The following is a 72089-nucleotide window of genomic DNA, read 5'->3' on the forward strand; positions in this document are numbered from 1 at the left end:
ACATTGAATACAGGAGGAGAAGGGGACTACAGAGGATGAGATGGTTGGATGGCATCACTGACTCCATGGACATGAGTCTGAGCAAGCTCTGGGAGTTGATGATGGACTGGGAAGCCTGGTGTGCTGCAGTCCGTGGGGGTCACAGAGTCGGACAGGACTGAGCGAAAGAAGGGAATTGAAGTGAAAAACGCAGGCGCCTCGGGGGCGGGGGTGGGGGTTGGGCATTGGCATTAAGGGTGGATAAGTGGGGAACCCTCCGACCCTGCCGCGCCCCGCGGTAAGCCTCAAGGGCGTGGGAACTACCAATCCCAGCGTGCCCCGGTTGGCGCGGGCGCAGGGGCCCCTGCGCAGTGGGCAGCCGTTGGCTGGACCAGCAGTTGCCTGGGTTGCGGAGATGGGCTCTGCGGGCGGTGGCAAACCCAGCCTAGTATGTAAAGTTGGCGGTGCCTGGTGGCGCCTCTGACACGAAGCTGGGTGGGGTAGAAAGTAGAGGGCTGTAGTTGATGCAGGTGGGAGAAGGAGGGAGGCGGCAGCGAATCACTTATAAATGACTCCGAAGCAGGACCTGGAGACTCAATTCCAGGAGGGTGAGTCTGAACCCCTGGGGAAAGGCATCTAACGGCGCCGGGATGGCGGGGGTCGCGACCTGGGGACCCGGTGGGCAGGACTTTGTGCGGGGGAAGCGCATCGCGGCGGGGTATTTCTGTGCGTCGTGAGGATAAAAATATTTTGGGAGGCGGAAGCGTTAGGCAGGCGTTACAGTGGTAGAGGGAGCCCTTGCCCCGTGGCACAGCCTTGGTACCGTGATTGCCGTTGAGAGGAAGAGGGCGCTGAGCAGGTAACCTATTGTAGGGTGGCGGCGGCCGCGGCTGTTTCGGGCGCCGTGCGGGGCTCCCCCGTCCGCGTGGGCGTTCGAAGGTTGGCGCTCCGGGGCAGCCGGAGCCGGGAGGTGGGGTACCTCGCGGCGAGCGTGAGCTGTGCGCCTCGGGGTGGGAGAACTGTGTTTTAAGATGGCCGCCCCATCACAGGCGCCGGCGCCTGGGTTCCCGGCTCGCGGCCGCACACGCGGCTTTAGGGCAGAGCAGTGCCTCCTTCTTCCCCCGCCTCGGAGCGGGAACTCGTTCTTCCGCAGTGGCCGGCGGGGAGGTGGGTGGGGACAGGAGAAAAAAGCGCGAGCATCCGACTCGGCTTTGCCGTCCGAAAACCCGAGTGCCAAGGTCCTATGGGAACGTGAGCGCGCTCTCGGCGCGCTGTGGATTGTAAAACAACAACTGAAAACTGCCTTAATATGTTTTCATTTTGAAGTCCCGTTGCCTTGATGTCAGCCTTTTAAGTACGGTAGTGGTTTGGCTAATTGCGGTAATATTTGATCAACAGTGATTTGAAAGTTGAGTTTTTACTGTCTCCGATCAACGTGTAGGCTGACTGTAGAGAGCTTGATTTCCAGGGGAAGACAAGCGCTGTGATTTTCACAATTACTGCCATCTATTAATTTACGTTGAAGTGGAGACTTAACAGCAAACTTAAGTGGAAGTAAAGTTTTGTAAGGCTAGCAACTTTAAAATTCTCCTTCATTATTATTGTTAGTTACCATGGATGTCAAGATGTCTGCAAAAAATTGTAGGGATTTTCAAACTTTGATGTGCGTTAGAATTACTTTTAGTCATATACACAAAACCCAAGTGTATTGTAACTATGGAATATTTAAGAGGTTGCCAAGTTTGTTTTCCCCGTAACTGACTCTTAATACCTGCTTTCTCCCACTCGGAGAAGCTATGTGACTACTTCGGTGGATAGCTTTTTTAAAACCAGATGTTTTAGAGCAAGGATTCTTGATGTAGGGTGTTTATAATTCAGAACACCCCTTGAACTTTGACGGGAGAAAGTTTTTTTTCTATTTTCTAACTAAAATTTGTAGTTCAGTTATGACTAGGTTTCCTCCCCCACAAAAAAGCAAAACAACCCTCCCACAGCAGTATTAGCTGTATGTTTTCACATCCCAGCATAAAGCTGTGGGAGATACATTCAGGTGTAATACATGCTGTTCCTTGTTTCATAATTGTGGTAGTTCGTGGATCAGCAGCTAAATGTTTGTTGTAGCAATTAAGGAGCTCATAGAATACCACAACACATGATATTCTAAATGCCTTTATAACTCTTTCAATACAGTTGATTTCTTTTGTAGTACTGTTTTACATGTTTGTACAAAAATTCTGGGTAAATGCGCAAAGACAACCAGACTGTGAAGGATCCATGGCACAAAAAATTAATCCTCACTGTAGGACATCAAAGGAAAATGACGCAGATTTGGGATAGTTAAGGATGGCTTTCTGGAGGAAGTGCTTTACCTCTAAACTGGCGGAATGATAGTGGGAGAGGAGATAGAGTACAGGGGTATCCTTACTGCAGCAGTGAATTAGAGAAGAGGGCTGCAGAGGATGAGATGATTAGATAGCATCACAGACTTCAGTGGACATGAATTTGAGCAAAGTCTAGGAAACAGTGAAGAACAGGGAAGCCTGGCGGTGCTGCAACCCATGGGGTCGCAAAGTTAGTTAGTTCCTTTCTCGTAAGGAGAAAGGAATATTCTTTTGGAACTAACAATTTTATGAAAACACTGAAGAAGAATTCAGCTTCTGTAATGGTGAAAATATGCATATAAGTTAAATAAGCAGGGTGACAATATACAGCCTTGACGTACTCCTTTTCCTATTTGGAACCAGTCTGTTGTTCCATGTCCAATTCTAACTGTTGCTTCCTGACTTGCATACAGATTTCTCAAGAGGCAGGTCAGGTGGTCTGGTATTCCCGTCTCTCTCAGAATTTTCCACAGTTTCTTGTGATCCACACAGTCAAAGGCTTTGGCATAGTCAATAAAGCAGAAATAGATGTTTTTCTGGAACTCTCTTGCTTTTTTGATGATCCAATGGATGTTGGCAATTTGATCTCTGGTTCCTCTGCCTTTTCGAAAACCAGCTTAAACATCAGGAAGTTCACGGTTCACGTATTGCTGAAGCCTGGCTTGGAGAATTTTGAGCATTACTTTACTAGCATGTGAGATGAGTGCAATTGTGCGGTAGTTTGAGCATTCTTTGGCATTGCCTTTCTTTGGGATTGGAATGAAAACTGACCTTTTCCAGTCCTGTGGCCACTGCTGAGTTTTCCAAATTTGCTGGCATATTGAGTGCAGCACTTTGAGTACATCATGAGAAACGCTGGGCTGCAAGAAGCACAAGCTGGAATCAAGATTGCCGGGAGAAATATCAATAACCTCAGATATGCAGATGACACCCTTATGGCAGAAAGTGAAGAGGAACTAAAAAGCCTCTTGATGAAGGTGAAAGAGGAGAGCGAAAAAGTTGGCTTAAAGCTCAACATTCAGAGAACGAAGATCATGGCATCCGGTCCCATTACTTCATGGGAAATAGATGGGGAACCAGTGGAAACAGTGTCAGAGACATTACTTTGCTGACTAAGGTCTGTCTAGTCAAGGCTATGGTTTTTCCTGTGGTCATGTATGGATGTGAGAGTTAGACTGTGAAGAAGGCTGAGCACCGAAGAATTGATGCTTTTGAACTGTGGTGTTGGAGAAGACTCTTGAGAGTCCCTTGGACTGCAGGGAGATCCAGCCAGTCCTTTCTGAAGGCGATCAGCCCTGGGATTTCTTTGGAAGGAATGATGCTGAAGCTGAAGCTCCAGTACTTTGGCCACCTCATGCGAAGAGTTGACTCATTGGAAAAGACTCTGATGCTGGGAGGGATTGGGGGCAGGAGGAGAAGGGGATGACCCAGGATGAGATGGCTGGATGGCATCACGGACTCGATGGACGTGAATCTGAGTGAACTCTGGGAGTTGGTGATGGACAAGGAGGCCTGGTGTGCTGCGATTCAAGGGGTTGCAAAGAGTCTGACACAACTGAGCGACTGAACTGAACTGAAAGCTTTTTTCATGATTCTTTTTTAAACTTTAAAGTTTCTCTTGTTAAACAATGGTACAACATATTTAAGCATGGAATCAAGATTGCTGGGAGAAATCTCAATAACCTCAGATACGCAGATGGCACCAGCCTTCTGGCAGAAAACGAAGAACTGAAGAGCCTCTTGATGAAAGTGAAAGAGGAGAGTGAAAAAGTTGGCTTAAAACTCAGCATTCAAAAAACTAAGATCATGGCATCCAGGCCCATCACTTCATGGCAAATAGATGGGGAAACAATGGAAACAGTGACAGACTTTATTTTGAGGGGCTGCAAAATCACTGCAGATGGTGACTGCAGCCATGAAATTAAAAGATGCTTGCTCCTTGGAAGAAAAGCTATGACCAATCTAGACAGCATATTCAAAAGCAGAGACATTACTTTGTCAACAAAGGTCCCTCTAGTCCAAGCTATGGTTTTTCCTAGTAGTCATGTATGGATGTAAGAGTTGGACTATAAAGAAAACTGAGCGCTGAATAATTCATGGTTTCAAACTGTGGTGTTGCAGAAGACTCCCTTGGACTGCAGGATCAAACCAGTCAGTCCTAAAGGAAATCAGTCCTGAACATTCATTGGAAGGACTGATGCTGAAGCGCCAATACTTTGGCCACCTGATGCAAAAAACTGACTCATTGAAAACGACCCTGATGCTGGGAAAGATTGAAGGCAGGAGGAGAAGGGGACGACAGAGGATGAGTTGGTTGGATGGCATTACAGACTCGATGGACATGAGTTTGAGCAAGCTCTGGGAGTTGGTGATGGACTGGAAAGCCTGGTGTGCTATAGTCCATGGGGTCACAAGGAGTCGGACAGGACTGAGCGACTGAACTGACTGACTGATAATTTGCTGAGTAAGCACTGAGTCGTTACATTAAAGATAAAACTAACATTTAAAATGAGTACATTTAACTTTTATTTGTTGGATTATCTGACAAAGTTTGAATCTTGGAAGGTTCCTTTTCTGTGTATTGATGTTATGTTTAGGTAATAAAAACTGATTTTACATTTAGCCAGAGATAAATGGGATGATGCTTTAATATTCTTAGTATTTTGTTTCTGTTAACGTTTAGCACAGATATTTGAGACGTGTCAACTATATTTGACAGTTGTAGTTTTTTAAAAGAAAATAAGCGGTATAATAAACAGTGTAATATTGAGTTAAAGGCAATTTCTATGTGTGTTCTTGGTGAATAGTTTTTGTCTGTGAAAAACAGCCTTAATTGTAAAGTGTCAATGTTGCTAACCATTTTACTTATTTTGAATACATAATAGATGTATGTTTTTAAAGTTCTAAAATGACTGAAATTGGATTCATGGAGATAGTCAAGAACTTTATGTGTGTGTACATATATCTTAATGGTATAATACCAATACAGTTTATAAATGCATTTTAAGTCCTATCAATGGTTTATGACGTTAAAAGTTGTTTCTGTTGTTGCCAGCTCCTGGCAGGCTCTACTAAACTGGTAACTTTTTCTGCTCTGGTGGCAGAAACATACTGGGCAACAATTTTAAATAGGGATTGGAATAACTTAAACTATGTGGTTCTCTTGGTTTGCCTCTGATAAAAACTTTTAAAATCCCAAACCAGATGGTCATCACTTTTTCATGGTTAATGACTTCCTCTATTAATTTAGTTTAATTTGTTTGGCTGCTTTTAAGAACATGGAGCTTCCCAGGTGGTGCTAGTGGTAAAGAGCCTGCCTGCCAGTGCAGGAGATATAAGAGACGTGGTTCGATCCCTGGGTTGGGAAGACCCCCTGGAGAACTGCATGACAACCCACTCCAGTATTCTTGTCTGGAGAATTCCATGGACCGAGGAGCCTAGCCGGCTATGATCCATAGGGTCACAAAGAGTCGGACACGACTGAAACGACAGCCCACAAGAAGAACACAAGATGTTTTTCATCTGTCACTTTGCTGGTTGCTGATAATCTGCAGCAGAATAGCTTACTGACTTGTGTAAACTAATGAACTTTTAAAATAACGTGGTATAAGTATTTTTCTTTAACTGAATTTGTTTTTGCATTGTAGCTTTTTAACTAGTTGGACTTTGAGAAAGCACAACTACAACTTTTGTTAGCTATTCTTGGATAGCTTATCTAGCCCATTGATTTAAAGGTTTAGGGTGAGCTTCTGTGCTTATGGTGCTTCAGATTTGTTGGACTAACTCCCAACAAGTGACTTTATGACTGTTCGGCAGTATAACTTTGAATACTTAAGTGGTGTAAAGGCTTAAATGATGTTCTTTTCAAGAGGCTCATTAGGCTCATTTTGGCCACTAAAGAGTTTCCGTGTAGAGCTTGTCTTTGAAAGATAACTGTACTCAGGTAGTCTTTTTTTTTTCCTTCAGTATTTCTAAGTGAATTTTTCTTTTTTATTTCAGTTTGTAAAGGTTGCCATAAAGGATAAACAAGTGAAATACTTTTTACATTTCAGTGGTTGGAATAAAAAGTACTAGATTTTTTAAAGCAATTTTTATTTATAATTTACAAGGAGGCTTTGTGTCATAAAATGATAGAAGCATATGCTTCTTAGTTCTTGCACAGTTGTAATGTAAATATATATTGGAGCAAAGCTGAACCATTTGTAGTATGATGAAAATATTATAGAAACTAGGGTATACAGCTGTTTTGTTTTACATTCTTTGGCATATTTCTTGTGTTCTGGTATAATATGTAATAGTTTTTCAGTTCAGTTGCTCAGTTGTGTCCGACCCTTTGTGACCTCATGGACTGCACCATGTCAGGCTTCCCTGTCTATCACCAACTCCCGGAGCTTGCTCAGACTCATGACTACTAAGTTGTTGCTGCTAAGTCACTTCAGTCGTGTCCGACTCTGGGCGGCCCCACAGATGGCAGCCCACCAGGCTCCTCCGTTCTGGGATTTTCCAGGCAAGAACATTGGAGTGGATTGCCATTTCCTTCTGCAGTGCATGAAAGTGAAAAGTGAAAGTGAAAGTGAAGTTGCTCAGTCTTATCCGACTCTTAGTAACCCCATGGACTGTAGCCCACCAGGCTCCTCCATCCATGGGACTTTCCAGGCAAGAGTACTGGAGTGGGGTGCCATCGCCTTCTCCAATAAGTTAGCCCAGCTATTTTCTGGTTTTGATACATTTTATGACAGCTGGAGTTTTTTGCCTTAACGCAAACTTTAGTGACTAAAAATGGTATTTCAAGCAGTTTATACTCAAACCTCAATGGGTTTTTCTACCAAGAAAGGGGGGAAAGATTTTAAAATTGCCTAATTTGTTTGACAGACATATTGACCAACTCAGGTTTTGAACTCTGGAAGCATAATTAAATACTAACAAAGTGAATTCACATGGTTGACTCTTAGCATATGGTTTAACACAGGTACAGAAATTTAATCCCAGACCTAATTTTCCACTCAAAAGAGCTATTTTTAAAAGAAAGCAGTGGTGTATCGATGTTGCTGGGTGTCGACAGTGGTTGTAGACTGGACATATTCTACAATATTCAGCTTGTGTAGCTCTTTGTTCGTGATGGGTCTTTCTTCTTGGGGCCCACAAATAACACGTCTGATAATTTACTCATTTTTGGCATTTGTAATTGAATAGCCTGTAACATTTACTGTGAGAAATTTTTATGTATATGTATGGCTGAGTCCTCTGCTGTTCACCTGAAACTATCACAGCATTGTTAATCAGCTATACCCCAATACAAAAGAAAAGTTTAAAGTTGGAAAAAGAAATGTTGTGTAGTTTTCCCCGGGTTGGTCTGTCAAAGTCTTGGAAAAATCCATTATTTGGAAACTAGGAAACCTGTTTGCTGAGCCAATGCCTGTGTTTAGCAGTGATGGATTTCTCAACCCACCCACCCCACCCCCACGGGGCAGCAAGGGTGCATGTTGCTCCAATGAAACGCGGTTTGTGTTCTTGGGTCTTCCAGTGTGATGATGGGCCGTGTGTTCTGAAATCTGTGCGTGTCACCCTGAGCCGGTGACAGCTATGGGGTAGGGAATTAGGAGGTCCAGGAAGCCCCCAGCAGCTGCTGGCCAGCAAGGGCCTCCTCCTGAGAGGGGCACATTGAGGCCTGCTCTTTGCTTCTTGCCAGCCAGCCACTATGGCGAGGATGGAGCAAGACCAGAAATAATGTGCATGAACGTCTGTTACAGTAGAGTGCCTGCTAAGTGTCAGTCGTGTGTTGTGTGTGTGTGTGTCCCAGCTTGCCTGCCAGGCCTACACACCAGGAGCTACCTTGGATCTCTAGCTAGAGAGTGAGTTCTGGTGCTGCCCACCTGGCCTGACTGCTCGATCGTGAGTCCCTGAGGCAGTCCTGACCTCAGCCCCGCCTGGATGAGCCTTTTTCCATGTCCGTGTGCAGCAAAGATTCTACCTGTGACCTTTCCCTGCTCTTCAGGGGGCAGACAGGAGGGAGCTGGTGTGTGGCAGGGTGGATGGTGCCGTCTGCTCTTGAGGGAATGTCCCTGCGCTGCAACTCTTCAGAGCAGGAGCCCCTCCAGACAGAGCTCTTGATTGTGTGTCTCCTTTGGACTTTCACAGTTTTTGGCTTGTCAGTTAATTGTGTTTCCTCAAGGAATAGTTTTCTTCTTGATCACAAGCTGGTCAGTGCTTAATCAGCAGTGAGAAAGGTGCAGCTTCAATGGCTGTGACATGCCCCCCCACCCGCCCCCATCAGAGGCAGAGACATCTCTCCCTTGCGTTGACTTAATGAGGGAGCTGCCCTGGGGGCTCCTGGATATGGCAATGTTCACCCTACTCCCAGCTTTGGGGACCCTGCCTTAACTCTGCATGTGTTGCTCTTTCATCCATTATGAGATGACTTGTCTGATAATGACAAAAGGGGTGCCAGGCACTTTAATGGCAGCCCCTAGCATTCCCTCCCAGCCCTCTCATCTGTGAGGTCTCTGCAGTGCTAGTGCTGGGGTGGGTGCCTTCTCTTTAGTTACCCCAGAGCCCCTTTGCCAGGGGCTCCATCCAACCATCCATTCATTCATCTATCCATCCACTCATCCATCCATCCACCTACCTACCTATCCACTCATCCATCCATCTGTCCACCCACCCATCCACTCATCCATCCATCCAGCTGTCTGTCCATCCAACCATCCATCATCCATCCATCAATCCACCCATGTACTCACTCAGCCATTCATCCATCTAGCCATCCACTCATCCAAACAACCATCCACACATCCATTCAACCATCCATCCAACCATCTATCCACCCTTCCATCCATCCATCCATCAGTCTAGCACCTGTCCATCCACCCAACCATCCATCCATCCAGCAGTCCATCCAACAGGTATTTCCCAAGTGCCTGCTCTGTTCCATCATTCTGATCCCTGTCTAGAGCTGGGTGGAGTCAGGAGAGGATTGGATGGGGGCTGATGGGGGGTGTGGGGGGATCAGACCCTGAGTGTGACTCTGGCCCCAGAGGAGCCCAGGCTGGAAGGTGTGAGCACCTAGCATGGGGCACAGGGGCTTGGTACCCCTTTGGAAGAGTGGGTGGATTTGCCTGTCTAGAGCTTGGGCCAGAAGAGCCTCCAGGCAGAGGGGCCAGGCTGAAGTGGGGGTACCTGGTATGGGGGTGGGGGCCAAATGTCTGGGGGTGGGATAATGTGGTTTGGGCAGGCCAGAGCCAGAGATGGTGGGTCCTGACTGTCAGGGGCTTGAGCATCCTTGGAGATGTGAGGGCGTCTTGGTGTGGTTGGGGCAGAACAGGTGGGGTGACGCACACTGCCCAGTGACATATCTAGGAAGTGTTTCTGAACACCACTTACTGAAGAAGACTGACTTTTCCTCCTTTGTTGAAGATTAATTGTCCATAGATGTATGGGTTTATTTTGGGTCTCTCTATTCTGTTTCATTTATCCAAATGTCTAATTTTGTGCCAATACCATGCTGTTTTGATTACTGTAGCTTTGCAGTATTGTTTGAAGTCTGGGAGAGTTAATGCCCGTTGCTTAACTCTCTGGCATAATGATTGCACTTAGGCATCATGAGAACCATACAGTTTTATTTATTTATATTTGGCTGCCCTGGGTCTTATTCCTTCACACAGACTTTCTCTTGTGGTAAGTGGGGGCTACTCTTTGTTGTGATGCATGGGCTTCTCATTGCAATGATTTCTCTTTCTGTGGAGCACAGACTCTAGAGCATGGGCTCAGTGGTAGTGGCGCACGGCCTAGTTGCCCCACAGCATGTGAAATCTTCTCAGAGCAGGGATTGAACCCATGTGCTCTGGGTCAGCAGGCACATTCTTAGCCACTGAGCCACCAGGGAAATCTCAGTAAATTCTTTTAAACACTCTTGATTATGTGGACATTGATATTGCCATCTGGTATAGGTAGCAGCTAGTATTTGTGTAAAAGCTTTTCTTCGACTAGGACAGGCAGCCTTTACGTTGGGATTTCTTAGCTAGGAAAAAATGTCTTGGAAATGAATATATTAAAACTATGGCGAAACCGATGATCCTGTAGATCTAGGCTGGTGATTCAGAACCCCTAAAAATGCTGCAGTAGAGAGGGGGCCAGTGAGATCCTCTAGCCTCATCTATTGCACACGAAGAGCTTCAGTAACTTGCTCTGGGCCTCCTGGCTGACTGGTAGCAAAACACGTTCGGAGTTTAACTTTAGCAGATACCGCCAACAGTCTCAAGGTGGTGTACTAATTCACTCCAACCAGTAGTAGTTGATGGTCCTGGCTTTTCTATATCACCAACACTGATCAGGGGTTAATATCCAAAATATACAAAGAACTTACAGAACTCAATGTTAAGAAAACAACCCGACTGAAAAATGGACAGAGGACCTGAATAGACACTTTTCCGAGGAAGACATACAGATTGTCAACAGGCGCATGAAAAGATACTTATTTAACATCACAATCAAGTGGGAAATGAAAATCAAAACCACAATGAGATAATCACCTCACAACTGCCAGAAGGGCTGTTGTTAAAGACAAGAGGTAACAGGTATTGGTGAGGGTACCGGGGAGGGAAGTCTTGTGCATTGTTGGTGGGGATATAAATTGGAGTAACCACCATGGAGAAGTTGAGGATCCCTCAGAAGATTAAAAATAGAACGACGAAGGACTTCCCTGGTCTTCCAGGGGTTAAGAATCTGCCTTGCAGTTCAGGGGATGTGGGTTTGATCCCTGGTCGGGAAACTGAGATCCCATATGCCACAACTGAAAGATCCTGCATGCTGCAATGAAGATCCCACAGCACTAAGACCCAGTGCAGCCAAATTAAAAAAAAGAAAAACTCAAACTTCCAGTTACAAAATAAATGAGTTACAGGTATGAAATGGACAGTGTATAGAATGTCAATAATTATGTAATACCTTTGTATGGTGATATATTGTAGCTAGACTTATTCTGGTGATCAGTTTGAAATGTATAGAAATATGTTCACAAATATTCAGTATGTTCTCTAGCAAGAATTAACATAGTGTTATGAGTCAATTATATTTCAAAAACAAACTCATAGGAAAACAGATTAGGGTTTTAGCTTACGAGTCTGGGGTGGGGAGAAAGGAGAATTGGATGAAGGCAGTCAAAAGATTTTATGTCAGTTTTGGAAGTTGTTTAATTTGATTCTTAATTTATTTTTGGCTGCCCTGGGTCTTCGTTGCTTTGTGGGGTTTCTCTAGTTGCAGTGGGTGGGAGCTACTCTCTAGTTGCAGTGTACAGACTTCTCACTGCAGTGGCTTCTCTTGAAAAGCATGGGCTCTTGCAAAGCACGGACTCCAGGGCGCATGGGCTCAGTAGCTGTGGTGCACAGACTTAGTTGCCCCATGGCATGTGCAATCCTCCCAGAGCAGGGACTGACCCCATGTCCCCTGTATTGGCAGCCAGATTCTTAACCACTGGACCACCAGGGAAGTCCAAATTAATTAGTTTTAAGATAAATAAGTAATAAGAATATAACATACAACATGATGGAGAAGGCAACGGCAACGCACTCCAGTACTCTTGCCTGGAAAATCCCATGGATATGTCAATGTATGGCAAAACCAATACAGTATTGTAAATTAAAATAAAGCAAAAAAAAAAAAAAATCCCATGGATGGAGGAGCCTGCTAGGCTGCAGTCCATGGGGTCGCGAAATCGGACACGACTGAGTGACTTCACTTTCACTTTTCACTTTCATGCATTGGAGAAGGCAATGGCAACCCACTCCAGTGTTCTTGCCTGGCGAATCCCAGGGACGGGGGACCCTGGTGGGCTGCCATCTATGGGGCCGCACAGAGTCGGACACGACTGAAGTGACTTAGCAGTAGCAGTGTCATACAACATGATAAACATAGCATCACTGTATGTTATTTATGAAAGTTGTTAAGAGATTAATACTGAGTTCTCATCATAAGAAAAGTAATTTTTTGTTTCTTTAATATTTTTTTTACCTATATGAGATGATGGATGTTTACTAAACATGTGATACACTGCATGATGTATATAAATCAAATCATTGTGCTGTATACCTTAAACTTACACAGTGCCGTGTATCAATTATAGTGTAATAAAACTGGAAGGGGAAAAAAAGAATATCAAATTCATAAAAAACTCCCAGCTGTTTTATAGGCGCTGACATTTTTGTCAGTGTTTTCTTTAAGAAAAGCATTTAAAATTCTGTATTATACTGCTGTAGGTAGAACCGTTGAAGTTCAGATTCTGAGTGTTATTAAAAATATTGAATTTCCACAGTATAACATGATACTTTGCTTTGCCAGTGTTGTTTTGTTGGAGGGGGAAGGATAGGGGAGTAGTTAAAGATGAGTTAAGTTGATTGCTGTTTCCAATTTTTTTATGCTTGACCACACTGAGAAGCTAGTTTTGGTTTCTGTAAATACTGCTTTTAGACTGCAGACAGTGGCTTCTGTAGCTGGCTTCTCTTTTGCTTTTTAGTGAGGTCCTGGCAGAGGAGTCTATGGTATGTCTCCAGAAAGCCCTGAGTCACCTTTGGGAAATATGGGAGTTGATTGGGATTCATGTTAACAAAGAAAGATTGGCCATTTGTTAAATACTGAAGCTGGGTGATGGATACACAGGGATTCATTGCATTCCGATAGTCTGCTTTTGATTGTTTGAAAACTTCTATAATAGATTAACCAAAAACAAAAACAACAAACCTTTGCTCATCGAGTAGTTTTCACTGAGCTTCCTCTCACTCCCTCCCCTTTAGTTAGATCAAATCTCAGCTGCACAGAAAGGAAGAAGCTGCGATTCGCAGACGAGTGACACATACATCCTCCAGATCACAGGGACCTGAGTCCCTTCTGTCATAAGTTTGCTAGCCTCTTGAGTCTGGCCCCAAGGTTGCTGTGAGTTGCCCATTCCATCCAGAGTAACTTTCACTCCAGCTTCAGTGATCTTGTCATCTGTTGCCTCCTCCAGCAGATGCCACACCTGTGCCCTCTAATGCAGCTCACCCTCATCCAGTATGATGCGAAAGTCCTTCATGGTGTCAGGAACTAGGACTGACTGGGGATAGGGCACCAGGGAGTCCTCTGACCCCTGCCCAGTGAATCCCTATTCCCCTGTCCAACCTCCCAGCTTGGGCTGGGGCAGTGGGGGACCAGGGAGGAGAGAATGACAGTATCCCCAACACCTCAGTGCCAGTGGATTAGGATCTGAGACTCTGACCGTATAGAGTAGGGACGGGTCAACCTGCATGAAGTGTAGGCCACCTTAATGGCAAAGATAAAATGCAGGGCTTTCTGCCATTGTGGATTGACTGGTAGGTTGGGCTTCCCAGGTATAGTTAGTGGAAAAGAACCCGCCTGCCAGTGCAGGAGACATAAGAGACATGGGATGGATCCCTGTGTTGGGAAGATCGCTGGAGGAGGGCATTGCAACTCACTCCGGTATTCTTGCCCAGAGAATTGCCATGGACAGAGGAGCCTGGTGGGCTACAGTCCATAGGGTCACAAAGAATAGGACATGACTGAAGTGACTGAGCACACACATCAGGTTTCCCAGCCATTTCTTCATTCACTCAACCAATATTGAAATCTATGTTGGGGAATTCCCTGGAGGTCCAGTGGTTAGGACTCCATGCTTCCATTGCAGGGGACATGGGTTAAATCCCTGGTCAGGGAAGTAAGATTCCACTTGCCATTCAGCTAAAAAAAAAAAATTCTTAAAGATGGGGGGAAAAAAAACAAACACAACTATGTTGGGGGTAGAACTACAGCAATGAAACAGGTCTCCTGCCCTTTTGGGATCTGCTTTCTAATGGGGCAAGGAAGGTGATGATGAATTATGCATTACTAGTATATTTCAAATACTGGGAAAAACTAATCTAGGTGTGGTGATAGTTAAGACCACGAGGGGAGCTGTTTTAGACTAGGGTGATTAGGGAAGGCCTATGAAAGTAACATTTGATCTGAGACCTGAGTGGTAAGGACGCAGCCAAGTGAAAATTTGGGGACAACAAACTAGTAAGTACAAAAGCCTGAGATCAGCATTTATAAGAAAGTGAAAGTGAAGTTGCTCAGTCGTGTCCGACTCTGTGCGACCCCATGGACTGCAGCCTCCCAGGCTCCTCCATCCATGGGATTTTCCAGGCAAGAGTACTGGAGTGGGGTGCCATTGCCTTCTCCAGGGGATCTTCCTGATACAGGGATTGAACCCAGGTTTCCCCGCATTGCAGGCGGACACTTTACCCTCTAAGCCACCAGGGAAGCTGGAGAACAAAAGATTTAAGCTAGTGAGCATTAGGATGGTAGGGGATGAGGTAAATGGAAAACATCCAAGGTAGTAGTAAATGCTTCTATTTCTTTGTAGTCCCCTAGGAAAGGGCAAGTCAAATGATGTGCAGGAATTAGAAATGCCTGTTTAAGCAGTCAAATAGCATCTTGCTGCTCTAAGGTTCTAATGGCAGTTTACGTTCTAACATCGTAAAAATACTGTTGTTTTTATTGTAAGTTACATGAAAGTGACAGAGTGGTGAGAACACAGGCCATGTGTGGCTACTGCTCTGTTACCAGAACCTGAATTCCTTTGACTGGCATGTTACAGGGCCTTGCCCACTCATATTGAGCAAATGCTCCAGTTAACAGCAGTCAGTGATACTATAATTGCTATTAATGACATTTGAAATAGCAACAAGATACATAAACAGACTGTCAATGACAGGTTTGGGATACCAGTGTTTTCATTAGAAAAGCATTCTGTATATATCTAATGCATATATATTAAATTCTGACTAGCCCATTTTTGCTGGTAAATTGTTAAAATGAGACATTGTTGAGAACTGTCATTGGACTCTTATGTTGCCTGAATATGCCTCTATTTGTCTTTTGATAAATCACTTTCTGGTGATTATATTCATTAAGTATTTCTAAAAGAAACAGTAAATTAACAGAAATTATGCCAGGATTCCTGGAATTTTAGAAGCCTTAAATTAAGAGTGAGACCTGGGTTCAAGTCTCAGTGCTGTCATGCACTCAGAGTTGCATGGCTGTGGGTATATCCAGAAACCCTTGAGACTGAATTTGTAAAAGTAATCTATTATCTGTTCTGCCTAGATCACAAGAGCCTTGTAAAAATCTGATAAAAACTGTAAAATATGATTCTGCTTAAGCTTTTGGAAGTGGCAGGAGGTTATGCTGAGAGCCTGTAAAGCTTGTGCCTGCCCTGTATTTTTTGTGTTTGGACAGACGCCCACACCCCAGTCTTTTTCAGAGCCCCAGCAATTAAAAGAGGATCAGCTTTATATTGGGTGTTTGCTGCTGCTAAGTTGCTTTAGTCGTGTCAGACCCTGTGCAACCCCATCGATGGCAGCCCACCAGGCTCCACCATCCCTGGGATTCTCTAGGCAAGAACACTGGAGTTGGTGGCCATTTCCTTCTCCAGTGCATGAAAGTGAAAAGTGAAAGTGAAGTTGCTCAGTCGTGTCCGACTCTTAGCGAACCCATAGACTGCAGCCTCCCAGGCTCCTCCATCATTGGGATGTTCCAGGCAAGAGTAGTGGAGTGGGGTGCCATTGCCTTCTCTGATACTGGGTGTTTCAGTTCAGTTCAGGTCAGTTGCTCAGTCGTGTCCAACTCTTTGAGACCCCATGAATCGCAGCACGCCAGGCCTCCCTGTTCATCACCAACTCCCGGAGTTCACTCAAACTCATGTCCATCAAGTCAGTGATGCCATCCAGCCATCCTATCCTCTGTTGTCCTCTTCTCCTCCTGCCCCCAATCCCTCCCAGCATTAGGGTCTTTTCCAATGAGTCAACTCTTCGCATGAGGTGGCCAAAGTATTGGAGTTTCAGCTTCAGTATCAGTCCTTCCAATGAACACCCAGGACTGATCTCCCTTAGAATGGACTGGTTGGATCTCCTTGCAGTCAAAGGGACTCTCAAGAGTCTTCTCCAACACCACAGTTCAAAAGCATCAATTCTTCGGCACTCAGCCTTCTTCACAGTCCAACTCTCACATTCATATATGACCACTGGAAAAACCATAGCCATGACTAGATGGACCTTTGTTAGCAAAGTAATGTCTCTGCTTTTGAATATGGTATCTAGGTTGGTCATAACTTTTCTTCCAAGGAGTAAGCGTCTTTTAATTTCATGGCTGCAGTCACCATCTGCAGTGATTTTGGAGCCCAAAAAAATAAAGTCTGACACTATTTCCACTGGTTCCTCATCTATTTGCCATGAAGTGATGGGAACAGATGCCATGATCTTCGTTTTCTGAATGTTGAGCTTTAAGCCAACTTTTTCACTCTCCTCTGTCACTTTCATCAAGAGGCTTTTTAGTTCCTCTTCACTTTCTGCTATAAGGGTGGTGTCATCCGCATATCTGAGGTTATTGATATTTCTCCTGGCAATCTTGATTCCAGCTTGTGCTTCTTCCAGCCCAGCGTTTCTCATGATGTACTCTGCATATAAGTTAAATAAGCAGGGTGACAGTATACAGCCTTGATGTACTCCTTTTCCTATTTGGAACCAGTCTGTTGTTCCATGTCCAGTTCTAACTGTTGCTTCCTGACCGGCATGTAGGTTTCTCAAGAGGCAGGTCAGGTGGTCTGGTATTCCCATCTCTTGAAGAATTTCCCACAGTTTATTGTGATCCACACAGTCAAAGGCTTTGGCATAGTCAATAAAGCAGAAATAGATGTTTTTCTGGAACTCTCTTGCTCTTTTGATGATCCAGTGGATGTTGGCAATTTGGTCTCTGGTTCCTCTTGAGCTAGCTTGAACATCTGGAAGTTCACGGTTCACATATTACTGAAGCCTGGCTTGGAGAATTTTGAGCATTACTTTACTAGTGTGTGAGATGAGTGCAGTTGTGAAGTAGTTTGAGCATTCTTTGGCATTGCCTTTCTTTGGGATTTAGGGGAGGCCTAATATCCAGTTTTTAGGTGTCAAAGTCCTTCACTGAGCAGGGCTGATAAGTACAGAGCCCTTTCTTGGTGATTCCTCTGGCCACATCTCTCTCCCTGCATTTAGGGACTCTGTGCCTCTTCCCTTCCCTTCCCAGGTAAACCCTCCCAGTCCCACAGAGTACAAATTAACACAGACTGCTGTGTTACATTTTGCTTCATTTTGCACATAATGAAGATAACTGATTGACTAAGCAGTTCCAGAACTGTGTATTCATTAATCAAAAAGAAGGCTTCCCTGGTGGCTCAGATGGTAAAACAAGAAGAGGTGATCTCCTCCCAAACATATTGCAGGTATCATGGAAACATGTAACAACACGTGCAGTATGGGTTGGTTTCAACACACAGCGCAAGGGAGAAGGGTGAGTCCTGAGGATCCATGTGGATCAGAGCAGGGGCTCTGCTCCAGTAGGCTGGACTCTACCTGGCTGGTCACTGCCCCACTCCCAGGCACATCTGCTCTGTGAAGTCCTCTGCCTTTTGTCAGATTCAAACCTTTCATCCAACATTTCATGCTCATCGTTTCCCCTGCTTCCCAGGTGGATAATCCATACACAGAAACCCAGGCAGACCAAATATACTTGCCTGATTGTGTGTCACATGGCACGTCTCTGACTCAGATTCTGTACTGGAAGTACCTGTTGCTGTTGCTGTTGAAGAACTCTCATCTCCTCTGCGCGACTCTGTTGCTGAAGATCTGGTCCCCTGTCTTCAGCTCTTCCAACCTCTGGCGCCCCCACAGCCGCTGGTGGGGTGACCTAGAGCAACAGCAACAGGCATAAAGCTCTTCTCCCCTCCTCCAGGCCCTGGACTCCTTTATTCATTTCCTTCTGTCTCCTTGATCATTGAGTGTTCAGTTGTATAGCTTTCAAAGCTGTGCTGTGACCATGGCCTTTGGATGAGACTTCATCCCTGGGCATCAGCAAAGAGCCCCAATATAGACTGGCTTGCAGAAAGTAGTTTGGAGCAATCCCTAGGGCCTGGGAACTACCGGAGCAAGCGGGCAAGCCCGATTTTCTTGAGGACTTTTTGAACCTGCTTCAGTTTCTATTCAAATGTGGGTACAAACTTGCTTTTTAAAACCCTTTGGATCACTATGGTGCTGATATCACAGCTTTCACCCAACCTGGGAACTGACCAAGACTGCATATTCCCTGTGTAAATACCTATGAAAAAAAAGAAGCAGGTTTTCCATCTGTGAAGACGTCTCCTATCAGAACAGTTAATGAATAATGTGACACTCGTGATAAATACATGAAAAGAAGAACTCTTAGAAAAACTGCAAATGCAGTCTCTGTCTTGTGCCACTAAATGGCTACAGTCCATTCTTCTTTGCTGACAGCAGCACCCAATTGCTCCTAGTCATTTCATTTCATATCAGTTGGATTCCTCTCATTGCATGGCAGGTTCCAGTTAGATCCTGGGGATGCAAGAAGAACAGGCAAGTCTGTCCCTTCAAAGAACATATGATTCAGACATCCCTGACAGTCCAGTAATGAAAACTCTGTGCTTCCAGTGCAGGGAGCTGGAAGATCCAGTGCAGGTGAGTTTGATCTCTGGTTGGGGAACTAAGATCCTGTCTGCCCCACTAAGCACCCAAAAACAAAACAAAAAAGACTGCTGTGTTGATTGAATGATACAATGTTTAATAAATATCCAGCCCAGGGCCTATCCCTAAGTAGACATTCCAAAAAAACACATGTAATCTGGTGGTGGAGACAGATGTATTAACACATGGCAACACTTATGAGAAGAATCCCAGCAGAGGATGCTAGGAGAGAACTGGGGAAGGAAAAGCAGGGACAGGCTAGCACCACACCTGTGTGGTGGCCCAGGAATTGCTTCAGGAAGTCCACTCTAGAGCTGGTCTGAAAGCTTGAGCAGTTGTAAAAAGCTGGCAGAGGGGAGGAAAGAGAGGGTCAAAGGAACTGATGGCAGAGCAGGCAGCAGGTGAAATACAAGGAAGCACATCACCTTTGTTGGAAGGAGCTCAATCTGTGTGACAGTGGGAGCCGCAGGAAGACCATGCCTCGCTTAGGCATTCTGGAGTTTATCTCAGAGCAACAGTGAACTAAGAAAGAATTTTAAGCAGCAGAATGCCATGAGCAAATTTTCATTTTGAAGCTCAACCCAGTGAAGTCAAATAGGGGGCAGTCATTAATTAGATTCCTTGAACTATAATCTGTATATTAATGAGTAATAATAACCTGTAACTTGCTTTCACTGACCAAGAGTGCTTTAATTGTTCCTGCAAACTGCATACCCTCCCAGCTTCACAGCCTAGAAAATATATCATACAACTCCTCTAACTGCCCACTGTAGTCAGCACTTCAGCTAAGGGGTCGATGTAGCAATAGTTGCTTGTTACTCAGGACACGGGGCTAGTTTTGCCCAGCTCAAACTAGTTGAGACCACTGAACATTCACCTGGGCCTGCACAAGTGTCCACTGAATGACCTATCAATGTCAGTAACCTTTCCTGAAGCTTCAAATCACCCTGCTTCTCTTTTTTAATGTCTATTTATTTGACTGCCCTGGGTCTTAGCTGTGGCATGCAGAATCCAGTTCCCCAACCAGGAATTGCACCCAGGTCCTCTGCATTGGGATCATGAAGTCTTAGCCACTGGACCACCAGGAAGTCCCACCACGCTGTTTCTTTACCCCATAAATATCCTAAGCCTATCCCTTCAGGGAGGCCAATTTGAGATTTGTTCTCCCGTCTCCCTGCTTGGCTGCCTGAAAATAATTGCTTTCTCTGCTGCAGACCTCAGGGTCTCAGCACTGGTTTGCCCTGCATCAGGCAAACAGATGTGGTTCAGTTACCTGGTTCAGTAACAGTGTTTCTTTTTGTTGAAGACCAGAGGTGGAAAGATCAGGCAAGAGGCTGTCAGTAATTCAGGCAGTCTGAACTGAGGCGGGGACAACGAGAGCAGAGGAGAAAAGAGACTTGAGATATATTTTAAGAAGACCAAATGGTTGTACTTGGTAAGAAACTAAATATTGGGTTAAGAAATAGGCTGAGTCAGTATTTTTAGAGTGGGTGATTGGTGGGACCATTCAGGGATATAGCAAAAACAGGAGCAGAGTGAAACTGTCAGGAAACAAGAATGATTCTATTTTGTACATGTTGAGTTTGAGGAACTTGTGTGACAGCCATACAGCGATGTCTAGTGCACAGCTGACTATAGATTCAGAACGACAACTTGGCCCGGACACAACGGATCTGGAAACCAACAGCAGTGGTGGTTGAAGCCACCTAGCATCAGGCAGAGTGAGATAAAACAACCCAGAACACAGCTTAAAAAACTGCAGGCACAGGAGAAAGAAGGGAAGCCCAGGGAGGAAACAGAAAACCAGTCCCACCAATAGGTGAGTGGTCCCCTGGGTCAAGAGAGAATTCAAGAATGCAGACAAGGTCAAATGCTGAGAAATGTTAGGCAAGCTCAAGTTTTGAGAGTCAGTTATTCCTAGCACTGAAGAAGTCACTGATATATTTATGAGCAGTTTCATTAAGAGCAGGCAGCCAGGAGGGAACTAAGGAGGGAGTATGGTGTAGCCTTGACAGCTGGGTTTCATTTTTTTTTTTTGTAGTCCAAGTGACTGACTGAAGCTTTGCTTGCAAGCTTTGCCTGCTCTTCAAAGATGGCTGTCTTCAGTAAATACACTGCCAGGCATACAACAGATAAAAGACTGGGTGCTGCGCCGCCCACCACCCCCCCGCCCCCGCCCCCCAACACACACACTGAGGCACCTTTGTTTTAGAGATTTATACTGCTGCTGCTAAGTCGCTTCAGTCGTGTTCGACTCTGTGCAACCCCATAGATGGCAGCCTACCAGGCTCCCCCGTCCCTGGGATTCTCCAGGCAAGAACACTGGAGTGGGTTGCCATTTCCTTCTCCAATGCATGAAAGTGAAAAGTGAAAGTGAAGTTGCTCAGTCGTGTCCGACTCTTAGCGACCCCAGGCAAGAGTACTGGAGTGGGGTGCCATTGCCTTCTCTGAGAGATTTATGGTTGACTACAATAACTGCTAACTACTTGGGCCACTTGCTTTTTCTCTTCCTGTGCCTTAAATTCCTGTTAAATTCACCAATAAAGAGTGAGGCCTCAAAACCATAAGATCCACTCCCCAAAATAAAAACCTCCAGGCCCCAGCAATCGACCCCAATAAAAACAGAACTCCAGGCCCTTGTTCTCTCTACCCATGACCGTGCGGTGTGGCCTCAGGTTTGCCATGTAATTTCCAGGTCCTGTAAGTGTTAAACTTCCCTCACCCACCACCATAGTTTCTTGATGGTTATTGAAGGGAATCTTGTAATCTTAAGACCCGCAAGGGCTGGTCCAGCCACAGCACTGGTTATTGATAGACTGAGTCCAACCCACAACACCGACAACATTAAGTTGACAGATGGAGGTCTGTGAGGAATTAGGTAGTAATTTGACCTAGAGTACCCAAAGGACAGGTCCTAGATAAGTGAAGGACAGCCACTTCCCCAGTGATGTGAGTAGAGTACAAGATTGAGAGTGGAAGGTAAGGAGGAGGCCAAGAGCCTTTAATAGCTTTTTTTTACCTAATGGCCTGACTTTTCTCCGAAAAAAAAGTTATTTACTGATCCCCAAAGGGGAGTTGACAGGTAAGAATTTGGAAGAGTTGAAAAGGCTGGTATTCAATACAGGAAGCTGACAGAAGAGAGGTGTTATAGGCTCATAAAATTGTGATCATCTTTATAAAACACGCTTTATTCTAAATCTCAACCCCAAAGTTACTCTGATGAGAATGAAAAGTGGAACATGACTTAAAGAAGACTATTTAGCAATATTTATCAAAATGCAAATCCATTTACCTTTGGCTTCAGCAACCCTGCTTCTGGGAATGTGAATAACAGATACTTCTGGCAGATATGTAGATTGATGTGCACACAAATTTATGTACTAGAGCACTATTTGTTATAGCGAGTGAGTGAAAACAATTCAAGTGCCCACCATAAAAGACCAGTAAAATAAACTGCAGTTTGTTAAGCATCTACAAAAGAGAATGAGGAGCGCTCTTTTGAGAAGTAGAATGGAATGTATTGAGTGAATAAAGCATAGTATAGAAAAGTTTATAGATCCTGTTTCAGACTACGAAAGTGAAAACATTCTATATTATGAGCTTGCTTGTATTTTCAGAAGGAAACCTAGAAAGTGACACCAAAAAATTATTAAAAAGAGGATCCATAGAACACTAGGAGGGTTAACACTTCTCAAAGCATATGCCCCATTATATTGTTTCAGTTTTGAGCCATATGTAGTGTATTATGTATTCAAAACAAAAAACTTAGTCTGTCTTGGAGCTGCTCCATGGCTTCCCATGACTGGGTCCTGGGCAGGGCACCTGGCACCTCCATTTATCTCTGAATCCTCTGGAACTGGATCGCTTTTTTCTGTTGTTTCAGGGCACTGGGGAGAGAACTCTTAGGTAGGAAGTTAGGTAGAAGCAACAAGGAGAGGCTTGGCTGAAAGGGATGCAAACCCATCTCTAAACTCCCATCCCAGACACACCCAGGAGAGCTCACAGATATGCTGCAAAATAACCACAGGGACTTTTCAACTCTTCCACAGGCTCCCTAAGCACATAATGGACAGAAGTGGGACTCTCCAAGTAACCTTAGGCATTAAGGGCTCATGAATATTCTACATCTAATTATAACAGATGGAATTATGGGAAGATATAAACAACATTACCTGCTGTTATATAACTTGTAATTGGCACTGGGCACAAGCAGGAGGAGACTGGACGTGTTAAAGGGGGAAGCCAAGCGGGATCAATAGGAAGAACGAGGAGGACTTCTTCGGTTGTGTTGGACTAATAAAAGATCTGTCTGCTTGAGCTGAACTGAGCTGTAATTTGTTTGTTGTTCTACACCTTTTGGTTCATAGCTCTCAATTTTTGTGGCGACTAGACAAGAACCGAGGAAGAGAAATAAACCATCCTGACATTTGGTGCTGTGAAATTTGCTGGGGGTGGGGGGGAGGGTGTGGTGTCTCAGCTTTATAATTTACTATACTTCAATAAAAAAAAACTTTCTGTTTTTTCAGGATGGAAAGAAAAGAGTCTGGTAGAATTGATAACCCCATTTCCTCTTTCCTCAAGTGTCAGGCTTCCCCTCTACCCTGCTGAGGAGCAATTCAGATTTGGGATCTGCCCCCACAAGGCAGACAGAGAAGGTCGGGCACAGTACCTGGCACACGCCTCCCTGGCCTTGGAAGCAGCTTTTCTGGAAGAGGAAGCCAACGTGCTTAAAGAAGGGCGGTACTTCCCCATGTAAGCCCTGCTATCACCCCAGGTGGGAATCCTCATGGTGGTGTTGGTACAGCTTCATCGAGTGGATTTGTTCTCACCTGTGGAATGAGTCAAGGAAGGACTGTGAGAATGTTCCCCAGGGAGAATAAGTGTAACCTGGAAGGACTAATTTTTAAATTTACACTGGGGTCTGTTTCTGTGACTTTTAACACTTTTTGTTACTGTAAACATTTATAATGGCCTGCAACCTGAGCCATCCACCTGTGAAAGACTGTCCATTTTAGGGGACATTTGCAAGGATTGAATAGTCTTTTTACTTTTATTTCCTCACCCACCTCCACCACCCTTCCATCTCAGATCCATAAAAGAACCTGGCAACCAGGCCCTGACAAGATGGTAATTTTGAGGCGATAGCCTGCCATCTTCTTGGCCAGCTGGCTCCCTGATTAAAGTTCCTTCCTTGCCTCAGCAACTCGTCTCTGGAATTCACTGGCGTGTGATGCGTCGAGCAGAAGGAGCTTGGACTTGGTAACAGTTTGGCTTAGCCAGCCAGGAACCTTGCTGCTCCTGGCTAGCCGGCCCCGATCAGGGAATATTAGGGCAAGACTCTAGCAGTTGTTGGGACCAATTGTTGTCCTGAGGTTCTCTGCTTCAAAGTTCCCTGAAGCAGCACTGGCTGCCCCTAGTGCTTAGCAATTGAGACGAGGAAAGGACAAACTTCTGGAGTCGATGGACTCAATTTATTTTGTAGGGTGAGTCTGCCCAATTCAATAGCGGGTTCAGCCAGTCTGCTTGTTTTGTGTCCGTTTGTGTTAGAGCCGAGGGGCTCCATTTTGGAGGGCAAGTTGCCCCCGTGTACACACCGGGAACATTTTTCCCCTTCGATCTGGGCTTTTCCTTTATGGGACAAGCCAGTTTGGAGGCCTCGCTGTTTGTGTGTGTATATGTATGTGTGTGTGTGTATATATATATATATATGAATAACATTGGCGTGGTTCATCTGTAAAAAGAGCTCTATTTAATTGGCTTAAGTAATAGTAATAAACGCTTATAAACCAAACAATTCTAAATACAAGATAAAGGAGTTTCAGGTTCACATGAACTGGGAAGTACTTAATCTTAAATTAGTACCTGGTACAAATTTGTTGATCTAATTATAATAGTATAGACAGGTCTTATCATCAACATATTAAATAAGACAATTATTTTGAGGCACCAGCCTGCCATCTTCTGGGTCTGCTAGCTCCCCGATTAAAGTCTCTTCCTTGCCTTGCCTCAACACCTTGTCTCTCAGATTCACTGTCCTGTCACTAGGCGAGCAGAGAGAGCTTGGACTCAGTTAACACCTTTACCCCTTTGGAAACCCGAGGTGGGGTGGTTCTCGAAGAGAGCTTGAGTGTTGGCCTTCCTTCCTGCATTCACTCCTGCTGCCTGATGCAAGGAGTACAGGGGTTTGCTGCAGCAGGCGTGCAGAGGCAGGGCAGAGAGTGAGGGCTCGGACCTCAGCTGCTCTGTGTCCAGAGTCCAGCATGGAGGGCAAAGTGTATTCAGTCCACGAGCCACTTAACAACTCTTTCCTGTTGCGGAGATAGCCTGGCTCAGGGTTAAAGAGGGTAGCACAGATCCTGCCAGGATTTTGGCTTTGGCCTTGCTGGCTTGGCTTTCTGCAGTGGAAACATGGGTCCCCCCGAGTTGGTATTCGCAGAGGAGACACAATCACCTCTTTCCCAACCTTTTTCCCAATAACCAACACAGGGGAATGGCATCACATGCGTTCCTCCAGCATCTTTACTGTTTGGTATTGTAACTGGTGTGTTTACTTGTCCATGTCCCCATTATATGCATTGACTGCTAGGACTCTTTCTGCAATTTGTATCACCAGGATCTAGTACATGCTGCTGCTGCTGCTAAGTTGCTTCAGTTGTGTCCGACTCTGTGCGACCCCATAGACGGCAGCTCACCAGGCTCCGTCATCCCTGGGATTCTCCAGGCAAGAACACTGGAGTGGGTTGCCATTTCCTTCTCCAATGCATGAAAGTGAAAAGTGAAAGTGAAGTTGCTCAGTTGTGTCCGACCCTCAGCGACCCCATGGACTGCAGCCTACCAGGCTCCTCCGTCCATGGGATTTTCCAGGCAAGAGTACTGGAGTGGGTTGCCTTTGCCTTCTCTGGTCTAGTACATAGAAGGAGGTAAATAAATGGTTCCACTCCCTCCCCTGTTCCCACACTGTTGGCAGCATCATAGAGTATTTGGGGAACACCCCAGCTGTAATGTTTGCTAGTGGGACTTAACCCAGGTCAGAGTGACCAAGGCTAGTTTGGCATACTTAAGGCTCAGGAGCCTGACTTTGGCTTTCAGATGTCCAGATGTCTTCACTGACAGTGAGCAGGGGTCGATGGCTGCTGGATCTCTTAGCCAGGTGACATTCTGCAGATGGCATCTGGAGTGATGTGGAATTTTGAGCTTTACATCGCTAGTGTGTGAAATAGTGCAGTTGTGCGGTAGTTTGAACATACTAGTTGTCAGTCAAGATAGCGAGCTCATGTCTTGTAAGTGAGACAGCCCTTGGCTGGATGTCATTACTAGAAACAAGCGCGCTTTGGAACAGATGCAAAAGGAGCCAAGAGACCCTTTCCCAAGGCCCAGGATACACGGCTTTTCCCAGACTCCACTGCCAGACGACCCCATTAGCTTCCTCGGCTGTGGCCACCGCCATGTGCCGCTACAGCCCTTGTTCCCTTGTCCTGTGAGACCCTGTCCAGGGACCCTCGCCTGACACTCGGGGGGGGGGGGTTTTCTGGACCTGTTGCCTGAGGTGCAGCATGCAGGCGAGCTGCTTTACACTCCCCAGACTTCGGATGAGAGTTTCCCTTTGAAGCAGGGCCATCCTGTGCTCCAGCTCCTCCTCTCCCTCAGTTTCTTTTAACTCCATAGCGTCCAGGTGTACTGGTAGCAGCTACAAGGTACATGAAAGATGGATGCCGGATCTCCACAGATGAGTCCCCCGTCATCTGCAAGGATCCTGCCCCCTCTGCCTCTGTCCTGTCACTGACCTTTGTGGAAGGTTCCCTTTGCTGTCTACTTTCGCATCTCCTGCTCCAAAAGGTCAGATTCAAAGTACTGATTAGGGAGGTTGAACCTGAAACCTCCTCATGTCCATGAATCGTTCCACTGAGACAGAGCAGTCTGTTGAGTACACAGGCCACCCTTCGTCCTTCCCCACCTCCTTGAGGCCACACATTTGGACTGCCCAGCACACTATGGAGAGAGGGAGGTTAGTGGAGTCAGCCTGGGTGCTGGAAGCAAGCCATGGGACTGCAGCTGGCTCAGGGAAGGAACAGACCTGACTGGAGAGCAGGATGAACAGGGCAGGCAGTTCTTAACCTCAGTTCTGCAGTTTAGTTACCACTGTGACAGTTCCAAGTTCGTGAGGTTGTTGGGGCCCTTCCAAAATCTGTTCTGAAAACTAGAGCCTGGCTGTCTATTCTGTCAGTTCTCTCAAGTAGGAGGGTTTCTGGCCTGGGGAGCTGACATTTGGAAGGGGGTCACACTGGTAGCCTAGTACTTTGGGGACTCCTTGCACAGATGCCATTGGAGATAAACAGAGGAGGACATGACTAAACTAGCTGGTGATTTTTCTTCTTTTTTTAATTGCTGAAGCCCCCACAAAACCTGCCTTGAAAACACAGTTTTAACCTGGTCTCGTTGCATCGCTGATAAAAACCTATGAAGGAGGTGGGGGGTGATGGTGATTTTGTTATTTTTCCTTGTCAGCTAACTGGAGGTTCCCACTCTAGCATTGAGAGTAATTGGAACAGTGATGTTTCAGCTGTCGGTAGCTGGGCCAGGAGGCTCAATCCAGGTCATAAGTCAGCCTAACGAGATCTAGGGGCTGGGAGCAAATCGTGGGACATCTTCTGAGTGAAAGCTGCAGCCCAAAATATCCTCTGATGCCCAGTGGTGTGAGTGATGAGCTAGATGCTTACCACTTTCATACTTGCAGTTATTCAGATTCATGGCCAGCTATGTGGAATGGAGGAAGAGCAGAAATCAGGCAGAGGGAGAAAAGGACCCTGGGGTGCCAGGCACCCAGATGAAGAGATCACGCACAGATGAACAGTGCAATTTATGTTCTCTGGAAGCCACTGAAAGGAAAGACCTTGCGTGCTAAGTGGCTTCAGTTGTGTTTCTTTGCAACCCTGTAGACTGCCAGGCTCATCTCTGTCCATGGTATTCTGCAGGCAAGAATACTAGAGTGGGTTGCCATGTTGTCCTCTGCTGGATCTTCCCGACTTAGGGATCGAACCTGTGTTTACTGCATTGGCAGGCTGGTTCTTTACCACAAGCACCACCTGGGAAAGACCAGGATAATGTAAATGTGGTGAAATACTAAACCAAGCCAGCCCAAATGGTTCTGGATTTTGTTGTACCAAAAGGCTAATGATCTCTTTTTCCTGTCCTCTTTCCCCGGCTAAAGGGAAGACTTTGAATCCCAGCCCAGCTGCCGAAGGGCAGAGGGTTACCCTCTGGAGATGGGCAAGTGAGGGGGTCAAGGAGACGGTTACCTGTGTTTTGGCCCTCTCTTTCTTCTCCCACGTTCTGAATCATCTGGCTCAGATGGGGTTATGATTTTCTTTGGGATTTTCTTGGGTACGATGGATAAAGGAACTCCAATCCTAAATGCATTATAGCCAGCCTTTGAGAGTGCCTCCTTAGAAGGGTTGGAAGGGATAGTACCTTCCCCTTCAATACATTCCTCCTGGGAAGCCTCTTCACCATCCTCTTCCTCTGATTCACTGGTCTTAACAGGTCTTACAGGCTGTCGCCATGGACACGAGGGTGGGCCCCCATTAGAGAAGAGTTCTGCGGGTCAGTCAGCTTTAAAGCAATTACAGAAGGTAGCCCTTCACCCCTCTGCTTCCCATGAGAATATGGGAATACAATCTGATGGGGGAAATGAAACAGAAGAAAAGGAGCAGGGCACAATCTTTTAAAGAATGACATAATCTAAGGACATTACACAGGCTGAATATAGTCAAATAATTTCAGGATGGTAGACTAGACAGTTTCCAATAGACCTTGAGCCTCAGTACACTCTTTGTAACATATCAGGAAGCTAACTGATACACCCACAAGTGGGTGGAGGCCCAATTTAAATGTGAAAAAAACTTTTAGAAATATGTTTTAGGATCTTTTCAGATATTCTAAAACTTAAAACTTAAAGTGCTGAAATAACTGATGAAAGGTTTGTAGAAAACGGACCCCAGAAGGGGTTTTGTAGGTGATCAGTCAGGATTGACTAAGTCTAAAATAAGTTATTAATTCAGTAAATAAACCTTTAAGCTGGTGTAAAACGGAAATTCGGTTTTTCTCTGTTAAAACAGGCAAGTTTTCTGAAGATGCTAAACTGCCTTTAATAACAGATTTCAATTTATTTACCTTTTAAATAATCTGTATTTGCCTCTGGGATCTTTTATTGTCACTTGGCTGTTTCACAGTGACCTATGGCCTTGCTGTATTTTAAAATGTTTGTGTGTTCCTTTGACAGGGCTTCCAAGATCAAATTATAATAAAGTTCGTTTGACCTCTAACTAAATTTGAGGTGCTTCAAAGGGCCCCTGAGGGACCCCAAAGGGAGATACTAAACTAATCAAGGTCATTTGGTATGTTAAACTATAAAGGAAGTGTTTTCCAATAAATAAATAAGTTTTATGGTAAGTGGTACAGATATTCTAGAGATTGTATAGAGTTCCTAATAAAATATTATTAGTCATAATTTTTGTAATAAAGGTGTTGTATGTCACAACAGTAATCAGATTTAAACTTGCTTCCTTAAGTCTTTTGTTAATATACACAGTTATGGTTTTACTCTAATGTCTTTGCAAAATGTTTCCTCTTCATATAAAAAGGACTTTACAAGTTTCTGACTTTTAGAACATACTAATGAACTGAGTAAAAATAATTGAAGAATTGTATTGAGAAAACTGATGATTTCATAAAGCTGTTAACAGAAAGGATTAGTTACATAGAACTGAGTAAATTACTATATACAGTTGTATATGGTATCTGTCTTAAAGAATTATTGGTGTAAATCTGTGTTTTCCAGGTGTATGTAAAACTCCTTCAATTAATTATAACTTGCAGTAGTTTGGTAGATTATACCTGTTGGAGCATCTGTCTTTTTCTCTGTACCTGGTTGATCGTGCTAGTAACATATGCTTGTCTCAGAGATTAAGTCATGGATAAGTGTGCATGGCCAATACAGTGAAAGTGCAGATAGCTCATTAAATCAGTTACAACTCCTTTGGTCACTCAGTAATTATAACTGGATTATAACTGGTAATACCAATCATTAGTGAAATTTGTTCTTTGTTTTCAGATTGTGCTTTGTGTGTCTGTGCTGTACCATGTCATTGTCTGTATGACTTACATCCTCTTTAGTTTAGATTGTTGTCTCTTAACAGTAACTAGTGTGTAAATCAGGCCTCCAACAAAACTAATATGACTGAATACTTTGAGAAAATAATTGTAATAGTGTGATTCTAGGTATGGGAAGAAACAACAAGGGATAATGTCTCCTGGATTACAGTTAGAATCCAGAAAATTTTAATTATTGATTGGGCCTGGTCCAAAACTTGACACCTGGTGTGACATCAAGAATTTTTTGACTGAATTGGGATGAACCTTCCAGCGCCTTGGGACAAAAGTTGATCATGAAATGTTTTCCAGATAACGGTCATTCGTGACCAGGAAGGAAAGACCTGAGACATGGAATGAGCGATTGCAGCCCTTCAGTGTGAGTCAGTGGGCCCTGAGAAAGGGGAATGCCTGCCACCTGGCCTTCATTCGACTACAGCCACTCCAACCACTCCCTATGGTGAACCTAGAGGAAACTGAGAATGCAGGATTACAGGCCCCAGTTACCTAAGGTATATAAAATATGATTTCATGAGCCCAGAATCTTGCATCTTCCCATGCATAGAAAGATGCTAAATTTCTTAGCTTGAGATGCTACCTTTATGTTTAAAGTTCACTATTTCTAAATTTGCAGGTGTAAACTTCTCTTCCTTTTCCAAGAGGAACAAAGGAAGACTAGTCTTGACATTTAAAAACACCAGCACTAATGGCAGGCACTCCCAGGAAGATCCATCTGACAAGCAAAATGGCCCCCCTTTTCCCACAAGATTGTGAGATGGACATTGAGAAGGGGAATTGTATCCTGGAAGGGTTAATCTTAAATTTATACTGGGTCTGCTTCTGTGACTTTAACCCTTTTTGTTATTGTAAGCATTATGTATGGCCTGCAGCCTGAGCCACCCACCTACGAAGGACTGTAAAGAAGTGAAACTTAACACATTCCCCTGCCTTCCCATTCTAGGGGACATTTGCAAGCATTGAATAGCCTTTTTTACTTTACTGTGTTTCTTACCTCCCCCATCCAATTAAAAAACCTAGCAACCAGGCCCTGAGGAGGTGGTTATTTTGAGGTGCTAGCCTGTTATCTTCTTAGCTGGCTCCCCGATTTTAATTTCTCTTCCTTGCCTCAACACCTCATCTCTCAGATTCATTGGCCTGTCATGCAGTGAGCATAGCTAGCTAGCCTGGACACAGAAGGCTGTCTGAGGCTCTTAAATCTAAACGCTGTAAAGGTCTATCAGCCAGACTTACACATAACAAGCCTTGGTCATCTGAACAAGAAACCTTAATGCATACCAACTGCTTATAAACTAGTAAGTTTATATTGTAATACCTGGTTCATAACTAAGCATTTAAATGAAGCCATGAGGCTATTAACATCAGGCTATGGTAATTTACATTTTAAAGCCTCCTCTGTGCTGGAAACAGTTAAATCATACTAAGGATAATCAGTCTAGTAATACTAGAAAACAGGCTGGGTGCCTTATGGACAATATATAGTTTCCCTAAGAAATACGGATTGGTACAGAACAAGCTAAGTCAGATGACTTTGGTATATACTGGGCTGCACCTAATGGAAGTTCTTAAGTTCTTATTTATGGCCTTGCTATTAACTGCTAGCTATTTTGTTTTATATTGTTTTGTATATTGCCTGTTTCATAAGTGTTGTCCCTTACATTACCAAGTATTTGACTGAGTCACTGATAAAATGATAGTATACAGTCCCATATAAGGTCAGTAATTGCAACAGTGTAACTCTAGATATGGGAAAAAAGAACCAAAGGGAATATTTTCCTGGACCGCAAGAGATTCAGAAGCACAGGTAGTCCACAGAGTTTTGAATACTGTTTTATGGCCTAGTCCAGTGACAGCACATTTAGTGGCCTATCAACAAAATCTTCATAAGACTTGGAATGAGCGTTCCTAGCACCATGGAACAAAATGGTCATGTAATGCCCTCAAACCATAGTCAGCTTCATGAACCTGAAGGGGCTCAGCCAGTTGGCACTTGCCATCTATCTCTACAGAAATTAAATCATGGCCACTGAAGCTGCTGACCTTCAATACCCCCTGAAAGGAATTCAGGGTGGAAATTAGGAATGAGGCACTCTGTGCTCTGGAAAAATTGTCAGAAGAGCCCTTCAGATAGTTAAACACTTTCAGGAGTAGGTATTTTGTAAGCCCTGAGTCTTGCATCTTCTTGTACCTAGAGAAACATTAACATCATTGACAGGGACAGTCGCTTTGGCTATTTAAGGAAAAATTATAGTTAAAGTCAACATAGAGTAGCTATGGAACTGACTAGGTGACACTATGGTGTGATTTCAGACAAGTCCTTGTATTGTTAACAACTTGAGTTTTCTGACCTGTGTTAGACTTAGGATACCGTCAGCCGTTCGAAAAATAAAAGCAGCAGATAACTACAGCCTTACTTTTTAAAGAAAGAAAAAGAATGTGAAGTCGCTCAGTCATGTCCGACTCTTTGCAACCCCATGGACTGCAGCCCAGCAGGCTCCTCCATCCATGGAATTTTCCAGCCAAGAGTACTGGAGTCGATTGCCATTTCCTTCTCCAGGGGATCTTCCTGACCCAGGGATCCAACCCGGGTCTCCTACATTGCAGGCAGACGCTTTTACCGTCTGAGCCACTAGGGAAGCGCTCCACTTTTTAAAGGTCTCTTCTTTTAACTCTTACATGTGTAGAATGAGAAATTGCTCTGGACTGTATGTTGCACAGAAAAAAAAAAATGCATGTGTAATGATCAATACAAGGTTAAGACCTACTTAAATAAACCTAGACAACCAGCTACCTGGCTACAAGTCTCCTTGAAGTGTTAAATCTAAATTAGGATTCAGGCTTAATTTTTTCTATTTTGTCTGTTAATGTTGAGGTTGTCGTTTCTCCAACTACTTCTGAGTCCAAATGGTTCCATTCCTTTGGACAGGATGACCCAAGCACTGACTCTGCCTGGACCACAATCAAAATTGTCATCAAACAAGACTTGGTTCTTACTCCTGCTTTGATCCCTAGCTGCAGTAACAGTTTTACTCATCTATGCCTCTGTTTTGTTTTTCTTTTTTCTTTTCTAAATACCTGTTTGATTTTGTCTCTCCAGATGACACAGATTCACATCAAGATAAAGATGATGTGCAAAGAAAACCCATGCCCCCAAAGAGATTACAGCCACTCCTCCAAACATCCAGTGGGAATAACCGCAAAAGTCACGTTGGGGCCCCTTAATAGAACAGGGTGAGAGCTCCATGACCCCAACTAGGTACGGTCTATGAGTTCTGTGTCAGCATTAAAGAAGTTATAGAAGACTGACCATCTGTCCCTCATCACCCCAATAAAGATTTCTTGGGGTTCACATCTCAAGGAAAATTTAAAGTAGGAGATAGATGGTCCCTGGGCTGAATAGCTGGTGATTTTCAAACGGAGCAAAACTGAAGTTTGTCCTCAGCCAGACAAGAATGACGTATTTCCCCTCCTCCATTGTTAGGAGGGGATAAACTGATGGGGGAGTTGTTGCAGTAAAAAGGGAAAAAGAGGAATGAGTTTTTCTTTTTTACTTCTCTGAGAGTAAAGAAGATAAAGAAGAACAGTGAGCAGACCTGAACATTCCTAGTTTATTTTACTTTAACTGCTCCTGATTCCGAATGTCTGTAACTAAGTTTGCTTTTCTGCTCCCTAGCTCTGCAGGAGCTACGCTTCACTTGACTCTATGCTAAATACATCATCTGTCTGATGTTTACCTTTACAACAGCCTTCCCCTTGTAGTTACATGTCAGAAAGAAGGCCTCAGAGCCACCAGACTGCCAGATGCAGTTATGGGTTACTGATGCCAGTTTATGACTGTCTTTGACATGATGCAAGAGGAAGAAATCACGATCCTATCACCTTTGTTTCCTCATCACCGACTCCTGACTGCTCCTGACTGTGAGCACCTGCCTTAGGGACACAGTTCTTGAGGCAGGAGCATGCTGCGTTCCCCTCTCCACTACCTGAGAATAAAAGGCACCATTCTGTTTCTTCCAAATTCTGCCTCTCTGGTTTTCATTCGGCTTCGGTGGGCAGAGAAGGCCAAGGTGTTGGCCAGCAACAGAAGGAGGTCAGTCAGAGAAAGACAAATATTGTATTACTTACAGTTGGAAGCTGTATATTCATACAGATGAACTAACTTACAAAATAGGCTCAAATGTAGGAAACCAATTTATAAGAAAATGTTAGTGGAGAGGCATCAATTTAGAGTTTGAAATTGACATATATACACACTGCTGCTACTGCTGCTGCTGCTAAGTCGCTTCAGTCGTGTCCGACTCTGTGCGATCCCATAGACGGCAGCCCATCAGGCTTCTCCATCCCTGGGATTCTCCAGGCAAGAACACTGGAGTGGGTTGCCGTTTCTTCCTCCAATGCATGAAAGTGAAAAGAGAAGGTGAAGTCACTCAGTCGTTTCTGACTTCATGACCCCATGGACTGCAGCCTACCAGGCTCCTCCGTCCATGGGATTCTCCAGGCAAGAGTGCTGGAGTGGGGTGCCATTGCCTTCTCCGATTGATTACAGTGTGTTCAGTAGAGTTCACAGGGCTGTTCTTTAGGCCCTTTTTGATCATCTATTTGATATGAATTAGTGTGTATATATCAAATAGATGATCAAAAAGGGCCTAAAGAATAGCCCTGTAAACTCTACTGGACACACTGTAATCATCTATATGGGAAAAAAAACCCGAACAAGAATAGATGTTTATAGATTACTGAATCAAGTTTCTATACACCTAAAACTGACAACATCAGAAATCAGCTCTACTCCAATATAAAATAACAAATTACAAGAAGAGAAAAGGGACATGAAGAAATGCTGCCACCTTGTGAGCACTTTCCAAAACAACAAGCCTGTGCTGATGGGCACTTAATACTTACAAGGCCTTTGGGGCTGTGCTAAAAAAACACCTGCGTGGGAAATATCCTAGCGGGGGTCAGCAGAAAAGAGTTCAAAACAAGGCAGATGGTCAAGGAGTCAATGTCAAGAGGTAGATTTAGCTCACATCTTTTTAAAAAACATCACATGAAAAGATGTCAGTGTTATTAAATACTAGAGAAATACAACTCAAGACTGCAACAAAGTATCACTTCACATGGGTCAGAATGGCCACTGAAAAGCTACAAACAATAAATGTTGGAGAGGGGAAGAAGTAAAGGGAACCCTCCTACACTGATGCTGGGAGTGGAAATTGGGAACAGCTACTGTGGAGGACTTCCCTGATAACTCAGTTGGTAAAGAATCCGCCTGCAATGTGGGAGACCTGGGTTCGATTCCTGGGTTGGGACAATCCCCTGGAGAAGGGAAAGGCTACACACTCTAGTATTCTGCCTGGAGAATTCCATGGACTGTATCATCGATAGGGTCGCAAAGAGTTGGACATGACTGAGTGACTTACAACTCACTGTGGAGGATAGTGTGCAGGTTCTTCCTAGGAGGAAAATGAGAATAAAATTAGAATATGTCATAACACAATACACAAAAATATACTCCAAATAGATTAAAGATCTAAATGGAAAAATGGATGCCATGAAACTCGAAAACAAGCAGAACATGCTTTGATAAAAATAGCAAATTCTGAATGCAATAAACGTGGGACCCAATTAACCTTAAAACCATTGGCACAGAAAGATCATAAATGAAAGAAAAAGACAACCCTCCTAATGGGAAAAAACATTTGCAAACAAAGATACCCACAGGGAATTATCTCCAAAACACATGAACAGCTAGTGCAGGTCAATATATTTTTGCTTTCAGTTCAGTTCAGTTCAGTCGCTCAGCCGTGTCCGACTCTTTGCGACCCATGAATCGCAGCACGCCAGGCCTCCCTGTCCATCACCAACTCCCAGAGCTCACTCACACTCACGTCCATAGAGTAACCCAATTTAAAAAATGTGTCAAAGATTTCTCCGAAGAAAGCATAAAAGGCCATAAAACATGAAAAGATACTCGGCAACACTAATTCTTAGAGAAAGGTAAGTCAAAAGTACAATGAGGTCTCATCACACCCGTCAGAATGGCTGTCTCAAAAAATCTGCAACAATGAATGCTGGAAATGGTGTGAAGAGAAGTGAATCCTACACTGTTGGTGGGAATTTACATCCACTAGGGAGAACAATGCCAAAGTTCTTCGAAAAACTAAACACGAAGTGCCATGTGACCCAGCAATCTCACACCTGGGCATAGATTCAGAGAAAACCAAAATTTTAAGACACCTGCACCCCAACAATCATGGCAGCACTACGTACACTAACTAAGATACGGAAGCAGCCTAAGAGTAGAAGGACTGATGAGTGGATAAAGAAGATGGGGTACCATACACAATACAGTATTACTCAGCCATGAATAAGATGAAAGTATGCCGTTTCCAGCCACAGGAAAGTATTCAAGAGATGATACTAAGTGAAGTAAGAGAGGGAGAGGCAAGTATCATGATGTCACCTCTAGATAGAATCTTAAAATAGATATAAATGAAGTTTACTAAATAGAAACATGCTCACAGAAACAGAAACAGGCTTTCCTAACAGGAAAAATGGTGGGGGAGCAGGGAGAAATTAGCTGGTTCTGATTAACATACACACTCTACTATTTATAAAAATATAATAAAAAAGGACCCACTCTATAGCACAAGGGGTCCTGTGCAGCCCTCCGTAATAAACTAAATGTGAAAAGAACCTGAAAAAACCACATATACATCCATATTTAAGTGAATGCTTCCTAGATGACTCGTTTAGGTAAAGAATCCGCCTGCCAATGCAGGAGATGCAAGAGACTCAGGTTTGAACCTTGGATCAGGAAGATCTCTTGGAGGAGGGAATGGCAACCCACTTCAGTATTCTTGCCTGGAGAAACCTGCAGACAGAGGGACCTGGTAGGCTACAGTCCATGGGGTCACAAAGAACAGTACATGACTGAGGTGTCTTTGCATGCACACATGCACCCTGGCCAGTCCTGGGACTGTGTGGACATGGTGGGTGGCCAGGTCAGCACACAGGCCACCTCATCCCTAGGTGTCCCAGGCAGCTCCCTGCACAAGGTAATCACGCCCATGGCCCAGCATGTCAGGTGCCCGTGAGTTCCTCTTCACGGCTCAGCCCCCGGGGATGAGAGTCAGGATGCAAAGAGAGGGCGGATGTCGCCAGTGTTCACAGAGCCCTTGGGCAGGTGGGCTGGTGGACACAGGGGAGTGAAAGGGAAGCCGAGAGGGACCTGGGTGGGGGCAGGTTGGGGATCTGGTGATGATGAGCAAGGGCAGGTAGCAGCAGGGGTCGAGGGCTGGTGACAGAGCGAGGACAAGGGGGACCCGAGGCAGAGACAGATCCTGACTTGTCTTCCCGCTCACTCTGGCGCCCCCTGGGAGCCCCCTCCTTTCTGAGCCTCAGTCTCCCCTCCTTCCTGTCTGAAATGGGCCTGATGGCAGTGTGCATCTGACAGGGATGTTTATGCAGGAAGAGGAAGCAGTTGATGAACCGCCAAGTGCTGTTCAGCTCCTCCTGGCTGTGCCTGCAGGAGAGCAGGCTCCGGTGTGCACAGGACACACCTGCGTGTGCTGGGTGCTGGCCTCGAGGCCATCTGAGCCTGTGCCCAGTGTGCCCAGCCAAGGGGACAGCTGGGTCCTGCCTGCAGGGATGTCACAAGGGGTGTGGTCAACGTGGGGGACCTGGGCTGGGATCTATCTGTCTGGCACATTTTGTCTCCTTCCCCAGCTGCGTGGGCTGGGGTCTGAGGCTGCGTCCAGATGGTCAAGTTCAGGTGCACTGGCCTCTGCAGGATGGCAGCCCCTCCAGGTGACCACCATGGCTGGACTCACACATCACACAGTGGGTTTGCTGCCTGGCTTTGCCCACTGCTGGCTGGCTGGCTGGAGTGTGGGGGCCCTGTGAGGGCTACGCCCCAGAGGGCACTGCACTAAGTCCTTGAGCTACACTGTCCTGGGTCCTACACATAAATCTCAGTAGAACTCAGCTGCTCTTCTGAAGCCACATAGGATATGGAGTTGGGGTTTTTTCCATTTTATTGATGTGTAGTTGACTTACAAATGCTGTGTTAATTTCTGCTGTACAGCAGAGTAACTCAGTTATACACATGTATACATTCTCTTTATGTTCTTTTCCATTATGGTTTATCACAGGATGTTGAATGTAGTTCCCTGTACCATACAGGTCTTGGTTATTGAGAATAGTGCTGTTATGACCAGGTATATGTCCAGGAGTGGGGTTGCTGGATCGTATGGCAATGGAATTAGTTAAAATGAAACCAGAACCTTCCTTAGGATCCTAAACTTTGTCAGATCACAGCACCTGTCATTTTGCCTCAATTTCACATAGTCTCCAGGACAAAAGAAATACCTAACAGCTCATTGAAACAAACATATAAGTCATGTGTTCATGCATGCTACGTTGCTTCAGTCGTGTCCTACTCTGTAATCCTGCGGACAGTTGCCTGCCAGGCTTCTGTGTTCATGGGATTCTCCAGGCAAGAATATTAGAAAAATGTGAAAAGTGAAAGTCTCTCAGTTCATCCTCACCCACAGTTGCTCACTAGTGAAGGAGAGTCTTGTTAGAAGTGTTTGGGTATCACCCTCATTTCCTGGTCAGTGTTAACTTTTGTGTGGGACTCGCTTATTGGAAAAAATTTTCAATGCTTTGTATTTATTTATTTCTCTTTTATTTTTAAAATTTTGAAAGTATAATAACACATTTACAGGAGACTTAGAAAATACAGAACAAAGTTATATATAGTCCCACTGTATATTACAATTTTTAAGTAGCTAAATTAAGATTTTTAGCTGGAGTTTCAATATCAAACTCTCAATAATTAATAGAATAAACATACAGAGCAGAAGGATATAATATACCTGAAAAGCACTATGAACCAATTCAACATAATTTTTTTTGCACTTTGTCGTATGTCCCTGGATATGTTCCAGTGTTCCTAGTTTATAGCCTGTGGGAACTGGAATAAAATTTGTATCCTACTGTTGTGTGAAAATTGTATAAACCAGATATATTCAGTGCTTTTTTTAAAACCTGTGGTAAAATACAACATGAAATGGACTCTTTTCACTGTTGTTAAGTGTTCAGTTCTGCGGCATTAAGTACATTCATGTTGTTTGCAGCCATCACCACCATCCATGTTCAGAACTCTTTAATCTTGTGAAACTGAGACTTTCTCTCTGTTAAATATTAACTCCCCTAATCAGCTCTGTTACCCAGAGAGGCCTGGAAATGGTGGCCTCGCCAACAGCAGAAAGATACCCAGGCCCCTTGATGGTGGGTTTGAAATTCAGTTTTCTGCTAAAGGAAACTAGGACTCCTTGGACAAATGGCAGATTCTGGGTCAAGAATAGGAACTGTTCAAGTTGTACCTGGAATATTTTGTCAGAGCAGAGGAACCTTCAGACCCACTGGAATGGTATTAAAAGGATCTGGGACTTGAAGAGACCAAAGATGGGACAGTTTGAACATCAGCAAGAGGAAAAACTGCAGCAGATTGAAATGCATCTAAGTTTAAATCTGGAGTTTGTTTTTTTAAAAAATTGAAGTATAGGTCATTTACAATGCTGTGTTAGTTTCAGGTGTACAGTACTGTGATTCATTTATACATGTATCTATTTTGTTTCAGATTCTTTTCCATTGTAGGTTATCAACAATATTGAGTAGAGTTCCCTGTGCTATATAGGAGGCCCTTGTTGATTATCCATTTTATATATAGTAGTGTGTATATGGCAATTCCAAACTCCCTAATTTATCTCTCTTCCCTTTCCCCTTTAGTAAGCATAAGCTTGTTTTCTATGTATGTGAGTCTGTTTCTGTTTTGTAAATAAGTTTGTAACTTTTTTTAGATTCCACATATAAGTCATGTGTTCATGCATGCTATGTTGCTTCAGTCGTGTCTGACTCTGTAATCCTATGGACAGTTGCCTGCCAGGCTTCTGTGTTCATGGGATTCTCCAGGCAAGAATATTAGAAAAATGTGAAAAGTGAAAGTCTCTCAGTTGTATTTGACTCTTTGAAACCCCATGGACTGTAGCCTGCCAAGCTCCTCTGTCCATGGAATTCTCCAGGCCAGAATATTGGAATGGGTAGCTGTTCCCTTCTCCAGGGGGTCTTCCCAACCCAGGGATTGAACCCAGGTCTCCTGCATTACAGGTTGATTGGAGTGGGCTGCTATTTCCTCGTCCAGAGAATCTTCCTGACTCGGATCAAACCCTTGTCTCCTATGTCTCCTACATTGGCAGGCTGGTCATTTACCACTAGCGCTACCTGGGAAGCCCTGTATAAGTGATATCATACGGTATTTGTCTTTCTGTTTCTGTCTGTCTGACTTCACTTCACTTAGTACGATCATCTCTAGGTCCACCCGTGTGGCTGCAGGTGGCATTAGTTCATTCTTTTTATGGCTGAGTACTATTCCGTTGTGTATATGTACCGCATCTTTTTCACCTATCTCTCTGTTGGTGGACATTTACGTTGCTTCTTTGTTGTGGCTTTTGTAACTAGTGCTACAGTGAGCACTGGGGTGCATGTATCTTCGAATTAGAGTTTTCTGTAACTTCTGAATGATCCTGAGGAAAAAAAAAACAACCTAATTGGTCACCTTTGGAGAATGATTTTTTTGAACTTTGGTAAATAACAGAAAAGACTGAGTTGTTTGTCTTGCTTCCGTGTATGAGCTGCAGCACTGGGCAGCCCGGTGGCAGGTGAGAGAGTTTCTGTGTTCAGAAGGGGTCCAGCATGTGGATGCATGAACGGACACCCTGGGTGGTGGTGCTGATGCCAGGGGATGTAGCAGAGAGTGGTGTCCGGAGCTCCTGCCTCTTGAGGAAGGGCACCACATTGCCAGGAAAGTCGTTTGCCTCCGGATTCTAATCTGAACCCGACTCAGCCTCCATTTCCTACCACCAGTCTGTTGGAGTGCAGAGGTCAGGGGATGGTGTTCTCAGCAGTAGGGACAGTCATCAAAATCTCAATCAAGGGAAATGCCCTCCCGACAAATGATTCAGTGTCTGCAGTGAATAAATTGCAAGGGTAAATAGAAGCCAATGGATCGAAGGTGATGTAATCAATGTTGAGGGCTGGGTGCTCAGTGGAAAATGATTAAGGAGAAGTGAGGCAGTGATGACCACACAGTCAATGTGGTCAGGGCGCACACGGTGGGGTCTTGGTGTCTGAGCAGCATTGGGGAGGACTCGGGTGGCCGGCAAGGTCTATCTTTTTACCTGGCTGGGGTTGCCACGGTGTTTAATAGTGATGTATCAGGACTCCTAGGTGGTGCTAGTGGTAAAGAACCCGCCTGCCAGTGCAGGAGACATAAAGAGACATGAGTTCAATCCTTGGGTTGGGAAGATACCTTGGAGAATGGCATGGCAACCCACTCCATCCCCTGGACAGAGGAGCCTGGTGGGCTACATTCTATGGGGTCGCAAAAGAGTCGGACACAACTGAAGTGATGTAGCATAGTAGGCTAAACTATTTGCCTTATGTTGTTTTTTGTTTTTTGTTTTTTTTTTTTGCTTGAGGATTATTTTGACAAAAAAAAAAGAGGTTCAGAAAGTCTTGAGGTTGAGCAGTCAGCTGATCCTAGGGGTGTAAGCTTCTCCCCTTCCTGCGACAGTAGTCGCTGCCTCTCATATTTTCTTAGAACTTTTATTGTAAATTTACCCACAAATATACCTGTGTCTTTGGTTCTGTGCTTTCTAAAGGGTATTGGAGTTTGTTTTTTTGTGTATGTGACTTTTATTCTTTTTTGTTTCCTGTAAGGAACTGTGTTAGGTCAGGTCCTCTGAGAAGCAGACCCATGACAGGATTAAATATGTGTGGATATTTTTGAGGGAGCACCCTGCAAGGAAACTGGGGAGAGGGAGTGTCAGAAGGGAGGGAGGGGGAGGGAGGAGGTGTCAGTTGCAGCCCAAGGAAGGCAGAGGCTGAGATGGCTGGACGGCATCACTGACTCAATGGACACGAGTCTGAGCAAAGTCTGGGAGATAGTGAAGGATAGGGAAGCCTGGCATGCTGCAGTCCATAGGGTTGCAAAGAGTTGGACACGACTGAGCGACTGAACAACAACAATAAGGAAGGCAGAGCTGCCTGAATGTGCCCACGCAGGGCCCATGGGCATATAGCAATAAGGATGGACCTAGAGATTATGATACTAAGTGAAGTAAGTCAGACAGAAACACAGATACCATATGATATCACTTATATGTGAAATCTTAAATGTGATACAAAGAACCTATCTACAGTACAGAAATGGACTCACAGATCCAGAGAACAGAGTTGTGGTGGCCAAGGAGGGTGGGGGGAGAAGGGTTGGGAGATTGCAGTTAGCAGATATAAACTATGATACCTAGGATGGATAAACAACAAGGTCCTACAGTATAGCCCAGGGAACTGTATTCAATATCCTGTGATAAACTATGATGGAAAAGACTATGAAAAAAATATATATAGACCTTAAATCACTTTACTGTGCAGCAGAAACTAATACAACATTGTAAATCAAGTATATTTCAATTATATATGTAAGCAGAGACCGTCAACATGTTTGCCTACAGCCCCCACCACAGAGGTGGTGAACACTTTTCTGGCCCCACACTTCCTAGGCCTTTTCTGAGGACCGGACCTCACATTGAAAAAAAAAAAAGTTTTTTAAAGGTCCTGGTTAAAGTCCTGGAGGGCAGCGAAAGGCCTGGAGCATATCCTTACAGAAACACCAAGACACTATTTATTACACAAAAATAAGACACAGTTTGTGTATTTCATAGGGGGAGAGTCAGACGACATTTATTGGGACAGGAAACATTATAAAGCCATTAAATAATAGAGGATTTCTACTGCATTCTCTTTCTTCGTATTTCACTTAAAATGTTTCTCAGGACTTCCCTGGCAGTCCAGCGGTTAAGACAGCACTGCCAATGCAGGGGGCTTGAGTTCAATCCTTGGTCAAGGAACTAAGATCCCATATGCCGTGTGGTGCGGCTGAGAGATTAAAAAAAAAAGTTTCTCCGCTCCTTGTATACAGTAGGAAAAAAAGCATTCATGGGATTGAAGCTTGTGTGGGTTGCTCTCCTGTTCACTCCTGTTCAAGCCCAGCAGTCAGGACCGTCATTTCCAGTTTCCCAGGATGGGAGGGCCATCCATCTGTTCATTAAATATAATGCTCAGGGTCTGACAGTAAATGGAAGTCTGAATTGAAACAATTGAAGACCTCCTGTCTTCATCTTTAATAGGAGACTTTCTTTTACATCGCAAGTGTGCCATAGGTTAATTCTGCAGACCTTCAACAACGCGACCTCCGTCCTGGGCAGCCAGCCTGGTTCCTTCCATTTGTATCCATGGACGAGAGAATGGTTTGCACCATCAAGCACTGGAAAAGCTGACAACAGCACTGTATTTAATGGGGGAAAACTTTGCTTTTAATTTTGGCCATGACAGGTCTTTGTTGCAGCTTGTGGGCTTTCTCTAGTTGTGGGGTACGGGCTTAGTTGCCCCTTGGCATATGGGATGTTATTAATAGGACCCCAACCAGGCATTGAACCCTCGTCCCCTGCATTGGAAGGTGGGTTCTTTTTTTTTGTATATAATTTTATTTAGTTAGTTATTTATTTATGGCTACGTTGGGTATTCACTGCTGCAGACTTTTCTCTAGTGGTAGTGAGCAAGAGCTGCTCTCCAGTACGGTGTGAGGCTTCTTATTGCAAGTGCTTCTCCTGTTGCGGAGCACTGGCTCTAGGACACTTACGCTTCAGTAGCTGCAGTTCCTGGGCTTAGTTGTTCCGCAGCAGGTGGGATCTTCCCAGATCAGGGGTCAAACCTGTGTCTCCTGCATTGTGCAGCTGGATTCTTTACCACTGAACCACCAGGGAAGTCTGTAATGGGGAAAACTTAAAAAAAAAACAAAAAAAAACAAGGTTCATTCACAGAGGCCAGCCAAGCCCTATTGGAGCCTGAAGCCCAAAGAAACAAATCAGTAATAATCAATCTTTTAATATCTTGTTCATCGTGGATGTTTTTGAATTAATTTTTAGTTTTTTTTTTTAAGTTTTGCATTAAAATTGTATCTGTTTTGATTCCTGAGTTTTTTGACACCCTGTTAAATCTTGCGCCCAAGGTGAGGGTCATGCCTACCTTACCATGGACCAGCCCTGGTTAAAAAATAAAGGCATTTTCCTTAATAGATATTTGTTTTTTTCTTCTGACTCACTTCACTCTGTGTGAGTACTCAGTCGTTTCAGTCATGTCTGACTCTCTGACTGTGTGGACTGCAGCCAGCCAGGCTCTTTTGTCCATGGGATTATCCAGGCAAGAATACTGGAGTGGGTTGCTATGCTTTCCTGCAGGGATCTTCCTGACCCAGGAATCGAACCCCCATCTCTTATGTCTCCTGCGCCGGGAGATGAGTTCTTTACTACTAGGACCACCTGGGAAGCCTGTATGATAGTCCCGTGCTCTGTGGTGACCTAAATGGAAATCCAAAAAGAGGGGGTATATGTAAACGTGTAGCTGATTTACTTTGCTGTACAGCAGATACTAACAACACTGTGAAGCAACTACAATGAAAATTTTTAAAAAGTAAAGGCATTTTCATTACAATTGGGAAAAAGTCAGGGATGCCCCAGTACCTCCATCATGTAACTGAAAGGTCAGGGCAGCCAGACAGAATGCTGGAAAAGAGAAATGGTCAACTATAAGTATTAGAATTTCAAAATGGGCTTTTAGGGCTTCCCTGGTGATCCAGTGGTAAAGAATCTGCCTGCTATTGCAGGAGGCATGGGTTTGTTCCCTGATCGAGGAATATCCCACATGCTGTGGAGTAACTAAGCCCATGTTCTTCAATTATTGAGCCTGTGCTCTAGAGCCTGGAAATCAAAACTAATGAGCCCACATGCCTCAACTAGTGAAGCCCATGCACCCTAGAGCACGTGCTCCCCAACAAACGAGCACGTGCTCCCCAACAAACGAGCACATGCTCCCCAACAAACGAAGCCACTGTGATGCAGTGAGAAGCCCGAGCACTGCAACTAGAGAGTAGCCCCTGCTCGTAACTAGAGAAAAGCCCTCGCAGTAAGATGCAGCACGGTCAAAAATAAACAAATAAAAAGACTGATACAAGATCAGAGTTTTTCTTCTTCTTCTTTTTTTTTAATGTACCAGCAACAGGTATATAACAGAAAAATCTGTTCCCCATGGCTACAAAAACAAATGTCTTAGCATAAGCTTCCTGTGTCTACAGCTATGTAGAAATCCACAGTGCTGTCGACATTTAAGGCTTGAATAAACAGAGAGACATATCTTGGGTGAAAAGACCTGATGTCATGTGTAGAAAATACCATCACTGTTGGGCAGTATGAAGTAGGGTGCGAGATGATTTTTCAGCAGACTGGCTGCAGTGACTTGGCCACTTGCATTTCTTTGTTGAGGCAGGAGAAGGAAGGAGCTTCTATTTTTTAAATGTGGACAGAGGTGGGCTGTTCTAGGCCACATCTCTTTGCTTCAGGGGACAACATGCATGCCACTTGGGAGGCTGGAAGTGTTCACTCAGAAGTTCCCTGGCCTGTGAGCTGTGCCACTGCCCCAGTTGCCAGGAATGCAAACTCCCCATGAGAGGGACTGGACATGTACCCTTGGAATGGGTAGGTCTGGCCACCATCTGTAACCTTGATTCGTTTTGTTTTTTACACAAATGCATTTATTTAATATAGATGTGTATTTTCATAGATGAGTATAGTATTTTACAACCTGCGTATTTTACTTATTGTATTTTTCATGAAATAGTTGCAATATTTTTAATGACTGTAATGCTCATCAAACTATTTTATTGTAATGTATAAATTGCATGTTATTGGACATTAAATAATTTTGCTTCTCCTTAAACAGTGTAATGGTGAGATGGACATCCTTTTTAGGCTATATCTTTGTGCATATACATGATTGTTTATCTAGTGTACATTCCTAGATTTGGAATTGCCAGACCAGAGGGCATACATCTTTTGAAAGGCTTTTACTTTCCATTTGCAAATTACTTTCCAGAAAGTTTACGCTTTTGAAAAATTATAACCGTTTTCATTTTTCTCCTCTGTCATCTTTTTATTGAACCGTAATCGCTTTACGATGTGTTATTTTCTGCTGTGCGGCAAAGTGAACGTGGGAAGTCTGCTGTAAAGTGATGCTCTGTACTCTTGGGCATCCTCACGGTCACCTGTGTTTTAGGAAACACTGGACACCTTGCCTCTCCCTGGGAGCAGGTCTCTTAAATGTTCCCATCAGTTTCAGGTTTGGGAATGGGGTGATTGAGGAGGATGCTCAGACCCTGCAGGGTCCATCTCAGTGACAGTTTTCCTGCTGTGGGACCACATCTGGTGTGTGAGCTGCTCTGGGGAAGCACTGTGGATCCACCAGCATCTAGCGATGCTGTAGAGACAAGACCACACATGAGCTGCTCACGTTCCCTAGAGGACGGGAAGGGGGTTTCCACTGACCTCCCTTCCCCCAGGCACCCATCCTCTACTCTCTCCCCAAGGGGCTGAAAGAGAAATCCTGTAAGTCTTGTGCCTGCTGAGAATTGCCCAGGGATTCTATGGTTTGTGGGATGAAATGTAGGATTCTGGATGGTGAGGTTCAGGACCTCCCTGGTTTGGGCCCATGGGATCTTTGCAATGCCCTGCAGTACCATAACCAGTACCCCTGAAGTGGCAGCTGCGTCCCTTGCACCCTCCTGGGTTCCCTCTTCCGGTGGCCCACAGTGCTGTCCTCTCTCTGGTGTCCCCCAATCCTGGACCCCCGCCACATCGAGCCTGTGAGGCTGGGGCTCACATCCAGTGTCTGTGTGGCACTCAGCCTGGACGGTTCCTGGCAAATCCCGTCAGTGGTGTTGTTTGGAGCAAAGAGGAAGCAGAGGCTTGTGTGTCCTGTGAGTCAGAGGGGAGTGGTAGGGAGACTGGAGATGGGCTCCAGGGGCAGCAGATTAGACTTGTAAGGGCAGGAAACCTCCTCCCTAGCTTCATCATGTTTTTGGAACGAAGGCTTCTCCTTTTCTTTTTGAGAGTAAATAACCTGATCTTATGACCATTGCCTTGGTCACCTGGGCTCTTCCACCTAGAAACCATCTTCATGAAGTCGTTAGTGAGATGGCCAGCAAGCACAAGAAAAGATGCTCAGCATCACTGATCATGAGGGAAATGAAAATCAGAACTACAGTAGGGTACCATCTCACACTGGCCAGAGAGCCCATTGTTAGACAGTCTACAAATAATAAATGCTGGAGAGAGTGTGGTGAAAAGGGAACCTTCCTACACTGATGCTGGGAATGTCAATTGGTGCAGCCACTATGGAGAACAGTATGGAGATTCCTTAAAATACTAAAAATAGAGCTCTTATATGATCCAGCAACCCCACTCCTGGGCTTATATCCAAAAAAGACACATGTACCCTGTTGTTTAGTACAGCACTCTTTACAGTAGCCAAAATGTAGAAACAACCTCAATGTCTATCCACAAATGAATGAATAAAGATGATGTGGTACATATATCCTGTGGAATATTACTCCGCCATAAAAAATGAAAGAATGCCACTTGCACCAGTATGGATGGACCTAGAGATGATCATATTAAGTGAAGCAGATAAAGACAAATATCATATAATATCATCCTATCTAAAAATGACATAAATGAACTTATTTACAAAACAGACAGGTTCACAGATATAGAAAATAAACTATGATGACCAAAGAGGAAAGGGTGGGGAGAGGAATAAATAGGGAGCTTGGAATTAACAGATACACACTACTATATATAAACTAGACAATCAACAAAGGCCTGTGGTACAAGATGGGGAAACATATTCAATACCTTGTAATAATATATGATGGAAAAGGGTCTGGGAAAGAATATATATATACACATATATGTATATAACTGAATCACTCTGCTATATACCAGAAACTAACACAGCATGATTAGTTAACTGTATGCCAATTAAATAAAAGAGAAGTCATGAATGAGCAGGGAATTGAGGGAAAGCAGCAGGTGTCCTAGGGAGTCGCCAGGATCCCCTTTTCCTCCTCCAGCTCTGGTGCTCTCATGTCTCTTTGGCAGGGCTTGCAATGGTCCTGACACTGGAGTCAGCTGAGGTGGGGTGTCCTGTCATCTGAGTGGACACGAGTCACATCTCCTGGGCGCGCTCCTCGGGCCAGGTTCTGACTCTCCTGTCATCCTTCCTCCCTGCAGTGGCTGCCGCCTGGTGACGATGGCCGTATGAGCCCCACCATGGCCCACCGGAAGCGTCAGAACACAGTGAGCAGCCTGCTGGACCACAGGGCAAGGCCGGGCCCAGAGCCCAAGAGCAAGGACGCAGAGGAACTAGCCCTGGGAGAGTACGTGCCCACTGGACTGGAGCTAGTGGCCCTGTGGCCTGAGAGGACGTTGCCTGCCCAGAAGAGCGGCCCTTATGGGTACTTCAGCGCCAACTAGAGTAAACAACACCTCGGAGGAGGAGGACTATGACGAGGGGCTGCCTGAAGAGGAGGAGGGCATCACCTGTTACATCCGCTACTGCCTCAAGGACAACAGCTACCTGCAGGGGACGGACTGCAATAGGCAGGGCTACCTGGCTCACGACATGTGCCACCTGGAGATGGATGAGTGCCAGGAGGTGGTGGAGGAGTGAACGGAGCCAGGGCCAGTGACTCCCCAGAGGTCTGCCTACTTGCCAAGTTTGGCCACAGCCCCAGCAGACACAAAGGCAGTCCCAAGTTGCTGAACCTCCCTCCTGAGGCCAAGCACCCTGCCAATGCCCAGAGGAGCTTCAAGACCAAGACCAGGACCCTGGAGGAGAGGCCTAAGTGGCCCAAGAGGAGATAAGATTCTGGTTGGCTCTGGGGAAGCGGAGGGAGGGGACGAGAACAAAGGTGTCTGTGCAGCCCACAGGTCAGAACTCGAGCCAGCCTCCACGTGTTCAATTATGCGTGGACTTCCTGGCCACTCCTGTTCACCCATTGGATGCTTGTAGTAAATGCTGAGGCAATCTTGTTGAGGCTGATTGGCAGCCAGAGCTCCCAGCAGACACCCAGCTCCCCAGCAGAGCTTGGGTCCTTTGCCTGCTTGCTCTGGATTTGCTCGGGTAGGGGTGGTACCTGAGACTGTTGTCCCTCCCCAGGTGGTTTCAGTGAGTCATGGGGATCTGGTACTGCTGGCAAGTGCAGACAGCTGCAGCCAGTGGTTGGGGCAGCCCAGCAGCAAGGGGCAGCGACTGAGTGCATTTTACTGGGGCGGTTGAATCTGATGACACTTCTCTCAAAGCCTGGGGGCCTTGGTGTGATTGGCAGTTCGCTGTAAATAACCAGTTTGTAAATAATTATTTGGAAGTTTGACAGTCTTGGAGAGGAAATGCATGCTAATGAGGCCAGTAGATTTAAGTGTAAGTGTACTTTTTCTTAATTATAGCAAAGTAAGTGTGTATTGTAATAAAACACTTTTGAAAAGCTGCTTGTCAAAATAAAACTTACATGTGTATAAAAAGAAGATATGATTATTATATGTGTCTGAAGGAACTTCTATTTGACTAATTCTGTGGGCAAATGAGAATGAACTGCTTTCATATTTTTTTTATTGTGGTGTAGTTGCTTTACAGTGTTGTCTTAGTTTCTGCTGAACAACAAAGTGAATCTGCTATATGTATACATGTATCCCCCTCAGTCTTGAACCTCCCATCCCACCATCCCACCCCTCTAGGTCTTCACAGACCATGGAGCTGAGCTCCCCGTGCTATACAGCACCTTCCCAGGGTAGCATACGTACCTCAATGCTACTCTCTCAATTTGTCCCACCTTCCCCTTCCCACTGTGCCCACATGTCTGTTCTCTACATGTGTGTCTCTATTCCTGCCCTGCAAATAGGTTCATCTGTACCATTTTTCTAGGTTCCATACATATGCATTAATATACAATATTTATTTTTCTCTTTCTGACTTCACTCTGTATGAAAGACTGTAAGTCCATCCACATCTCTACAAATGACCCAATTTCATCACTTTTTATGGCTGAGTAATATTCCATTTCATATATGTGCTTTCGTATTTTTTAAAGCCTTCATGAATATTATTTTTCCCCCAGAAAAGTTCATAAACTTGAGAAGTTTAGATCGTGAGAGCTTGTGTTTGGGCAGTAAGTCCTATTGACTCACTGCTAGATTTCTGGAAGTTCCCTTTGATGTCTTTTGGTTTTTTTTTAAAGATTTTTAAGCATAAGTTGACTTCACTTTCGGGGTGTTCCTGTGATTCAAGGCAGTTATGTGTGCACTGGGGTCTTCGGGCTGTAAAGAAACTGCTGTTGCATTAGCAGGTGTGGGGGAACCCCACTCCTTATGAGGATGGTGGCTCCGGAGTTTCCAAATGTAACTTGCCTTCCTTCAGAGCTCACTCTCCCACTAACACCACCCCAATCTCCTGGCCTGGCTGCATCTGCAAGCCCTCCATGTGGCCCAAGAAAGTTGGCCTTGTCACATGCTAAGCCCTGGGGTGCAGAGATGAAAGCGACTTGAGCTTGCATGGAGAACCTCATTCTATAGGGAGAAACTCCCCGTCCATCTGGGTAGGGCTGGGTGCTTAGTGGAGGCCCCTGCCCAGCCCATGAGTCCCAGGCAGGCTTCCTGGGGACAGGTTCCCTTGTTGCCGGGGGCCAGAGTGAGGAATCCCACCCATGACAAGGTCATGCGGAAGGAAGCCTGACAAAACGCAAGGACGTGATTGGCTTCAGGGGTTCCCCCTGGAATTTCCTGAGCATCCACCCTCCAAGACCAGAATCTGCCTGCTTTACTGTGTTATGCTTTCCACCTACTCTTCTGACATTAACAGGGGGCTGTCCCCACCCACCCACCTTTTTCTGGAAAAAAATTAGAGCTTTTAGATAATAAGTCTCCTGGGCGTAATACGAGTGTTTCAATCCAAAAACCCCTCTGATGGCTTTCTAGCCTGCCTGCAGGACTCGTTCAGCTGCGCATGTGATTGTTTGAGGCCTCCAGACTGCGGGAGGAACAGGAAACTTAAAACATCCTAGGAATGTAGGGGCTTCCAAGGAGTCAAAATCATTAGAATAGGACTGATTGAAGGTTTCATTTGTTGAGCCAATACTTGCTGCCAAGTTTTCATATCTTTCATTTTTAGATACAGTTGGTATATAGATAAACAGGTAGTAGCCCTGGTATTAGCAGCATTAGATCTTTGAGTTAAGTACTTTCTTTGTTATAACACACTGCACCTTTGTTCTACAGGAATGTAACTTTATTTTGTACTTTGAGGGTGATGCAGAGTAAAGAAAAAACACTTCTAGGGAAAAGGAGTTTTCTGGACAATTATCCAGGAAGAGAGCCATAAAAATGTTAACAGGCCTCTTGGCCAGAAGATAATGTAAACCACCTGAGACCTTTTGTATATGTAAAAAGGGTATGCAAAAGAAAGCCTTGTTTGTCTCAATGAGGGTCAGGACTGCTGCCCCTGCATAACTCTGCATATTCCACTATTTCTTTATGTACAACTTGGGGTATATAAGCTTGTTAGGACCAAACAGGTGCCATGACAGGCTTCAGGAGGCCAAGGTAGGCCTAAGTCTCCTTTACAGAGGGGCTGAGTTATTGCCAAGGAGGAGCTGAGATCATCCTCCACTGGTGCCAGGACTCAACCAATCAGTATACTCCCTGTAGCCTGGTTCAAGCTTATCAGGACAAGGACGAAAACCCCCCCGAGAAAGCCCGCGCGCGCGAAAATCTAGCCAATTAGCAGATGCTAAGGAAGCCTTGCAACCAATCCGCCCCTGCCAACTCCCTGTCTTTGTCTTAACCCTATAAATACTGCTGCAATTCAGGGCTCGGGGCAACTTGGGCCCTGGCTCGAGCTAGCAATAAATTCCCTTTTTGAGTTTGCATTGCTGTGGATGTCTTGTTCTCTCAGTTCTGGGGATTGGGACCTTGGGCATAACAAAGCTGATTTTGAAAAATAAAGTTTTTGGAGTCTTGCACCGATGCTGGGCTTCCCCATGTCATTCTTTTCTCCCCTTTTTCGGCTGAATTCCCATCTGGAGTGGGGAGGCTCACCATGTCTACTTACTTGCCCTGGCTGCTAAGACCCATGCGAAAGGGAGCCTAAGGTGGGGCACACTTCGCTATTCAAGTGGGCACCGTGGCCTAACGTAGATGGTGCAAGCTCCTTGTCTGGAACTTTGTTGGTTTTCCCCATAAACCAAGTTATTCAGCCTCTTTTTCTCCACCTAAATTTCCTACTATACTATTTCTTCCTAATCTACTCTTATATTTCTATATTAATAAATATATAAGTCTCTCCTCGCCAACGCCGTCCCTGCTTCGAATTCCCTGGATCCACTGGGGCTGGACCCCGGCATCTTGTGGGTGATAAACGGGGAGGCCTGGGACTTTGAGGGGGGCTTTGGGGAATCCACCAATCAGGCAGGCTGAATATAGAGGTTGTGGGTGTCCTCAGTGTGCTGCGGGGTCTGTGGTTGTGACAGGGCCAGAAGAACAGGTAGAAGTGAAGGACCTGGCTTGAGGATAGTGACAAGAGAGGGACAGAGCTGGGCCATCAGGAGGCTGGGAGCCTAGAGGGGGCTGACGGGCAGGACATCGGGAAGGCCCTGAGCATCTCAGGTGGATGGCCAGGGCAGAGGCTTCTGAGTGGGAGCACCAGGGGGTGAGTGGGCAGCGTCTATAAGAACAGGTGCCAAGGAAGAGGGCGCCTGCCATGTGTGGAGCTGGAATTGCACTGCTTTGGCTCGAACAGCACGGAAGTGTCAGCAGTGTGTGTCCAGGGCAGATTTCAGGGAACAGAGAGGTGGGTGGGGAACTGGGGCACGGTGCTGGCCCCCCTGCATCTTGCATCCCTGAACACCATCACCATCCCCTACATATTCCAGGAACTTGAGACACATCCCAGAGGATCCGTTATTCTCATGCCATTCCCCAGGAAGTGCAGGGCTCCATAGGAGAATATATTGCAACAGCTTCTGTTCAGGGAGAAAGACCACATTGCCGAGCATGAGATTTGGAGATGGAACAGCGTGGCAGAGGCAGTCACGGGGTTTGTACCCCAAAGCACTCAGATCGTGGTCAGTGCTAATCAGTGACTAAAAAAGACACGGCCCTGTGGTGATAGGAAGCTAACCAAGAATAGCTCCCAACCCTGCATTAGCGCATGCCATGGACTACTCAGGAGAACTCAGCACAGCTCAGAGAGGCTGAGAAAGGGGTGTGGCACAGGAGGGCATCCCAGGACCGAGAGTGGACTCCAGACTCTGCCAGGACCACCGTCAGCCTTCACAGCAGAGAAGCTGGTCTCTCCACCTGAGACCAAGCCCAGGCCCAGACTGCTGGAGTGAACGGATGCCTGGATCTGGGCTTGTTGGGTCCCTCTGGTTGGTTCCAGCAGCAAACAGACGGTCTTCTTCAGGAATGGTGACTGAGCTGGCCATGCGCTGTCCTTGGTACTGACGCAAATGTCGGGTCTGCCCCTCTGCTGGCCACTTGCCCTGTGCTTGGTGCAGCCAGGCTGGATAGGTCAGAGAGCCTGAGCTAGAGTTTGAACGAGGGTCTGTGGCTCAGGACAGTGCTGGGCTGGGGGGGCACCACATCAGCTTGGAGGGAGGTTGCTGATGGGGGCGTTGCCTGTTTACCCTCCTTGGTCAGTCCTCTTCTTCATCAGCCCGAACACTTGCAGATGGCCTCAGATTCTGCCTCCGTTGCCCATTTTGACCGCTGGTGCAGTCCTGCCCCACCCCGACCCCTCCCTCTTAGTCTTTGGGTCTCAAGCTTCCCCTCAAAGCAGCCCCAGGTGCCGGCTAGGAGACCCATGTCCCTGACCTTGACTCCAGGAGACTCTGGGTCTCTGACTGTGAATGGTTATGCTCTGCTGAAGACTCACCCATCCCAGTGTCTTCCTCAGAAGGGCTCAGACCCAGACCATTCCCCCCAGAGCCAGGTCTCTAGTGCTTCTGGGATTCTCTGGCCACCGCAGCTACTTCTTCCTCCTGTGTGTGTCTGTCAGCTCAGTTGTGTCCAACTTTGGGACACCATGGACCCCAGGGACTGTAGCCCCCAGGCTCCTTTGTCCATGGGATTCTCTAAGCAAGAATACTGGAGTGAGTTGTGATGTCCTCCTCCAGGGGATCTTCCCCACCCAAGGACTGAACTCTCATCTCCTATGTCTCTTGCTTTGGCAGGTGGGTTCTTTACCTCTAGCACCACCTGGGAAGGCCTAACAAATTTATTCAAATGAGTGTATTTTTCTCACAGGTAAGTTGCCTTTGCCCTCAACAGCGGTCCCTGCTCCTGGTGTTTTGTGTCCAGCCTGGGCTACCAGATAGGGTTCTGCTCTCAGGGCTCCATGAAGGACAGGTTCGGGGGTCCCTGCCACATTAGCATATTTCAGTTCACAAATTTCACTCACTTCTCCCCACCCAGTGGTGGCCGGTAGGATTTCCAGTGGGTGGCGCCGAAACCCCCTCACTGGAGTTACTTAATGAGAGATGTGTCCCGGCTCTCTGTGTTGGCTGTGAAAGTCAAAGGTAATCCTGGCCGGCATTTTATTTTGAGGTGTGCCTGACTGCTGTGCCGTGGGGAGGGCACAAAGGGTTGAATAGCATCTTCCTCTAAGATGCCAGGACCCCACATCCACGTGGGCCTCCAACCATGCCCATTTTGGACACTGTGTCACCCGCTGTCAAGCCCCCCACCTCAGCTGTGAGATGAAAACGTGAGCACCAGATGGGTTCTCCCAAGGAAAAGCAGCAGAAGCTGCACCCTGCATCTCTGGAAACAACCCTGGCTGTTTATCATGAGATGCGGTTGCCATGGTGATGAGAGGTCCAAGGGATTTAGAGGAAATGTTGCTCCAGAGGGAAGTGTCCAGGCTGCGGAAGCTCTGGGGAGAAGCTGCCCTTTTACGTGGACCTGAGGCCTTGTGTCGCCTGTGGTCACTGCGTGCTGCAGCCCCATGCTTAGGTGTTGGGGTGGGGATGGGATAGTGTGAGGCACTGATGTCCAGCCAGCCTGGGTTCCCCCAACCAAGCCCAAACTGCATCCCCCAGAAGGGGGATCTCTTCCATTTCTCAGAGGCACCCAACACAAGGCAGGCGGCAGTCCTGGAGGTACTGTTTCTCCACTGTGTATCTGGCACCTTGATGAGAGTTACCCCATGTGATGGTCCTCTTCCTGCCAGAAAAATTAGGTTCCAGCCCGAGCAGTAACATTCGTGGAAGGAGTTCTTAGTCCTTTCAGGCTGCTAAACCAGAGTATCATAAACCAGGGGACTTCATGCATTTATTTCTCTCAGGTCTGGAGGCTGTTAAGTCCAAGGTCAAGGTGCAAGCAGATTAGGTGTCTGGTGAGAACCTCTTTCCTTAACAGCCATCTTCCTTAAAAAAAAAAAAAAAGAATATCTTAAAAATAATGTTATTTATTTATAAGTAAGTGTAAGTATAATGTATATGTATGTAACAAACACCCTCTTCCAACAACACAAGAGATGACTCTACACATCGACATCACTAGATGGTCAATCCCAAAATCAGATTGACTATATTCTTTGTAGCCAAAGATGGAGAAACTCAAAACAGACAGCAAAAATAAGACTGGGAGCTGACTGTGGCTCAGATCATGAACTTCTTATTGCAAAATTCAGGCTTAAATTGACGAATGTAAGGAAAACCACTGGGCCATTCAGCTATGACCAAAATCAAATCCCCTATGATTATACAATGGAAGTGACAAATAGAATCAAGGGATTAGATCTGATAGAGTGCCAGAAGAACTATGGACAGAGGTTCATAACGTTGTACAGGAGGCAGGTATCAAAACCATCCCCAAGAAAAAGAAATGCAAAAAGACAAAATGGTTGTCTGAGGAGGTCTTACAAATAGTTGAGAAAAGAAGAGAAGGAAAAGGCAAAGGAGAAAAGGAAAGATATATCTATCTGAATTTAGAGTTCCAGAGAATAGCAAGGAGAGATAAGAAAAACTTTTTAAGTGAACAATGCAAAGAAATAGAGGAAAACAATAGAATGGGAAAGACTAGAGATCTCTTCAAGAAAATTAGAGATACCAGGGGAGCATTTCATGCAAAGATAGGCACAAAGAAGGACAGAAATGGTAGAAGATATTAAGGAGAAGTGGCAAGAATACATAGATGAATTATACATGAAAGATCTTCATGACCCAGATAACCACAATGATGTGATCACTCACCTAGATCCAAACATCCTAGAGTGTGAAGTCAAGTGGGCCTTAGAAAGCATCATTACGAACAAAGTTAGTGGAGGTGATAGAATTGCAGCTGAGCCATTTCACTGTTAAAGTGCTACATTCAATATGCTAGAAAATATGGAAAACTCAGCAGTGGCCACAGGACTGGAAAAGGTCTGTTTTCATTCCAATCCCAAAGGAGGGCAATGCCAAAGAATGTTCAGACTACCATACAATTGTACTCATTTCACATACTAGCAAGGTAATGCTCAAAATCCTTCAAGCTAGGCTTCAACAGTATGTCAACCAAGAACTTCCAGATGTACAAGCTGGATTCAGAAAAATCAGAGGAACCAGATATCAAATTGCCAACATTGGTTGAATCATAGAAAAAGCAAAAGAGTTCCAGAAAAACATCTACTTCTGCTCCATTGACTACACTAAAGCCTTTGACTGTGTGGATCACAGCAAGCTGGAAAATTCTTAAAGAGATGGGAACACCTTACCTGCCTCTTAAAAAACCTGTATGAAGGTCAAGAAGCAACAGTTAGAACCGGACATGTAACAATGGACTGGTTCCAAATTGGGAAAGGAGTACATCAAGGATATATATTGTCACCCTGCTTATTTAACTTATATGCAGAGTACATCATGCGAAATGCCAGACTGGATGAAGCAGAAGCTGGAATCAAGATTGCCAGGAGAAATATCAATAACATCACATATGCAGATGACACCACCCTTCTGGCAGAAAGTGAAGAGGAATTAAAGAGCCTCTTGATGAAAGTGAAAGAGGAGAGTGAAAAAGCTGGCTTAAAACTCAACATTCAAAAAATTAAGATCTTGGCATCTGGTTCCATCACTTCATGGAAAATAGATGGGAAAATAATGGAAACAGTGAGAGACTTTATTTTCTTGGGCTCCAAAATCACTGAGAACGGTGACCACAGCCATGAAATTTCTAGCTCCTTGGAAGAAAAGCAGTGATAAACCTAGACAGCATATTAAAAAGCAGAGACATCACTTTGCCTACAAAGGCTCATATAGTCAAAGCTATGGTTTTACCAGTGGTCATGCATGGATGTGAGTTGGACCATAAAGAAGGTTGAGCCCTGAAGAATTGATGCTTTTGAATTGTGGTCCTGGAGAAGACTCTTGAGAGTCCTTTGGACATCAAGGATATCAAACCAGTCAATCCTAAAGGAAATCAACCTTGAATATTCCTTGGAAAGACTGATGCTGAAGCTGAAGCTGAATCTCCAATACTTTGGCCACCTAATGCAAAGATCGAACTCATTGGAAAAGACCCTGATGCTGGGAAAGATTGAAGGCAGGAGGAGAAGGGGATGACAGAGGACGAGTTGGTTGGACGGCATCACCAACTCAATAGGCATGAGTTTGAGCAAACTCCAGGAGGTGGTGAGGACAGGGAAGTCTGGTGTGCTCCAGTCCATGGGGTCGCAAAGAATCGAACACTACTGAGTGAATGAACAGCAACAACTGTTATGCAGCACGTACAAGTAAGCTTATTGAAGATGGCCTTGAGATCAGGTACACATATGAACAACATGAAGGGATACACAAAGATTTGATTCGGCCAGCTCAAGCTATCCCTTAGTTATATACGGATGAGAGTGTTGGGCCATAAAGAAGGCTGAGCACTGAAGAATTGAAACTGTGGTGCTGGAGAAGACTCTTGAGAGTCCCTTGGACTGCAAGGAGATCAAACCAGTCAGTCCTAAAGGAAATCAACCCTGAATATTCATTGGAAGTACTGATGTTGAAGCTGAAGCTGCAATACTTTGACCACCTGATGTGAAGAACTGACTCATTGGAAAGGACCCTGATGCTGGGAAAGATTGAAGGCAGGAGGAGAAGGGGGTGACAGAGGATGAGTTGGTTGGATGGCATCCCTGACTCAAAGGACATGAGTGTGAGTAAACTCCAGGAGATAGTGAAGAACGGGGAAGATGGGCATGCTGCAGTCCATGGGGTCGCAAAGCATCAGACATGACTGAGTGACTGAACAACAACAAGCTCAAGCTGTATTTTTTCATCAGCAATTGGAAAAATGTTTGCTTTAAATATAGGTTTTTCTCTTTTTTATTGGAATGTAATTGCTTTACAGTGCTGTGTTAATCTCTGCTGTACAACAGTGTGAATCAGTTGTAGGCATATGTATATCCCTTCCCTCTTGATCCTCCCTGTGACCTTCCACACCCATCCCACCCCTCTAGGTCATCACAGAGCACAGAGCTGAGCTCATTGTGTTATACAGCAGCTTCCCACTGGCTATTGTAGTGTGTATATGTCAATGCTACTTTCTGAATTCTTCTCATCCTCCCCTCCCCGACCTGTGTCCACAAACCCATTCTCTATGTCTGTGCCTCTGTTCCTGCCTTGCAGAGCTCTTAAGATATTCTTTGTATCACTAATATTACTCTTTCCCTACTATGTGTATTGGTATTGATTTGTCTTTATTCTGCTTCATTCTAAAGTGCATTTCTACTTTGAGAATTCATATCTCTCTTTGATTATATAGAATTATTAAGTATCTCTTCAAATATTTCCACTGTTATTCCATCTGGTCCCTTTTTCTTTAGCTCAGGTTTGTTAGAATATCTGAAGCTGTACACCAGATCTCTTAATTTCACTCTAGTATATTTTTTCTGTCTCCGCCAGTCCCTGCTGTGTGCATGTGGCCTCAGATGCCAGTGGAATGTTGTCCACAAACTTACACCAAACTCTTGTTCAACAGACAATACCAGGGAAGCATAGTTTATCACCTAATCATTGATAAGAGCCCATTTCCCTTCTTATAACCTAAAGGTTTATTAGTATGGGAATGACTAGGTCACCTTTTGTATTTCAATAAAATAATTGTTTAGGATACTATGTAGTAGGTTAAAAGTTGTTTACCTGTATATACTGACATGGAAAAATTGCTAAGATATCTTAAATATAAAAGGAAACACAAATAATGCATAGAGTAGACATCATGTGCACCTGTACATACACACAATGTATGTGTGTGTATACATGGCAACATACTCCAGTACTCTTGTCTGGAGAATCCCATGGACTGAGGAGCCTGGAGGGCTATAGTCCACAGGGTCAAAAAGAGTCAGACATGACTGAAGTGACTTAGGATGCATGCATATATATGTAAATTTTAACTAATATGATGCCTGTTAGACTGTAGTCAGATGGCTGGCTGCAAAGTCAGCCATCAACAAAGAATTGATGCTTTCAAATTGTGGTGCTGGAGAAGACTCTGGAGAGTCCATTGGACTGAGAGGAGATCAATCCCAGTCAATCTTAAAGGAAATCAACCCTGAATATTCATTGGAAGGACTCATGCTGAAGCTGAAGCTCCAGTACTTTGGCCACCTGATGTGGAGAGCTGACTCGTTGGAAAAGACCCTGATGCTGGGAAAGATTGAGGTCAGGAGGAGAAGGGGGCAACAGAGGATGAGATGGTTGGATGGCATCACTGACTCAAAGGACATGAGTTAGAGCAAGTACTGGGAGATAGTGAAGGACAGGGAAGTCTGGCATGCTCCAGTTCATGGGGTTGCAAACAGTTGGACATGACAGTGGTTGAACAACAACAAGATTCAGGTTTAGAAGACACACAGTCCTCCAGAAGACCATCCTCCTGCGATACCATCTGCAAATTTAGGGTTTTCCAAATCCACCCTCGTGCTCAGTTCAGTTCAGTTCAGTCGCTCAGTCGTGTCCAACTCTTTGCGACCCCATGAATCACAGCACGCCAGGCCTCCCTGTCCATCACCAACTCCCGGAGTTCACTCAGACTCACATCCATCGAGTCAGTGATGCCATCCAGCCATCTCATCCTCTGTCGTCCCCTTCTTCTCCTGCCCCCAATCCCTCCCAGCATCAGTCTTTTCCAATGAGTCAACTCTTCGCATGAGGTGGCCAAAGTACTGGAGTTTCAGCTTTAGCATCAGTCCTTCCAAAGAAATCCCAGGGTTGATCTCCTTCAGAATGGACTGGTTGGATCTCCTTGCAGTCCAGTAACTCCCTAGAAATTCTCACAATTCCCTACTCGGGGAACTAGGATCCCACATGCTGCACTGCACAGCCAAAATAAAAGTAATAATCAGACAGTTGAGCAGAAGGGAGGTTTGGAGATTAGGGACGCACTCATATTTGTTGAGTACCTTCTGTAAATTGTGTTAAGAACTTATCTGTTATCTCATTTTGATCTCTTGGCCATTTATATGGCAGGGCGCATCTCCCTCTTGTAAATGAGGAACCCAGGGCTCTTAGGAAGAATAATTTGTGAAGAATCATCAATAGTGCTGCCACAGGAACATGCTATGGAGTGGAGCGGACATCATTTAGGTCCTAAGGAGAAATGTTTACTAATGGAGAAAATTCTTCAGCATTGTGGTTTCTCACCTAGGAAAATTTAGCAACCTCTTATGTGGTCTCTAGAAGTATTAAGCTGATTTTTGTGATGGTTAAAGACTCGTTCTGAAAAAAAAAAAAAAGACTCGTTCTGCCCAAAAGCAGAGGAGTTAGACACATGAGTTTGCAAAGTTTTTTCTAAGTCTTATGATACCATAATTTGGTGTTATTTTGTGATCTCAGAAGTGTTCTTGTTTATTTCCTTTTCTGAAGGCAGATAATATAAATGAAGCTATGATGGATTTGAAAGAAAAGAAGATTCGTATTCTAAGTGAAGAGGCCAAAATAGCACATAGAAAATTACTGATCTTTCTCCATCCCAGTGACTGTGGTGGAGTCCTTGTGGAATTGGAGCAAGCATGATGAATAATCTACAAGAACCTCATCGCCCTGAAAAAACCTTACCACAGGGTGCTTCAACATCGAGTCCTTCACTGCTTCCATCACTTAGAAGTCAGAACTAAATTATGGAAAGAGATTTTTAAAATTATATGTGTGTATATACATATATATACACACAAAATATTTGCTGATTACTTTGGATTCTTTTTTCCTGATTTAGAGAAAGCTTTGATTACTAAATACTTATTGAATATTATTAAAATCATATCCATAGAAATAAATTACTCCTGTTCTGAAATGGGGTGGTTGAGTACAGTGTGTCTGCTATGTGGAAGTGGGGGCAGGATGAAGGCATAGAGGACAGCTGACAGCCTCAGGGCCACGTATCTGGGACAAAGGGCTTCCTAAGGATGTTACGGAGAGTTTTTTTTAGAGCAAACTGTTTAAGGATAAGGAGTCTTGACCTCAGAATTTCTGTTCTTCTGCAGCGGCGCATGTTCATGATTTCCTTATGTTGGGGGCTAGTGCTGGAGTATGAATAGGAAGTTTAGTGGCAAAGTTGGTGCCTAATCTAGTGGGTACACAGATAAGTGATTTTTTTTTTAAGTTGGTAGACATAGAAAATTAGAAATATCAAAGGAACATTTCATCCAAAGATGGGCACAGTAAAGGACAGAATTGGTAATGACCTAATAAAAGCAGAAGAGAGCAAGAAGAGATAGATAGAATGCACTGAAGAACTAACTGTACATGAAAGATCTCAATGACCTGGATAACCATGATGGGATGGTGTAGTCTCTCCTTCAGAGCCAGACATCCTGGAGTGTGAAGTCAAGTGGGCCTTAGGAAGCACTGCTGCCAATAAAGCTAGTGGAGGGGATGGAATTCCAGCAGAGTTATCTAAAATCCTGAAAGATGATGCTGTTAAAGTACTGCACTCAATATTTCAGGAAATTTGGAAAATCCAGCAGTGGCCACAGGACTGGAAAAGGTCAATCCTCATCCCAATCACCAAGAAGGGCAGTATTAAGGAATGTTTAAACCCACTGGACAATTGCAGTCACCTTCCATGCTAGTAAGGTTATGTTCAAAATCCTCCACTAGGCTTCAGCAGTATGTGAACCAAGAACTTGCAGACAATCAAGCTGGAATTAGGAAAGGCAGAGGAACAAGAGATCAAATTGCCAACCTTCGCTGGATCAGAGAGAAAGCAAGGGAATTCCAGAGAAAAACACCTACTTCTGTTTCATTGACTACGCTAAAGCCTTTGACTGTATGCATCGTAACAAACTATGGAAAATTCTTAAAGAGATGAGAATACCAGAGCACCTTACCTGTCTCCTGAGAAACCTGTATGTGGGTCAAGAAGCAACAGTTAGAACCCTGTATGGAACAACTGATTGGTTCAGGATTGAGAAAGGAGTACACAGGGCTGTCTGCTGTTACCCTGTTTATTTTAACCTATATGCTGAGCAAATCATGAGCAATGCCCGGCTGGATGAGTTACAAGCTAGGATCAAGATTGCCAGGAGAAATATCAACAGCCACAGATGTGCAGATGATACCATTCTAATGGCATAAAATGAAGAGGAATTAAAGAGCCTCTTGATGAGGGTGAAGGAGGAAAGTGAAACAGCCGGCTTAGAACTCAATATTAAAAAATACTAAGATCATGGTGACTGCAGGCATGAAATGAAGAGACGCTTGCTCCTTGGAAGAGAAGCTCTGATAAACCTAGACAGCGTATTGAAAAGCAGAGACATTACTTTGCCGCCAAAGTCCATATAGTCAAAGCTATGGTTTTTTCCAGTAGTCATGCATGGATGTGAGATTTCTTCTTCTCGGGCTCTAAAATCACTGTGGATGGTGACTGCAGCCATAAAATTAGAAGACAATTGCTTCTTAGCAGGCAAGCTATAACAAACCTGGACTGTATGTTAGAAAGCAAAGATACCACTTTGCCGACAAAGGTCTGTATAGTCAAAGCTATGGTCTTTCCAGTAGTCATGTATGGATGTGACAGCTGGACAGTAAAGAAGGGAGAGCACTGAAGAACTGATGCTTTCAAACTGTGGTGCTGGAGAAGACTCTTGAGAGTCCCCTGGACAGCAAGGAGATCAAACCAGTTAATCCTGAAGGAAATCAACCCTGAATATTCACTGAAAGGACTGTTGCTGAAGCTGAAGCTTCATTACTTTGGTCACCTGATGTGAAGAGCTGAGTCATTGAAAAGACCCTGATGCTGGGAAAAATTGAAGGCAAAAGGAGAAGGGGGCAACAGTGGAAGAGATGGTTAGATAGCATCACCGACTCAGTGGACATGAGTCTGAGCAAACTCTGGGAGATAGTGAAGGACAGCGATGCCTGGCTATGGGGTTGCAAAGAGTTGAATACAGGTTAGCAACTGAACAACAACAAGGTGCTCATAAGGAAAACTTAAGGTTGCTGTTGCTGGGAATGGCCATGAGGCTGCAGGATTTTCTAATGCCCAATTGTGGTTACCCTGGAAATGAAAGCTTTAAGAGAGTTTTCATTCAGGACTGTAATTTAATGTGGAATGTACCTGAGCAAACACCCAAAAGCTTGTGTGTTCTTCCCTAGCTTTCTAATTAATCTTTAAATTAATTAAATTAAATTAATCTTTATTCCACGTTGTAGTAACACTGATATACAATGTGCTGTGTGTGGCAGGTGAACCAAATGTGTTTTCAGTTTTACATATACATATATGTGTGTGTGTGTGTGTATATATATATATATATATATATATATATATATACACATGTATTCAGATTTGCATTTTTTCATGTGGAGTTCATTACAATGTGTTCACAGAGATCCTTTGTTATACCTAGGTCTTTGATGATTACCTTTTTTACATGGAATGATTATATTTGTTTACTCTAATATGAGTTTGGGTGAACTCCGGGAGTTGGTGATGGACAGAGAGGCCTGGCATGCTGCGATTCATGGGGTTGCAGAGTCGGACACGACTGAGCGACTAAACTGAACTGAACCTTTTATTTTATCCCTTTCCACTTGCTTTCTCCTTAATAATCAGAAGATTGTTTTCTAGGTTGCCAAGTCTTCATGTTTCTCAGTGAATAAATTGTTGTGTGTTTATCAGTTCCAGCATGTATGATATCTAAAGATGTATATCTTTTTCTGGTTTTCTTCACGTTGTTTGATCATCCCTAGTTTTACCAGTGCTCCTGAAAATCACATTATTTCTTTTTCTTCTGGTAGAGTCATGTTCCTTTGTGTTCATGGATCTCTTTTTCTTTATTCATTTATCTCCCCATAAACAATATGTTTATTTCCATTTCGGGGCTATTACAAAGTGTCATCCAGTGAATGTTTGGTTGCACGTGTGTTTCAAAACGTTGTCTTCTCAAATATTCCTTGGAGTACTTCTGCAAAATCTTATATCTTTAAGTGTTGTTAGTCACTCAGTTGTGTTTGACTCTTTGTGACCCTACCTATGGATTGTAGCCAGCCAGGCTCCTCTGTCCATGGAATTCTCCAGTAAGAATACTGGAGTGGATTGCCATTTTCTTCTCCAGGGGATCTTCCTGACCCAGGGATCGAACCCAGGTCTCCTGCATTGCAGGTAGATTCTTTACTGTCTGAGCCACCAGAAAAGCTCCCTTATTTCTTTAAGGCAGTTCCATTTGCATCTCTGTACTGTTTTTATCTTTTACATGCTATGAGCAGCATAAATGGATTCCCTGTTCTCTGTGCATTTTCGCCGTTTCCTTTCTGCAAAATGTTCAAGATGGCCTTTCACACTGGTGCAAAATGATCCCTCATTGTGCTGTTGATTCTCATGCCTCTTATAAATCATGATGTTCAGCACTTTGGCAATTTTTTTTTAAACAGCGTGATTAGAATTTATGGTTGAAAGTATTTTTGTTGAGAGTCTGCCAATTTTTAACTTGTTTTGATGAGATTCCCTTGAAAGTTTTTTAAGTTTATGTATCATTTAGACCCCAGCACTGCTTGTAAATATGAAGTAACTTAGAGCAATATTTTTAGGTTGCTGTTTTGAAAAATGGGCACAAGGCAGAGGAATGCCTTCATGCCCAAGTCTTGTTACTATGGTATCCAAGGCTTGAGTTGTAGCCTTAGAGCCCAGTTGTAAACTAGAGTGGAATATATGAGAAGAAGCCACCCAAAGCTTATGTCTCTTTAATACTTTTGTTTCTCCTAGTAATACGTATTTTTTAATTGGAGTAAAAATGACTTACAAGGTTGTGTTTGTTGTAGGTGTACAAAATCTTGTTCAGTTATACTTACTTCTGTATCTATTCATCTTTTGGGTTTTTTTTTTTTTTAACATGTAGGTTATTAGAGTGTGTTTAGTCCAACACCCTTTCTCAAGTAGGCCCATATTGATCGTTTATTTTTTATGTATTTGTGGGTATAATTTAATTCCTTCCTCCTAATTTATGCCTTATTCCGACCATTCCCCTTTGGTGACTATAACTTTGTTGCCTAAGACTATTTATTTCACATCAGTAAGCTCATAGTACTGAAGCAACTTAGCACACACACATGCACGCAATGAGTACCTCTTTCCTGCCTGTACATGATATCATATAATAACTCTCTCTCCATCTAACTGACTTTACCTAATTATATTACCTCTAGATTTATCTGTGTCCCTGCAGTTGACATTATCTCAATTTTTAAAGTCAGAGCCATATTTCTTTGCATGTATTCCTTTTTCTTTATCCATTCGTCTGTCCATGTATGTTTGCCTACTTCCATATCTGAGCTATTTTGCAATCTGCTGTGGTGCATGCTTGTGTGTGTGGGTTTTCCAAAATCTGATTTTCTCCACATACACTCTCAGCAGTTGGACTGCCAGATTATATGGTTCGTCTATCTCAACCATTAAAATGCACATCTAAGTATGTCCTCATAGCAACAGTTACCAATAAATATTCACCAGCACTATCTAAGGGTCTTTTTTCTTCACCCTACTCTCGCGTTCTTAGTTTTTTGAAGGTGGTATTTTGGACTTCTCTATGGCCATACATCGTTGTCATTTTGATTGTCCTGTGTCTAATTATTCACGTAATTGAGAACCTTTTCCTGTGCTTTCTTTAGAAAATCTGCTGCTAAGTCACTTCAGTCGTGTCCGACTCTGTGCGACCCCATAGACGGAAGCCCACCAGGCTCCCCCGTCCCTGGGATTCTCCAGGCAAGAACACTGGAGTGGGTTGCCATTTCCTTCTCCAATGCATGAAAGTGAAAAGTGAAAGGGAAGTCGTCGCTCAGTCGTGTCCAACTCTCAGCGACCCCATGGATTACAGCCCACCAGGCTCCTCTATCCATGGGATTTTCCAGGCAAGAGTACTGGAGTGGGGTGCCGTTGCCGTTCTAATAGATTGTATTTACCTCTTGATATTTTCTTCTGACAGTTTGACCCTTTTTGCATCTTTTACTCTTTAGCTCTGGAATCTTCTTGACATCAAGTGTCATTTAGAGCCCAGCAATTTTGGTGAAAATTAAGTACTCGAAAGCGAAACCTTTAAGGTTGCTGTTGTGGGGAACTGCCAGACGACTACAGGATATCATCATGCCCAAAGGTGGCGACCCTGCCAAAGAAAGCTTTACAGTTTTAATTTGGGTCTGTACAATATTCTGGGCTTCTTTGCTGGTTCAGACAGTAAAGAATCTTCTGGCAATGCAGGAGACCCAGGGTCTATCCTTGAGTTGGGAAGATCCCCTAGAGAAGGGAATGGCAACCCACTCCAGTATTCCTGCCTGGAGAATCCCATGGACAGAGGAGCCTGGCGGGCTACAGTCCATGGGGTCACAAAGAGATACGACTGAAAGAATAACAGTTCAGACAACATTCTGGCACGTACTTGAACCAACATCCACAGCTTTATTTTAAGAATGTGGTTTGCCTACCAGTAGCATAGGAGTGTTCCGTTTTCTCCAGCCTCTGTTACCCTGGTATGACATCTCAAAACTCAAAAACTGTTACTTTTTGATATGTATATCAATTTCATTTTAGCTCAGTTTGAACAGAGAAGCAAAAAAAATCAGGAGGCCTATTTGTTCAGGTTTCTTCAGGAAAAAAATGAAACTATTAGAAGACAAAGGACATGAGGCTTATGGGCTCTTTGAGTCACTAGTGTTTGCAAATTCAATACTTTTTTGTATTGAAAATACAAAAAAATTCTTACTTTTTTTAAAATCTGTGACCTTTCATTCATGTGAGAATAAATAACATAATTAGAAGAAACTAATTTGAAATGATGGCTTGTTTCTACCCAGAAAATCTGAATACAAAGGACCCAATGACAACCGCAATGATCAGAATGCCAAGCTTCTAAGAATATTTTAGGTTTGCAAATAATAACTAGTATGCTTGCAATTTCAACAATATATTTTTATTCTGATAAAGTATATACTTTTCCAGAAGGCTTCCAGTGTGGCTGTCTCATGCTGGAAGCCTGGGATGCTGAAATCAGGCCACTTCCTGTCTGTCTTTATAGGATACTGGGCTGCATACTAAGAAATTCCTGGATCTCCCCTGGATCCTGACCATCATGTGCCCAGAGAAATTTGTAACATTGTAACATTGTAACATTGTTGTTATGAAATATGTAATGACACACACCTTTCACTTTTCTGATACAGGTGGTGTGGAGCCCAGTGATGATTTCTTCTTCAAGAAATGTACATCCTAGTTCCCACACGAGAGTGAGCCCCCCGTCCAACGATGAGAGACCCTGCATGTGTGTGACCTGTGCCTGCTGGGAAACCAGCCCTAGACTAGTCTGAACCTGACCAAGTTCTGTCTACATGGTAGGTTTAGACCTCTCCAAGTCCTGTCTACACTGATTATGTTTAATGAGACTGTGCGCTTTCTGCAGTGAGGACATTTAGGCCTGACTGTTCTGTGTGCGCTGGGACATGGGGACCTGGGTGGAGGCCTGGCCTGGCCTCTGTCTGGAAACTCCGTGCCTGTGTCTGAGCGTCAGCGCTCAGATGTCTGGGCTCTGGGGCTGGGGTGGGCTTCTCTGGGAACTGTGCTCTCCTCTGAGTGGGCTTCCCTGGCCCTCCTGGAGGTCAGTGCTGCGGTCGGGCTCCTAGTCTCTCCCCCGCCAGGTTCATCTCCCTGGGGCTCCTGGAGACGCCTCAGGTGGGCTACCTGGTAATCATTCCAATTTTCCAGCACATTCGGGTTGACTAGGGAGGCAGGTTCACCTGGTGAATTGATTCCAGGGCACAGGAATCAGGCAAAAAGTCAGTGGGCAGCAGGTGAGGTTGTGACCTCCTTCCAGTCGACTCTCTTCTCCAAAGAGAACAGAGCTGCCCCTCGTCTTTCAGCCCAGCTCTCCTGTGTTATCTCAACACCTCAGCGGGACAAGCAAGACAGAGTTTACCAGAACCAAGGTAGCGTGTTCACCTCTAGCATGAGCTTTCAAACCAGCAAAAAAAATCACACAGAACCAGAGTGAAAACAGGAGGAGGCCTGACTTCTCATGGATGACTGGGAGAAGAGATGGACCCTACACTTCTTTCTAGGGTCCTAGCAGGTCCCAGGGACATGGCTTGTTTACACATTGGGGGCCTGCTGACCACAGCCATGGTGACCTGACCAAGGGGACGTGTGACCCCAGGTGGGTGGTCTGGGGACTGTGTGAGGCTCACTCCGTTTTCATGGGACAAGATCATGGGAGACCACACACAAACACACAACTAAGAAAAAGGGATGAATACATGAGAACTTCACTTGTGTTTAGTAATTAATGCTTTACAGTATCATCATTAATGCTTTACAGTATACAGGCCTGTGCCTGTTTGCCTCTTTATCCCTGTGAGGTACACCTTCCCTGGGGCTCCTAGAGACTCCTCAGGTGGCTACCTGGTAATTACTCCAATTTTCCAGGATAAACATTGCGGGAAGGGAGGCAGGTTCACCTGGTGAATTGATTGCAGGGCACATGGATCAGACAAATGCCCAGTGGGCACCAGGTGAGGTTGCTGCTGTGATCTTCCAGTCGACTGTCCCTCCTCAGCAGAGACCAGACCTAGCCCTCGTCTCCCAGCCCTCTGGTGTGTTTTCTCAACACCTCAGTGGAACAAGAAAGGACGGAGCCTGCCAGAACCAAGGTAGTGTGTTCAACATTATCATGACAGCCGTAAAAACAGTTAATATCACACAGAACCAGAGAGAAGAGGGCAGTATGGGGGGAGGAGACTGACCCTACGTTTCTTTCTGTCATCCCAGGGGGTTACAGGAAAGCACCCGTTTCCACCTTAGGGGCCCAACCAGCAGAGACATGGTGTCCTAATCAAGGGTCATGGGACTCCCGGTGCAGAGTCTGGGGACTGTGTGGGTCTCACCCCATCCACCTGAGTCAGGATCCTGTGTACACAGAGACAGTGTATCTAGTCTTTGCCTGCCGTGTGTCTCGTCCCCTCGGAGATTGCCGGCATCTGAATTGAGGGTGTTGCCCTGTTTAAACTGTGGTCCTTTTTGTTCTCTTCGCCGTGTCGCATTCACATGAGGTCAGGCACCTTTGTGTGGGTTGCTGCTCTGTGTTCTGCTGAGTGAAACCCTTTGGTAGTGTCACATTAACATCACAGCATATGACATGTCTAATCCACAGGGTCACGACTGTCTGGTTTCCCTTAGACCGAGCTCAGGTAACTTAATTTGTAATTGAATTGTTATTTTATATTGGAGTAGAGTTGATTTCTGATGTTTTGTTTTAGGTGTACCTGAACTTGATTCAGTTTATACATAGACATCTATTCTTTTTCTTTTTTTCTCATACAGGTTATTACAGTTTGTTCAGGAGAGTTCCCTGTTCTATTCAGTAGGTCCTTTTTCATTATGAACTTGATATATATTAGTGTGTTTATTTTCATCCCAAACTCTTAATTTATCCTTCCCTTCTAACTTTCTTACAATAATCAGAATTTGGTTTTCTCAGGCTGTTTCTGTTTTGTATATTAGTTCAGTGGTATGAATTTATAGATTCCACCTGTATGTGGTACCTTAGGATATTTGTCTTTTTCTCTTTTACTTACCCCACTTGGTATGAAAATTTCTCAGTCCATCCATGGGGCTGCCAATATCATTATTTCATCCTGTTTAATGACTGATTAGTATTCCAGTATATTGATATACCACATAGTCTTCATTTTTCTGTCAATGGACTTTTTGGTGGATTCTATGTCTCGGCTGTTGTAAATAGTGCTAGCCTGAAAATTGGGGTGCACATGTCATTTCGAATGATGAATTTCTCCGGAACTAAACGTGGGAGTGGGATTGCAGAATCATATGATACCTGTATGTTTAGTGTTCAAAGAAACTCCATGCTGTTTTCAGTAGTGGCTTCACCAGTTACATTCCACCAAGATTGTGGGAGGATTCCCTTTTCTGTACATTCTCTGCAGTATTTATTCTTTGTAGAGCTTTTTGATGATGGCCACTGTGAACAGTGTGAGGTGATACCTCATTGTAGTTTTGATTCACATTGATTTAATAATTACTGATGTGGAGTATCTTCCCATGTGCTTTTGTTATTTTACACCTTGTGAGTACAGTTTATCACTTGAATCTGCTTTCCTGAAATTTGGCCCAGTTAGGGATTCTTTTCTGATTATTTACCCTGCGACATTTCTTGTGGGCAGGTGTCATTTACAGCCCTGTCAAACTTTGGGCTATTTAGCATGTTTTTTATGGTATTATTTTAATCTGAACCAGCTAATTAATTGCCCTCTGCCCCCTTCAGCTTTCTTCTTTGGTAACCATAAGTTTCTTTTTTAAGTCTCTGAGGCTGATTCTCTTGTAAAAAGTTCATTTGTATCCATTTTTAGATTCCGTCAGAAATGATATCCTATGATACCTGTCTTTCCCTGTCTCACTTCGCTTAGTATGATCATCTCTAGTTTCTTCCCTGTAACTGGAAATGGCATTATCTATCCCTATTTATTTCTGAGTAATATTGCATTGTGTGTATATATATATCACATCTTCTCTATCCATTCATCTGTTCTTATACAGTTAAGTTGCTTCCCTGTCTTTGCTGTTGTACCTAGTGCTGCTGTGATTGTTGGGATGCAGGTATTTTTTACAATTTTGGTCTTCTCTGGATCTGTGCCTAGGTATGGAATTGCTGGATCACTTGGTACTTCTGTGTTTAGTTTTTTAAAGAACCTCCATAACGTTCTCCCTAGTGAATGTACCCATTTACATTCCCACCCATGGTGGGAGGGTTTTTTTCTCTCCACACTTTCTGCAGAATTTATTGTTGTAGACTTTTTGAGATGCTCATTCTGATTGACATGATATCTCACTGGACAATTGACTTCCCTTTCTCTAAGAACCAGTGATTTTAGAATCTTTTCCTCTCCTTTATGGCCATCTCTATGCCTTCTGTGGAGTAAAGTGCATTTAGATCTTTGGCCAATTTTTTTATTGGATTGCTTTTTGATACTGAGTTTTACAAGTTGTTTGTATGTGTGGAGATAAATTCCCTGTGGCTTTGTTTGCATGAATTTTTTCCGTTCTTGGTTGTCTTTTTTTTTTCCCACTGATAATGTCCATTGTTGTGCAAAAGTGTTTAATGTCCATTAGGTCCCATTTGTTTATTTTTGTTTTTTATGTCCTGATTCTTAGAGGTGGATCAAAAAAGATCTCGCTGCATTTTATGTCAAAGTGTATTCTGCATTTTTTCCTCAAGAGTTCCATTGTATCTGCTCGTTTATTTAGGCATTTAATCTATCTGCAATTTATTTTTGCGTATGGTGTTAGTGAGTAGTCTAATTTCATTCTCGTATTCATTGCTAAGGAATCTGTCTGGTGTCCTCCACAGTGGCTGCTCCCAGTTTCCATCCCCAACATCATTGTAGGAGGGTTCCCTTTGCTCTATACCCTCTCCAGTATTTATTGTTTGTAGAGTTTCTGCCTATGGCCATTGTGACTGGTGTAAGGTTGAGGTTTTTAAGTTTTGATTTGCA

The 72089-nt window shown here is 44.4% G+C and overlaps 1 long non-coding RNA gene and 1 pseudogene across 2 annotated transcripts; one reads left to right on the plus strand and one right to left on the minus strand.

The window, feature by feature from the left end:
- Positions 1–397: 397 nt before the first annotated feature.
- LOC128066854 (uncharacterized) lies at positions 398–34037 on the plus strand. 2 transcript variants are annotated; one of them, XR_008201255.1, is made up of 3 exons: positions 398–587; positions 30353–30552; positions 33156–34037. It is a non-coding gene; the product is annotated as an uncharacterized LOC128066854 (long non-coding RNA). The 2 variants fall into 2 exon arrangements; XR_008201256.1 differs by lacking the exon at positions 398–587 and adding an exon at positions 804–838.
- Positions 17960–22775, minus strand: LOC128066852 (neugrin-like; annotated as a pseudogene).
- Positions 34038–72089: the final 38052 nt, after the last annotated feature.

Source organism: Budorcas taxicolor, chromosome 21 (genome assembly GCF_023091745.1).
Source record: "Budorcas taxicolor isolate Tak-1 chromosome 21, Takin1.1, whole genome shotgun sequence".
NCBI lineage: Eukaryota > Metazoa > Chordata > Mammalia > Artiodactyla > Bovidae > Budorcas > Budorcas taxicolor.